Source organism: Cornus florida, unplaced genomic scaffold, assembly GCF_030987335.1.
Source record: "Cornus florida cultivar Cherokee Brave unplaced genomic scaffold, ASM3098733v1 CherokeeBrave_3.0.0_Hap2_Chr02, whole genome shotgun sequence".
Taxonomy (NCBI): Eukaryota; Viridiplantae; Streptophyta; class Magnoliopsida; order Cornales; family Cornaceae; genus Cornus; species Cornus florida.
In genome coordinates this window covers 5,728,542-5,800,630 of record NW_026775572.1, presented here as the reverse complement: position 1 = coordinate 5,800,630, position 72,089 = coordinate 5,728,542, and the positions used below count along the sequence as shown (strand labels likewise).

Below are 72,089 nucleotides of genomic sequence, written 5' to 3'. Positions count from 1 at the left end.
AAAGAGATTCATTGTTTAGATTGCAATCAAAATGAAATAATTTATTAACTAAGTAATTGAAATAATATCTTTTACACTAATGAGTAAGAAAATTTTCTCCACCAAACAAAATTACGAGAATTTGACACATCTTATGGTCATTGTACTTATACTTGGTGTGAATAAGTTTTATATTCATTGATGAAGGGATCATTTCTGAATTAATTAAGTAAATAAAATTCATTCAATCCAACATAATATAATATATTATCTAATTTTATAATATATACTACTATTTATGTATATCAAAATGTTTTCAGACTTATTTTTTCTTCTCTTCTTCTCTGTATTCTTTTTTATTTTATTTTTCCTTTAACAAAGAGTTAAACACCTAATTTTATTATCTCTTTTTTCATATTTTATTTGTTTTCTCTAACTTTTTTTAAATCATTATTTGGCTTCCGGTTATAAATCAAATATCTAATTAATAATAAATTAAATATGAATTCATTCATAAATAATTGGTCGAAAATTGGGATCAAATCAAGCTTCATCCGGTCTAAATTCAATCCATTTATGGAGTCTAGTATTTTTGCAAGAAACGGATTAAATTTAAGTAATCATAACTTAAAAGTTCTCAGTACATAAACGCCTTAATCAGGAAAGCCCTTTAGTGAAGAAAGTACACAGAAACCGTAGCTAGCATATCTATTATTGGTAATTTCAAAAGCAGACCAGTCTTGTTATGTTTATGCCCAACATAACTCTCGCTAGTTGAAAAATTAACATGTGCACTTGATATCTACCAAGAAAAGAACTAATAGTCACAAGTTCATTAGCTTTTATGGGAAATATATCCTTACAGACTTGCTGCAGAGTCAGAGATTTAGAGATAGATTTACTGCAGATAGAGAGAGAGAGTAGAAACTCTCTTTCTTTAAGCTATAATGACAGTTACAGGTGACTTGCTATTATGATGACAGTTACAGGTGAGTGTTTTTGGACAAACGCTCAATGTTTTATTTTGGCAGTACTGTTCACTGCTATTCTATTATACAAACAGAATATTTCACACAATAGGGGTGTTTTAGGGCTAGGGCTAGGGTTAGCGTCTTCTTGCAGCTGTCTCTCTCTGTGCATTGAAGAAGACAGCGGCAACGGGGAGGCCGAGGTCGTTGTCGGCGGCGAAGCTTCGAGTGTTGAAGCAATCCCTGGAAGAAGGTGGGCTAACACTCTGCCTGCGTTTCTGCTTGAAGAGAACAAACACAAACCTGTGGATGCCTATATTAGGCTTTGGGATCTCGTAGCTCACCACTTCCCTTCCTGTTTTATGAATTTCAGTAGTAATTATATAAGCAACATAAAAAGAAAATCAGTATACTGTCTCTGTGTGCAATATATATATATATATATATATATATATATATATATATATTATTAGCAATGAACTCACCAAATGTGGCATCTGTTGTGCCTGGAATGTCAGTCACTATCCTGAAAAATGTTGGGATTAAACTGTTAGTTCTCTCTATAACTGTACTCCACTGCATGTTTTGATACATTTATTTTAAAATTTTGTTTATATATATATATAGCCCAATGATTAATAGAATTTTTTTTAACATTTTTTGGTTTTTTCAACTTGGGCTCTCTCTGTGTATCTAAATTTAAGTAGGTCAATTTGAAATCAGGAAAAGTTATATATTAGTAGTCATTCATCTCTACTCTCTCTCTCTCTCTCTCTGTATATTTTCCTTCAAAAAGAATTTGTTCATAATCTTAGAGAATACAATCAACAATGTTTTACTTTGCCATCTAGGTAGGCGTAGCATCAGAGTAAATAGCATCAGTATTCATCTTTACTATATAAACATAGGAGGGCCCCTACCTTTCGGGAAAAAAACATAGGATGGCCCCAATACAATTATTTCTTTCAAATTTATTTAAGTGGCCGGATGCGCGCAGACCAAAGTGTGAGTAAAATTTGTGCTACTTTCGGATTACATATTAGCAGCATGCAACACATATACACTAATGCTGGTAAATACTGCAAATTATATATCTATATTTATATATGCACCTAGCTACTACATGCTTAGAAATTGATCATCTACTGAATTTTTACTACTGCATATATATATATACACTGTATATGGACTGTGGACATCCCTAGCTACCCAATATATCCTAGCTGCTGCTTAAGCGTGAGTGAGTGATATGCAAATAAGTGTCCTTGAGAACTCATACGATTTACTTAAATGACAAAAAAACCCATATTGGCCCAAAGGTGAAAAGCCCCAGCTTTACCGACCCGTGTGGAAGGGCGCTTTGCACAGTACCTCGGTTCCCAAATAAAAAAGGAACTCATAAATACTATTTTCAGCTTCTTGATTCTAGCTTGATTTCATTTTTAATTTGTTAATTTCCTATGGAATGGAATGTTTTTAGGGTATACCAGTGCAGATGTTCCCTTAAATAAGGATCACTAGGCCCAGGAACATCTGGATCTGTCATAACCTGCAGCAAAGAATGAATCAAAATATACAGATTTAGCTTACATGATGAGAACAAAACACAAGCTAGGATTTTTAATTAATATTATATATATATATATTGGACATTGAGCTTCTTTAGCAACATTTGTGAAGTAACATAGGATATATATATATATATATAGAGATGAAATATCCGGAAAAAAAAAAACCATATAGATATATAGAGCTGATCAAAAGAAATGAAAGAGGAAAAATAAAGAAATATTGATTGAGGTGTGGGATAATTAAGTAGTGTACCAGTGTAAAGAAACTTCTCATGTCACCTCCATTAACCTCAACCCTAGGTTTGGCGGTGACTGCAGAAGGATAGTACTCATAGCCATTGCACACTTGCTTGTTGTTGTAAATGACTGACATTTTAATGGTTGGAGTGAAAGGATCAAGGACATCTCCAATCACTCTCCCAACAAGAAGAGGGTCTGCAATTGATCTAGCCATGAGAGAGAGTGTTTGCGTGTGTGTGTGAGAGAGATTTGATATGAAACTCAGGAGCTAGCTAGCTAGTGGTTAGTTTCTTAGTGGACAGAGAGAAGTAGAAGAGTGATGTATGTATATATAGAGTTGTGAAATTAAGAATGGCAGTAACATTAGATATGACCTACCTAGTGGCCCTAAAAACAAAGAGGAATATAAAATTACAATATACTGTATCTAACATCAAGAAAGAGCTTGTTAGCTAGACAATTAGTATTAAATATGAACCTCTCTCTCTCCTATTTCCATGAAGGAGCTAGGAATTAATAGAGATTAGTGCAGGTTTGTTTTTTATGATATCATTTCAGTTTCTTGATCATCTATCTCACTCTCTCTTTTCATGGGGTCCCTTGGAATTGGTTCTCATTGGCTGGACACTTAACTGGTGAGCAGTCATTCTGAACAAAAGCCATGTTTTTTCCTTCACAAAGGTCAGAGAAGGTATTATAAATAATCTTCCATGTGGTCCCAACTAAGCAAGTATAGTCATCATATGCTTTCTTTTAACACAAAAAGTCGTAAAAAGATTAGACATTAATGTTAATTTGGTTAGTTTGAGCAGCTTGAACATACCGAAACTGAAAAAGTGATACCATCATCTTTAGCAATTAAGGTAATGGAAAAAAGGAAGCATTCTTAGAACCTTTCCTTAATTACATATAAACACACAAATTAAAGAAAAAGAATTGATTAGTTTCTGAGATTCTCTGTGCACACTGAACAGGTCTAGGGCATAAAGGAACTCCACCCCCTTATTGCACGGATCGATTGAAATGTGAGTGTGAGTGCTGAGACGTCATTTCAAGTAAAGAGATTCACAGAGGTTCTTAATTTGGCAAAGCAAGGAGTGGGGTTTCTATTAAAAGAAGCCAAAGTACAATTTTTATGTATATCCATATTCCCATACATCCCACTGCCACTCGACTTCATGTGGTCGATTATTCCACTTGCACCCACATAACATGTTTTCATCCTAGCTACCTATTGATCTCCTCTTTTCTTAATTTATATACATAATTTAGTCTTTATATTAATTAATTATATATAGTCCCCAATTTAATATTTTCCAATTATTTTTAATTTTAGGCCTCCCACCGGATGGTTGTAACTCGAGCTAGACAGATTACTTATCTGCGGTACAATCATTCCATGTATGTATGCATATACCAGGCTCAAATCTAAGTCATTAATTTACTCCTAATGTGGTCTCTGTCTCTCTCTCTCTCTATGTGCTCTCTGTCTCTCTCTTTAACTCTTCCTCTCTGTCTCTCTGTATATGTGTGTGTATGTATATATATAGATATATATTATGACTCAATACGACTAAAGCTGCGTTTAATGATGAAGAAGTTGCATTATATGTGTAAAGATCTAAATAGATTCAGCCAACTCCGGTGGCGAATGGTCAAGTTGCAAGTTGCAAATAGAGGTCACACTCCAACAATTCTAAAGAAGGAATCAAATTTAATTATTAATTTTTATGTACGGCTACGCTACGGTCACTAAAAAATTTGAGAAGTGTCGAATGTACGCGGTATTACTCCGGAGAGATTATTTTCGCATATGGGACAACATATATAGCGGGTGAAATCTGATACTCCATAATTAATGATAAGTGTGTAAATTGATTAGCGTGCAAAGAGCAAGACAAGATATATATATATATATATATATATATATATATTTCCGAGAGAGAAAGGAAGAGCAAGACAAGTTGCAAAGGAGAGGAGTAACCTCAACAGGTTGGCTCCAGTGGTACAACCTTAAGACTTCATGCTTAGTGCCTCATGAACTATTACGTCTCATGTTCAAATCTTCAGGTGTGATCATTTTCTTTAAGGCCACGCCTACGGCATAACCGAGCCTTACCAGTTAATCTATATTGTCGTGGGGGTGACTTTCACGAATTCTAGAATTAGTTAGGACAAAGGCTTGAATACCGGTGTTTCAAATAAAAATAAAAAATAAAAGAGGAGAGAAGTGGAGAGCATATTTGAGGGCTTTTTGGTCTTATAAATTTTGTTACAATATATTTTATGTGGAAATGAAATGAGCATTACTTAATTCATTAACACTCACCCTAACCTTTTGAAATAATGGTCATTTTAACTGAACCGACATTTTAAACTTTAATTTATAACATTGGGAAGGCAATGAAGATTCAGAAGACATTCTATGTTTGGTACGTTTGCCATTGTCATCTAAAATGAGATGAAAAAAAAAAAAAAAATTAATGGAATTTAATTCACTTGTCACGCTTAACATCTCAAATAAAAAGCTATCAAATAAATTTTATTTGGCTTACCAAACATAACTTCAAGTTTTGAACCTTGAATCATTATTTTATTTGACATGTCCATTGTATTTCATGTGATTAACACTGTCATCCGTGTAAGCACGATGTAACACGTTAATTCACACAATACCATAAAATAGGTCAGCGTTCAGTTTCTTGTTCGTTTTGATTTCTTCAAAATTCTCTTTTGAGTTATGATCATATACCGTCCAAATTTACATCATGGGCACCTCATCCACGTTCAAGTTCAAATTTGAACTATGAATCATTGTTCTATTCGACATTTACACTTTATGTCATGTGATTAAAACTGTCCTTATTATCACTATGTAACACGTCCATTCACACGATATTATGAAATGGATTAGCATTGGGTTCCTCATTCGTTTTGATTCCTTCAAAATTTATACCACTTGGGATGGCTTACAAAATAAATCAATATATAGTTATCTCTCTGTCTAACTTTGCAAATATTTCTCTCTTGATGCATTACTACTAAAATCAACGGATAAATTCTAGTTTCCAAAACTATCCACCTAAAATATACATATTTACACCAACTTCCGCCAAAGTACTCTTCATTTTTCTAGATTCCTCATCTCTCCACAACACTCTTTACTTCATTATTATTTATAGTAATTCTTTTTATTATTGAAATGAATAATAAAAAATAGTAAAATGAAAACATACAAGTTATAAGAAAAGAAAATTAGTACATGTAAGGTAGAATTTTTTAATGATGAACAAAAAAAAAAAAAAAAAAAAAAGTATTTATTCGATCATATTCATATTTGTATTTTTTTTTTTCAATTTCATTTTTTGCCGAATTTTTATTTAATTTCATAGTTGTGTTTGCATTTTTTTAAGAAATACACACGCATGTACAGTTTTACTTTTTATAGACCGGAAATAAATAAAAGTGTGTACACGTGTATGGAATATATGCAAAGAAAAGGGTTGATAAATTTGTAGGCAAAGGGGGGCAACAAACAAGAGCCCTCCACGATTGCAAACTCCCACTTGAATGCCCATCTCTGGAGACGGAGCTCAGCTCAGCCACGTCTAACTCCTGGATAATGGCAGCACTGCATTAGTCAATTCTTACTTTACCTCTGCTACTAAAAGTTAAACCCTACCTATATAGTCATCTACACTCAATGTTGTAACGACCCAATCCCCTTATCAGAATGCTGCTATGTGCCTGAAATACTAGCATAATTTGGCAGGACAATATGCTTGGGTCATGTCTCCGGTTAATTCTTCGAATACAATTTCAATATTTGTTTAAAATTTAAAAATAAAAAATAAAAATAGACATATTCATTCTTCTTATGATTTAAACCGAATCCCCAACATTTTTTTTTTTTTTTTCCGTTAAAAAGAATCACTTTTTTAAAAATTACTAAAAGATGGAGTAGTGTAGGAAGAAGGCGGCGAGTGAAGAATGAAGAAGTGAATTAAAAAAAACAATATGAAGATTAAAGTTTCACTAAATGATGCAGCAGTGGGCCGAGGCGGGGGCAAACAGGTAGAGAAGGAGAGAAATGAGAGTCACTGCCAAAAAAAATAAAAATAAAAATAATGCCCAGCCACGTATAACTCCTTCGTAATTGCAGCACTGCATTAGTCAATTATTACTGTACTCGGCTACTAAAAGGTTGTTTTTTCGTCTGCTACTAAAAAGTTAAAACCAAAGCTATATGAGTCATCGACACTCAATGTTGTTACGACTTGCGAATCAAAACCTTCATATGAAGTGTGAAGGCAAAGATAATTCAGTTGTACCTTCCATATGTAATCAAGCCATTCTAAAACAACGTTGCAGTTATCAAGAAATTTCATCATTACAAAACCTTATCCGAATCTATATGGAATACTCCCTCAGTCCATAATTGTTCCTTTTTTGTCGTATAATTTGTTAAGAGAATAATTTTTATTATATTAATAATGAATGAATTATTAAATTTACTTTTAGTGGATATGTAGTGATGTATATTTTATAAATTAAATTATTAATGTAACGAACGTTTATGAGTAATCTAAAATTTTGATTCGATAACAAGTCCGAAATATAAAAACGAAAACAAAATAAAGGGGTCACTAGAGATGGCACCATTTCTAGGACAACAAAAGAATCACAAATGGAGTCAACAAGATTCAACTAGAATATGAATGCGGAAGCGATGAACTAAAGAAATCAAACCAATCCCTAAAGCAGAAGTCAAAGTGTAAAATGGTCACAACGACAAATAAGTTTCCATACGATGCATATACATCAATACAATGCAATATGAGGTGTGTGATACCCCTCGATTCTAGAGTCACGGGTGATCAAGTCCGATCACAGATTCGAAGGATACCAAACAATTAAGTATTTAAACAAGTATGAGTACAAATGAAATAAAGAATAAATAATTAAGCTAAAAAGAATTCTAAATAATAATTCTTAAAAATGCTAATTGAATAATCCTCCAATAGAATCCATAAAATCCTCCAATAATATAATAACTTGAAAATCCATCGAGTAGACCCCTAATAAAAATCCCAACTGAAAATAACTGAACTAAAGAAGAAATCCAAAACTAAAACATAGATAGCAGGCCTATGTAGTCGGAAGAATGAGTGACCGTCTCTGCTCAGTACGAACAAACTCTAAGATTGGAACCGTCCGATACCTGAAAAATAATAGTAGGTCGGACCCACGAACAAGTTTTACTCTAATTACAATCCAAACAGAGACCTAATACGCAAATACATCTTAAACAACTCAACAATAACTAACTAGTCTATAAATAAATAAATATATCAACACTAAGGGACTCTCACTGAACTACAAGGCGGTCTCAACCTGACTAGTAGGCAACATGTAAAATGCACTTGAAGTGGGCATGAGTACCTAGACCTAACAGGATACACTTCTACCATCATAGTCAGCTATGCATCCCAATACATATACGCTCCCTAACCATCGATTCTAAGACTCAAGTTCATATTGTGGTACCATAAATATATATTTAAAATCCATCCACAACTAAAGTAGTGCCGCTCAACTGTTTGTTCCCTTGACATGAAATCTAAGTAGGATTTAACATTATAGTTAATCAATTCCCTTATTCCAGAGTAGGTAGGATTTAGTATTTTGAACTAATCTGTCCCTAGTGTGCCACCGTTCTATACCGGTGTATACAATCCACATAATCCATGTAATTGACAAAACAAAGATATATAGTTCATCAATTAAAATCCAGAATAAGCATAATAAAAGTCTGATATGTATATGACCATATTATGTATCCAATACAAGATTTAAAAATCCTGTCACAATCCGTTAAATTGCTAAAATAAGATCAAACAATTAAATCCTCTATATCCGTTAACAGCATACAAACTTGTTTAAACTTTCATACTGTTCAAAATATTAGCATAATAGCACAGTCTAACAAATCCTGAGATTTTAACATGTTGAATTAACTCATTTAAAACCCCCTACAATAATCCAGAATCACCCTTAAGCCCCCGAAGTTCCAAAAACCATCAAAATATACCCTTAGGTGTACTGCCAGTGAGAGAGCCGCCTGCCCTAGGGAGGGAGCCGGCTATCCCTCTCATGGATCGGTTCTCCCTCATGGAGATTCGACTCTCTCTCTTAGGGAGCCGGCTCTCTCTCTCATAAAGAGCTGAGGGCTGAAAAATTAAGGGAGCCGACTCCATCCCTTTGGGAGTCTGCTCTGTCCTGACTTCCGATCATCTTCCTTGCCTCTGGCGATATTTAAACCTCTCTAGAATTCTTTGCTAAGGTTTTTAGGGTTCCATCTATGTCCCAATTTATCCCCGAACTCATAAAAACTTAGTATGAATCATTAACAACAATTATAATACAACATATGCAATAATTGATAAAATAAATCAATTTCAATTTACACCACATAATACAATTAACATTCATAATTAATATGCATACATGATCAGTTTTTAATGTCCAATTAAAATCCTGGAGTTTATCAAGGCATGCACATAACATATGTCAAAATGAAAGAGTTAGAGATAAAACTTGCCTTTGAGATTTCTGATAAAAATTTCGACGTCGTCTTCCTAGACTTTTCTGGCAATTCATACTGTTCTCAACTCCTCTGTTGCCCTTGGTTCCACCCACGAACGACACTCCTTCGTTTTCTCCTTTATTCAGCCTTAGTCTTAGCCAAACCCTAATTTTCCTCTCTTTGTTTTCTCTCAGACTTCTTTGTACGTGAATAGGGTTTTAACCCTAGGCCGACATACTGATATATTTATAGGCAATATTATTTAACCTAATTCTAATTTCCTGAGGAGAAGAAAAAGAAAAATAAAATAACTATATAATATATAAATCAGCACCCTAATCCCACGTGATCACACACACACACACACACACACACACACATATATATATATGCCATTATAATTATATAACATATAGCATATACTAAACAACAGATTAATGTAACTATTAATTATAATTAATAATTAACAAAATCCTATATACATATATACCCATAAATATATGAATAACCATTCATGGGTCTTAACTGTACCCATTTAATCACATGGTTAAACTAATCAATTTATTCAAATAAAACAAATAGGTTAAATTCCACATAAGCATACAACTTAAATCAATTAAGCAATTAAACAGTTAATACAAACAACTAAATAATCAAATAATGAATTAAGATGCACCTAAACAACACTTAAACAATTAATGCAATATAATAATAAACAATTAAACAAATAGACAAATAATCAAGTAATGAATTTAAAATAAATAAAAAAATGCACAAAAACCCTAGAAGAAAATACCGAGACTATCTTTTTAAAATTAGGGGTATTACAAGGTACCTTAGGTCAAGAAGAAGTGACAAAGAATGAACGTACAAAACAAGGAATTAAAGCAGCAAACAGGTCGCTACCAGGAACCGATTGACGTGTAAGGCTCACACATCGACCGAAAGGTCTAACTAAGTCGACGTGAAGGTCATTTTACGTCGATCGAAAGCTGTGAGTCCTAGAAATGCATACTGTGCTACAGTGAAAATTGATATACCAGTCGACGTGAAACCCTTACACGTTGACTGAAACTCTGGAAAAAATGAGTCTCACACCAGCCAACCTAAACCATGCATTCTAATGGTCTCAAAATCTAAAACTAAACATCAATAATGATGGAACATGTCATGGAATTGAAGAAACAATAAGTGTGAGTAAGTGAGACATATAAAAGTGTGCATTAACATATGAAGCATACTTAAAGTAAAATAGCCCTTTGGCCCCAAAGACATTGAAATAAAATGACCTCAAGGCCTCAATACATTATGTTCTCAAATATACAAGTTATCAAATACATAAATTTATAACTTGAAAGCAAGGAAATACAACATGGGGTACGAAACCCTTTAGATATACATTGAATTACATATACATTAAAATGAATCTACAATGATTTGAAACATGACATCAACTTCAAAAGTCATCCTAAGCGACTCACTTCCTGAAAAATGTTTGTATAATAGAGGTGAGCACCGCCGCTCAGTAGGATATGGTGGATTATACAAATAAAATGCGTCCTTTGGAATTCCCAAGGACATGCGAGAAAATGATCAACATTCCAAAGATGAAAGGTCATACAACCTAGAGTTTAAGTTCCGTGAAATAAAAAGGGGTCATACACCCTAACTATAATTTTCGTAGCAAGATAGTCCGACTCAACTCAAATAATCCACATAACCAAGTCATGCATCAATTATACTCAATCATCAAATAATAACCAACAACAAACCTTAAACCGAAATAAATCACATTATCACACAATGGCTACCACGAAATTATAATCGCAATAATATTCACATAATACCATGAATTATGAACTCAACACAGTCCCTTAACTCCACTATGACATAACCCACACACGTAAATACCATGTTGTAAAATGATAATGCATGCCCCATGCCGAAAATCATATCCCGTGCATGAAAATAAATAGATGCCCTTCCACACCCTATGGATAGTATCTATCCATCAAATATCTCATGTATTCCATGCATATGCAACTCATGAACCCAATAATGACCACAATGCACCCACAACCACAGTAGCACCCACACCATGACCCACGCATGATGAAAATAATGCAATGCATCCCATTGTTCGAAAATAGTCCAACAACCTCGATCATATAAGCCAACAAAAGTGCCCATGGTACACGATACTATATATATATGTGTGTGTGCATCATATGCCCCAAAAATGAATATGAAACGTTAAATAAATACAAAAGTAAAACTATACGTCAAAACTATAACCCAATCCCTTCCCCTTCTATCATGCTCAACAATTGCAAAACCCAATATAGCCCAAGGCAAAATTAAAATCAAACCTATAACTTAAACATTGCATGTATATATAACACATATAACAATTAAATCATGGCTCACATATACACGTTGCAAATAAACATACACCTCCCCACACCCATAAGACCCAAAGAAAGTACAATTTATAAGTATAAGACACCCCTACCTCAATTTGGGGTGACAACCTCAAATGATGCTGAAACAAAACCGCTCCAAAGACAACGCAACTTCGGGGTTATGTCGGGGACAACAAAGGTAACAACTAATCCTCTTGTGACACCTCCAAAATCCAAACCCGAGCTCAAACCAAAAACTCAAAAATGATCCAAATGAAAAACTGATCGGATAGAAAGTAAGGCCTTACTAAGATCGACGTATTTCTCTTTTTTGGCAAGAGGTGAATCACAAAGGAAAGCTCTTATACGGAGAAGAGAATAACTAGATCTAGAAAAAGAAAAAAGGACGAAAAAGAAAGAAATGGTTGATTTATCTCTCTCATCCCTTGCTTTTATACTAGGTTAAGAAAAGTAAAAAAAGTCAACAAATGAGCCCCACATGACCCCAAAAAGCAAAAGTCGTCAAAACGCGCTCAAACGGACAAAACCTGTGAAAGTAAAAATACCGGTATAAAAAATAATGAATAACAAAATTAATGGCGTTGAAAAATAATCCCGAACTAAAAAATTCATCCCGAACTCACACGATGACCTCCCGGGTCAAAAATCCAAAAATGAAAGAAATGGTCCGAAATGCATTTATAAGAATACACAACTCGAAAAAAGGATAAAAAAATCTCGAGAACCCCATACATGTATCCAAATGTCATAAAATTAAAAGAAAAAAATCTAAAAATTTGAAAAAAGGAACGGTCTTTACAAGTAATATTATAAAAATAATAATAATAGTATATTAACTTTTCAAATGACCCTTATTTGATATTAATAAAAATGAAGAGGGGGATACTTAATTTGTAATGGATGGAGTCTGTAATTGCAGAATTTGGAATTAAAGTCAAAACATTTATAATTGCAATATATATATTTTACAGAGTGCAGAATTTGGAATTAAAGTTACTCTATAAATGATAAAATGACATGAAATATGAGTTTTTTTTTTTTTTCCTTTTTTGGGGAATTGAAATTTGATTACATAAAGGTCTCAACTCAGTTTTGAATAATTTTTTAATTTGATTTCAATTTCTTTTAGAATAATTTTTTTCATTCTCACTTTTCAGGTAGTTTTGTAATTTCATGAAGTTGAATCATGTAAAAGGCCTTATTTGCAAATTTTAAGGGCTTTTCTAAAATAAAAAAAAATTAAGGAAAGTTATTTGCAAATATTGCAGTATAATTCAACAGATTTTTTGCAATTTTTCTTTTAATACTAATGTTTTGATTATTTATAGTGTTGAATTAACATTAACAACGGGTAAGAGTAAGGAGACTCGTGAAAACCTTCCAACTTCGAAGAACAAACATGGAGAGTTTGTTAGCTAGTAAACGGGCCCTAAGATATTTCATTCACCACCCAAATAGCGATTCCCTCGTGATAGTGGTTGTTGTCTACTTACTTATCGTGTGATATGTATATAAGTGTATATATTCTATATACATACGTTAGTACAATTTAGCTAATAACAACACCACCTAAAGTATTTTTTTTTTTTTTTTTTTTTGATATTTTTGCATCATATCAATTATTACACAGACATGCTTTTGAACCAAGTGATAGTTAAACATAATTGGATAAATTATACATATCTACCAACAAACAAACGCAACCACACAAATTGAATCAATTTAACAATGGATTAAAATTAAGTTGATTGTGTGAACCGAATCGTATGATCAACGTCAATTATTGTCAATTATTTAGAAAGAACATTTAAGTTGATGAAAACCCAACATAGGAACTGAATACCATGCAACTCTCAACTTTGGCATCACCTATCCTTTTTCCTTAGTCAAGGTTGTTATCCCCATGCTAAGGTGGAATATCAAGTAAGTTATTAATAGTTCCACCCTTGTTACGACAGGGGATTTTCTCCTTCGTTTCCTTCTGGATAACGAGAGGGGTTCTCAAAACATAAGCTTGTGCTTTGGTTTTCGGTTCTTTTTCCATCCTTGTTATGGAGGATGTTTTGGCCTCCCAGTTTGATTTCATTAAACTTTCTGAAGAGGAAGAACGTGGTGTTGTGATTGTAGAATGGTGGCTCAAAAAGGGTTAAAGTTATGTGCACACAGTTTGGTTGGAAAACTCTTTACAGAAAAGCCTTTGAAGCTTTTTGGTATGCGAAAAGCCCTAAGTGAGGCATGGAACTGCGAGAGTCTCCAGATGTACCATATTAAGGATCTGATGTTTCAATTTATTCTTCCTAATGACGACAATAGTGCCAAAATTTTGCGAAGCCGACCATGGTGTTTTAATGGTGACCTTCTCTCGATTCACAAATAGTACCCCGATTTCGATTTTTTGGCAAAATCGTTTTTCCATGTCCCATTTTGGATCCGAATCACAAACGTTCCCTTTGAGTTTACGACAGAAGAGATAGCAAGGGATCTTGCATCTTCCTTCCCTTCTTATGAGTCGGTGGAAATGAGAGACCTGGGTTTTAATGGCGGGCGATACCTCCGAATTCGGGTCGAGGTGGATGTCTCCAAGTAATTCCGAAGGGGGATCAAGCTTTTGAAGGATACGACAACGAGATGGACAAAACTCAAGTATGACTGTCTACCATCCCTTTGTTTCAATTGTGGCCGAGTTGGGCATGAAATTCGCTCTTGCCCTTTGAAGATCGAAGAACCCATTGATGAAAGACAGTTTTCAGTCTGGTTTAAGGCGTCGAATACTACTCGTAGACTCAAGAAATTACTGAAATCTTTCGGATCTTATAACGAATTTCCTTTTCAAAGCTTTCATTCGAATATCCCTCCTTCACCGGCAAAAGCCTCTGGTCTGGTGAGGCATGTAGCGGCAACAGCGACCCAGACATCTCACTTATTTTTCGTGCCCACGTGGATGTTATTATGGCGGTTGATGAATCCACCTCAGCACCCCCTACCTATTGTCCTAAAAAGAAAGGTTTTGCTTCATCCATCTCTTACGCCTCCCCATGTGCCTCAGATATTTCCAGGTCACTCCGAAACCCACATTCAGCCTGTATCATTGTAAGATCACAAAACAAAAATTAATTTCATTAGCATAATTTAATTTTTGTTAAACATGATTTATATGACTATTTTATGGAATACGTACGTGGGTTATTTTGTGGAATTTAAATGTTGGGTTAAAGCTTACAAAGTAAGCTAGTAACAACAAAAAATTGAGGAGTGAAAAGAGCTATGCAGTGTAACAAGGAGCACGTTTGTGTGTGTGATTACATGAATATATTTGGTGAATTTAAGTTGTGAAGTAGGTGCATGATACATTGGTGCTGGCGACTTTAGTAATATATAATATTATTATAATGGGTTACATTATAAAGTTTCTTTTGGATACTTGTTGTGTGACTAAGCAATTAAATGCATGTGGGTGGCCAGCACTAACTCACAACACAAAACATAGCTACAGATTGATATGTATATATATATATATAAGATTGATAAGAATGAAGTATGGTGGAACCTTTTTGTCTTTCAAAGTTTTTTTTAAAAAATAAAAGATATATATATTATATAAGGTCTATATTCTAGTGAAGGAGAGTACTACATTAAATAAGGTCCATACTCTGGTCAAGAAGGAGAGTACTATATTTAAATAAGGTCCATACTCTGGCTTAGAACAAGAGTACTATATTATATAAGGTCCATACTCTGGCCTAGAAGGAGAGTATTATATTTTAATGCCTGCAATATGTTAATGAAGTTTAATTGAAATTATCAGATAATATTTGTTTATATTACTTTGATGTAGTAGTGTTGTATTCATTGGGCTTTAAGCTCACTCCTTCCATATCTATATTTTTCAGGTATCAGGTTGGATTGTCTAGAGTCTTGAGTGTGAATGGGGAAAGGAACAATGGAATGTCTTTTATTTAAGATGTAAATATTATAGTAGAATTTACTAGTGTGACTTGTAATTAACGGTTTAGTTCTATTAGAACTTGCATAGCGGGCCTATAATTTGTTTTAAATTATAAATTGTTAAGTAGGTACTCTGATGTATGATGACATCATGTTTGAATGAGGTTAATGAAGATGGTTAAATACATTCTAATTGTTCAATTTATTAAATAGTATAAATTGGGTTAGAGTGTGTCAATCATACTCGGCAGATCGGTCTTTTGGGGCTTCTAGTGTTGGGCCTACAATTTCAGCCCCATTCCTGGGTGGGTCGGGCCCATCCTTTAGCCCTCATTTCTCAGTTGGTCAAGCCTAACCTTTCGACCCAGAGGCTGACATCAAGAGCCCAACCATTGAGACAAAGGTTTAAGCGCCCATACCTTCAATTTTACATGACCCAACTCTGGATAAGTCTGGTTCTCTTTCTTCGCCTCCCTCTCCAAATAATCACAGGTCATAGAAGAGGAAAGCGCGGCTTCAGATTTCGACCACCCCACCGACATAGCAATCATTTCCAAAACGAAAAGTTGCGGCTCTTGTCATCTCTCCTCAGACAGGTCCTAAGAAGATAAAGTTTGATCAGCCTCGTATTGAATCTCAGGTACCTATTGCAATCTCATTTCTCCCGTCTTCCAAATCGGTGGTGGTAGCCAGCCCTGCATGGCCCCAACCCCCTAATGAGGGTTCTGGTGTGGAATTGTTAGGGTTTGGGGAACCCCTGACAGTTTCCCAATTAAGGAGATTAGTTCATCTCCATTCCCACCCTTTAATTTTCTTTTTGAAATTAAGAATGTTGGCGACTGTGTGGAAAGGGTCCGTCTTCTTTAGGGTTCTTATGAATTATTTGTGGTCCCTTCAGTGGGAAAATCTAGTGGTTTAGCTTTGCTTTATTCTAAGGATTGAGAGATTTCAGTTATTGATTTTTCGGAGTTCCAAATCACTTACAAGGTCGTTGGAGGTAAATGAAATTTACCATGGTTTTTCACGGGGGTTTATGGTTCCTGTTCGGAGAAAGATCGTGCTTACCAATAGAGATGTCTACATAGCCTTAAATTTTAACTTGGTCCACGCTGGCTCATCATGGGGGATTTCAATGCTCTACTCCAAAGAGAGAAGAAACGTGGTGGGCGTCTGAAATAATCTTGGATGATGAAGGATTTTAAATTTTTCTTGGAAGACTGTCATCTTTTGGACCTCAGCTTTAGGGGGTTCCCTTTTACCTGGCGTAATAAAAAAAAGTCGGGTGCACTTATCCTAGCCAGACTCGACAGGGGCCTTTGCTCCAGCCAATGGCTTCAAGTGTTTCCCAGTTTCATGTTGCATCACCTGCCAGTTCTAAGGTCTGACCACCACGCTCTTCTACTTTGTCTTAATGATTCGATCTCCCACTAGAAGAGGAACTTTCATTTTGATGCTCGTTGGGTGAAAGAAATGGATTTCAAACCTATTGTCTCCTCCGCATAGGTTTGTCCTTCTGCGGGTTCTCCTATGGAAATCCTTAATCGGAAGTTGGTCCAGTACAAGTCAGCTCCAAAGTCCTAGCACAAAGGTAAAGACAACAATGCTCATTTAACGATTAAGAAGCTTGAGGCACAGTTACACCATCTTCAAGATCAAATTTATGACAAGGTCGAAATTTTCAAAATTGAAAAGGAATTAGGCAATGCTTGGAGGAAGAAGAGATTTTCTGGATGCAAAAATCTCGCATCGCGTGGCTTAAGCATGAGGATAGAAATTATAAATTCTTCTACTCGAAAGCTCAAATTCGACGTAGGAAAAATGAAATAATTGGCCTAGAAGATGAAGAAGGTAAATAGAGGGACTCTAAGGATGATATTCACCGCCTTGCGGAAGATTATTTTCATAATCTCTTTTCCTTTTTGTAATACCCCTAATTTTAAAAGGATAGTCTCGGCATTTTTAATATTTATTGTATTGCATTTTTATTTATTTTATTATTTTTATCGCATTTTTATTTATTTTATTGTTTTTCATTTGTTTAATTGGTTATTTGAAATTTGAATTAAATTGGTTTTATGTGCATTATTTGATTTATTTAAATTCTTAATTGTTGTGTCTATTTTCGTAAATTATTAATTGTATTATTTGTAATTCACTGTTTTAAACTTAGGAAATTAACTTACTATAATTCTTGTAATGTTAAAATTAAGTTACGTGAGTTTTTAAATACATTAATTGACTCACAGTTTCTTTTGGGCATCAACATAGAATTTAATCATAGGTTTTGTTTATGGGCCGACTAGGATTAAGATTAGGGCTCTGTCTCTAAAATTACAAGAATTAGGATTTTAGAGTTAAACCTATAAATATAACCATATTGCTTTAGCCTAGGGTTTACAATCATAATTCAGATTACATAAACGTGAAGTAAGTTCTTAGCGCAGAGGGTTGTGAATGGAGGCACTGTAAGAATTGTCAAGGAGAAGAACAGTGAGTACCAAGGGAAAATTTTGGTGGATTAGACCAGAACCAGAGGAGGCTAGAAGGTAGTCTATGGTTGTCGGAAGTTAAGACGACGGCGATAAGTTTTGAGTCTAAAACTACAGGCAAGTTCTTCTCTTCCTCCTTCCATTTGGCTTGTGTTCTGTGCACCTAGATAATCTCTAGGGTTTAATTAATTATTGAAATCAGAACTTAAATGCTTACCATATAAAATATTGATGATCTCTACGTGTTAAAATAAATTCTGTTAATTGTTTGCAAGTCTTGTTTCAGTTCTCTGTTTAAGCATGTTTTGTTGTTAGCAATTTTAGTTTCTGTAATTGTTTTTAACCTCTGTAAATAAATCATGGGGATGATTATGGGGTGTTATAGGACTCTAAAGATCAGTAGTGAAGAGGAACAAAGGGGTTGGACTAGAACTGTTAATGCAAAATAGTTACAGATTTGTAACGCGTGTTAGTTCGGTAGCCAATTTAACCTCTGTAATTGATTCTAATGGTTGTTATCAAACCTTTGGGATGCTCATGGGTGTTAATAAGATGCTTAAAATCTATTTTAGAAACCAACAGAGTGGTAGGAATTGATCAGAGAAGGAGCAGATGGACTGAAACGAAGCAACGGGGACAAAGGCTCTCAAAGGAGGTGAGAGCCGGCTTCATGGATGTGGGAGCCGGCTCCCACAACAAGTAGAGCCGGCTCTAAGGACTCCTAGAGCCGGCTTTAGGCTGAAAGAGCCTGCTCCCAAAATTTGGAGCAGGCTCCCTTTGCAATATACGATTGATTTTTATTTTTTTTAGTTTTTAAGGCACTGTTTGGTATTCTGGACACTGTTTGAGCCTTGGGATGCTTCTAATGGATTGTGGGGACTTTTCAGAGGATTTCATTACTTGATTCTAAGTGTGATTAAACTAGTTGATGCATGGTTTAAGTCTCTAAGAGAAAGGATAAAACAGTATAAAAGCGTATGACTCAGTACACTGTTATCGGATGGGACGAAATAAATTGTTTAGGTTAATTTAGCAATTTGTTAGACTATAATGGGATTATAGAATTTGTTCTAAATGCATGATAGAGTCATTGATATATTGGATTGGGTCTATGCATGCTTTGGATGCTAGTTGTGTAAACTATTAAACTGTTTCGTGCAACTACATGGTTTAATTCTGGGATTTAAATTGCTGAAATCTTAAATACTTTTCTGTAATTATTTGGATGGTGGTTTTGGACTGTAAATTACTTGTTCATTATGTATACATTGTAATTTACCTGGATATGGAGAATAGTATGCACCGGTATGGGACGGTGACATACTGGTGACGGTTTAGCTCCAAACACCTAAACCTAACCTAACGGATTTAAGGAATGGATTTATAAATGTTGAATCCTAATTTTGGTTAAGACATGTCAACTGCAACTAAGTTGAGTGGCTTCTTGGATTAATGGACGGAGGTTAAGTCACATCAACTGAATAAGTGGGGTGACTAACCAGTTGGTTTGTTGTATGTCAGTTTATTAAATATTTGAACTACATGCCCTGGATTTGGATGGATGTTATATATATGTTTATGGTACCACGAGCTGAGCTTGAGTCTCAGACTCGTTGGTTAGGGTGCGTATATGAGGTCGATGCGTAGCTGGTTATAATAGATTGAGGTGTACCCTGTTAGGTCTAGGTACTCATGCCCACCTTTGGGTGTATATTCGCATGTTACCTTCTATTCAGGTTGAGACCCCTATTATAGACTAGTGAATGTCCCTTAGTGTGGATATATTTATACTTATAGACTAGATAGATATTGTGAGGTGTCTACGGTGTATCTGCGTATCGGGTCATTGTATGGATTGCAGTTAGATTAGAACTTGCTCGTGAGTCTGACCCACTCCCTTAATATTTTTTTTCAGGTACAGGACGGTTCCAGCCTTAGAGCTTGATCGTGCTTGTCAAGGACAGTCTCACATTCATCTGATTACATAGGATTTTCTCGATCTTTCTAGCATTTTCTATTTTAAATTTTCAGTTTCAGTTGAACTTTTGGTTAGGGGTCCACTAGTGGATTCCCAAGTTGTAACCTTGAAGTTTTGGGAGGATTGGAGTTTTATTATTTCAGTTATGCATGGAGGGTTTTATAATTAATGTTTCTTTCAGTTTTATTCCATCTTTATTATTTCATTTTGTCATCTGTGTTCGCTTTAAAATACTTTAATTGTTTTGATATTCCCTCGGGTTTGGGCCTGGGCCTGATTAACCCGTGTCTCGGATCCGAGGGGTATCACAGTTGGTATCAGAGCACTCCAGGTTCAAGTGTCTCTAAGACGTTTCGTATTAAGACTTCCGCGTAGCGTTTTTTTTATATAGAGCTCATGTTTAGGATTCGTTGAATTCTTTTACGGTTCGTTTAAACTCGTACTGATGTCTATCTTTCTATGTTAACAGCATGGTTAACACTGGAAGAGGACAGAACATGAACAGTCGACAGAGAAGAGCGGCACGTAGACAGCAGGAACGTCTACAACGTTGGCAAATGGAAGAAGAGCAGCAAATGTCAGGGTTTCAGGAGGAGCAAGAGGAAGTTTAACAGACTCAGGGTTGGGTCAGAGATCCAGAGATTCCTCCACACCTCAATGACCTTATTGCTCGGGCTATAGAGGCTGGGGTAACAGCTGCACTCCGGAACCAACCACAGGTTCAGCAGGCACTTGTACCAGCACCAGTGGTTCAGACGGATTCTTGGGGAAAGGCTAAGAGCTCTTTCACAAAGGGGAGTCCACCTGTGTTCTCAGGTTCAACCGATGCGAGAGCAGCTCACCAGTGGAAACAGGACATTGAGCGTCATCTTCGTTTGGTTCAGTGCACGGAGGTTCAAAAGCAGATGCTTGCTACTTTCAAGCTAGTTGGGGATGCACTACAGTGGTGGGAGTCAGTTACCACCCCAGAGGAGAGGATGACATTGTCTTATGATGAGTTCAGTGCTCGCTTTGACGAGAAATATTTTCCCTATGCAGTCAAGGCAGCTATGAAGACCGAGTTTCTAAATCTGTAGCAGGGAAACATGACAGTGGCGGAGTATGAGCAGCAGTTCACACGCTTGTCTCTCTTTGCACCGGAGGAGGTGGAAACAGTGGAGAAGAAGCGCAACAGTTTCGTCAAGAGACTGATGTGGTCTATCAAGAAAGCTATTACAGGTAGTCCAGCCTATACTACCTATGCTCAGGTGGTAGACGCCGCTCTACAACAGTATCAGTTGACTGTGGACATCAGACAGACTCGTGGTGAGAAGCGGGGTGATAAAGACTCTACTAATCAGTCAGCTGAAAAGGGGAACGGCAATGGTCACCAGCAGAATGACAAAGGCAAGTTCCAGGGACAACAACCTTGGAAGAAGCACAAGGGTGGTTCAGATGCTCACCGGAATGGGGCACATATTCAGAGGCAACAGAATGGGGGACTACAGGCAGGATAGGGTCAGCCACAGGCTAACCGACAGATGAGGCCATTTCGTACTTTCCAGGGTAGTTGTTACACTTGTGGAGAGTATGGTCATACCACCAGGCAGTGTCCTAAAGCAGGACAGGGACAGTATGTGCAGCAGGGACAGAGGGTGCCAGTGCCTCTACCAGCTCCACAGGTTCCACGGATTCAGGGACAGACACATCTGGCTTTACTGTCACCGCCGCAAACTCAGGGACAGGCACCACAGCAGTTGCACTATGGCAGGGTGTATAACCCCATGCCACAGGATGTTCAGGCACCTCAGACTATTGAGGGTAAGTTTTCTATTCATGGTTTACATGGACGTGTTTTATTTGATACGGGTGCTACACACTCATTTGTAGCTAAGACTTTTGTTACTTTATCTAAGATGAGGACGAGGGTATGCACTAGACCTCAGGGTATTTCTACACCATTGGGCGATACAGCTATTATACATGAGAGTGATGGGACTGTGACACTAGATATTGGCAGACTCAGATTTCTAGCCAATCTATTGGTCCTGGACATGCACACTTATGATGTGATACTTGGGATGGATTGGTTGTCTCACTACCATGCCCAAGTTGATTGTTTTGATAGATCTATTATTTTTACCATACCTGGTCAGGATATGTATGTAGTAGCTATGCCTCGTTCTAAAGGGGATGGTAGCACCTATTTGTTCCATGTGGAGGAGGAAGATGGGGAGGGAATTACAGTGCCATTGGATAACATACCGATTGTACAGGATTTCCCGGATGTATTTCAGGAGATTCCAGGGTTGCCACCTAGTCGAGAGATTGATTTTGTGATAGACTTAGCTCCAGGCATTGCGCCTATTGCTAGGGCACCCTATAGGATGGCACCGGTGGAGATAAAAGAGCTGAGGGATCAGATTCAGCAGTTACTCAGCCAGGGTTTTATTCGTAGGAGTACATCACCTTGGGGAGCACCGGTTCTGTTTGTGAAGAAGAAGGATGGTTCGCTTCGTCTGTGTATAGATTACAGGGAGTTGAACAAGGTTACGATTCGTAACAAGTATCCTTTGCCTAGGATTGATGACTTGTTTGATCAGTTAAGGGGAGCCACATACTTCTCCAAGATTGATCTGCGTTCTGGGTATCATCAGCTGAGGGTTAGGGAGCAGGATGTTCCTAAGACAGCATTTCTCACGAGATATGGTTCTTATGAGTTTCGTGTTATGCCGTTTGGGACGACTAATGCACTTGCAGTGTTCATGGACTTAATGAATAGAGTCTTCCAGGCTTATTTGGATCAGTTTGTTATTGTCTTTATTGATGACATCTTAATCTATTCTCGGTCGGAGGATGATCATGCTAGAAATCTTCGCATAGTTTTGCAGACGCTTCGTGAGCACCAGTTATATGCAAAGTTCGAGAAGTGTGAATTTTGGCAGCGGGAGGTGAAATTTCTGGGTCACGTGGTGTCAGAAAAGGGGATAGCAGTGGATCCGGCCAAGGTTTCAGCGGTGGTTGAGTGGGGACAGCCTACATCATCTACTGAGATTCGGAGTTTTCTCGGTCTGGCAGGATATTACAGGAGATTCATCCAGGGGTTCTCCAAGATAGCAGGACCACTCACTCATCTGACCAAGAAGGGTGTACAGTTCGTGTGGGATGAACACTATCAGCGAGCTTTTGATGAGCTGAAAAGGAAGCTGACTTCTGCACCGGTTCTGGCTACTCCGCAGAGAGGGATAGAGTATCTTGTTTACACGGATGCTTCGTTGCAGGGTCTTGGATGTGTATTGATGCAGGAGGAGTTACCGATTTCTTATGGATCTCGGAAACTTAAGCCTCATGAGCTTAATTATCCAACACATGATTTGGAGTTGGCAGCAGTGGTCTTTGCCTTGCGTATTTGGAGGCATTATCTGTTGGGTGAGTCCTTCAGATTATTAAGTGATCACAAGTGTCTGCAGTATTTGTTCACTTAGCGGGAGCTAAATATGAGACAACACAGATGGTTGGAGTTTATAAAAGACTATCATTTTTCTATACAGTACCATCCAGGGAAAGCGAATGTGGTGGCGGATGCACTCAGTCGCCGACCTGTTGGTAGTCTTTTTTGCTCTATTCACTACTGAGTGGAATGCTTTGAAGAGTGTGGATGAGTTATCGGATGCTTTTATGGCTTGCATGATGGTTACACCTTCCATCATTCGTAAGGTTTTACAAGCATAACTCACGGATCAGCAGTGCATTGACAAAGTTGCAGAGATAGCTTCTGAAGAGGTTCCATTTTACTATGTTGGGGCTGACGGAGGTTTGAGGTACAAGGAGCGTATAGTAGTACCTTCTGCTGATGGTTTGAGGAAGGATGTGATGACTGAGACTCACCACTCTGAGTTCTCTGTTCATCCAGGAGGCAATAAGATGTATCAAGATATGAAGCGGCAGTTTTGGTGGGCAGGTATGAAGAGGGACATTGCTCTTTTTGTTTCTCAATGTAGTACTTGTCAGATGGTTAAGATTGATCATCAGAGGCCGCCAGGAGCTCTACAGCCACTACCAATTCCGGAGTGGAAATGGGAGAACATATCTATGGATTTTGTGGAAGGGTTGCCAAATTCTTTCAAGGGGTATAATTCCATATGGGTCATTGTGGATAGGTTGACTAAGTCAGCTCATTTCTTGCCTATTTGCACTGACTACACTTCAGAGCAGTTGGCGAGGCTTTACATTTCAGAGATTGTGAGCTACATGGCATTCCATTGTCTATTATATCGGACAGGGATTTGAGCTTTGTATCTGGATTTTGGAAGAGTTTTCAGAAGGCTTTAGGTACGGAGTTACACCTTAGTACTGCTTATCATCCTCAGACTGACGGACAGACTGAAAGGGTGAATCAGATTATGGAAGATATGCTTCGGTCGTGTGTTCTGGATTTCAAGGGCCACTGGGATGAATATTTGCCACTTATGGAGTTTGCTTATAACAATAGTTTCCAGAAGACTATTGGGATGGCACCTTTTGAGGTGTTATACGGTCGACCGTGTCGATCACCTGTTTGTTGGATGGAGGTTGGAGAGAATCGATTCTTAGGTCCTGAGTTCATCAAGGATACCTCTGAAAAGATTGCTCTTATTCGAGATCGCATGCGTACTGCCGAAAGTAGGCAGAAGAGCTATGCTGATCGTCGCACTCGTGCTTTGGAGTTTCGGGTTGGGGATCAGGTTCTTCTCAAAGTATCTCCTATGAAGGGTGTTATGCGCTTTGGGAAGAAAGGGAAGTTGTCTCCGCGGTTTATCGGTCCATTCATGATTACGGATCGAGTGGGAGCTGTGGCTTATCGGTTGGCACTTCCGGATAACTTGGATCGCGTTCACAACGTGTTTCATGTTTCCATGTTGCGAACATATCTGCGCGATGAGGATCGGTATCAGCATATCGATGTTGGGGAGATTGAGTTGCAGCCGGATGCAACTTATTTGGAGCCACCCTGTCGTATTATTGACCGTCGGGATCAAATCCTTCGCAATAAGGTTATCCCTTTGGTTCGTGTGCAGTGGAGTCATCACAATGAGGCTGAGTCCACTTGGGAACGGGAGGATGTCATTCGCTCGCAGTTTTCTAAAATATTGGAAGAAGGTAAGAGCGAATTCCGAGGACGGAATTCCTTTTGTTAGGGGGGAAGAATGTAATATCCCTAATTTTAAAAGGATAGTCTCGGCATTTTTAATATTTATTGTATTGCATTTTTATTTATTTTATTGTCTTTATCGCATTTTTATTTATTTTATTGTTTTTCATTTGTTTAATTGGTTATTTGAAATTTATTTTATTGTTTTTCATTTGTTTAATTGGTTATTTGAAATTTGAATTAAATTGGTTTTATGTGCATTATTTGATTTATTTAAATTCTTAATTGTTGTGTCTATTTTCGTAAATTATTAATTGTATTATTTGTAATTCACTGTTTTAAACTTAGGAAATTAACTTACTATAATTCTTGTAATGTTAAAATTAAGTTACGTGAGTTTTTAAATACATTAATTGACTCACAGTTTCTTTTGGGCATCAACATAGAATTTAATCATAGGTTTTGTTTATGGGCCGACTAGGATTAAGATTAGGGCTCTGTCTCTAAAATTACAAGGATTAGGGTTTTAGAGTTAAACCTATAAATACAACCATTATGCTTTAGCCTAGGGTTTACAATCATAATTCAGATTACATAAACGTGAAGTAAGTTCTTAGCACAGAGGGTTGTGAACGGAGGCATTGTAAGAATTGTCAAGGAGAAGAACAGTGAGTACCAAGGGAGGATTTTGGTGGATTAGACCAGAACCAGAGGAGGCTAGAAGGTAGTCTGTGGTTGCCGGATGTTAGGACGACGGCGACAAGTTTTGAGTCTAAAACTACAGGCAAGTTCTTCTCTTCCTCCTTCCATCTGGCTTGTGTTCTGTGCACCTAGATAATCTCTAGGGTTTAATTAATTATTGAAATCAGAACTTAAATGCTTACCATATAAAATATTGATGATCTCTGCGTGTTAAAATAAATTCTGTTAAATGTTTGCAAGTCTTGTTTCAGTTCTCTGTTTAAGCATGTTTTGTTGTTAGCAATTTTAGTTTCTGTAATTGTTTTTAACCTCTATAAATAAATCATGGGGATGATTATGGGGTGTTATAGGACTCTAAAGATCAGTAGTGAAGAGGAACAAAGGGGTTGGACTAGAACTGTTAATGCAAAATAGTTGCAGATTTGTTCCTAACGCGTGTTAGTTCGGTAGCCAATTTAACCTCTGTAATTGATTCTAATGGTTGTTATCAAACCTTTGGGATGCTCATGGGTGTTAATAAGATGCTTAAAATCTATTTTAGAAACCAATAGAGTGGTAGGAATTGATCAGAGAAGGAACAGATGGACTGAAACGAAGCAACGGGGACAGAGGCTCTCAAAGGATGTGAGAGCCGGCTCCATGGATGTGGGAGCCGGCTCCCACAACAAGTAGAGCCGGCTCTAGGCCGAAAGAGCCGGCTCCCAAAATTTGGAGCAGGCTCCTTTTGCAATATACGATTAATTTTTATTTTTTTTAGTTTTTAAGGCACTGTTTGGTATTTTGGACACTGTTTGAGCCTTGGGATGCTTCTAATGGATTGTGGGGACTTTTCAGAGGATTTCATTACTTGATTCTAAGTGTGATTAAACTAGTTGATGCATGGTTTAAGTTTCTAAGAGAAAGGATAAAACAGTATAAAAGCGTATGACTCAGTACACTGTTATCGGATGGGACGAAATAAATTGTTTAGGTTAATTTAGCAATTTGTTGGACTATAATGGGATTATAGAATTTGTTCTAAATGCATGATAGAGTCATTGATATATTGGATTGGGTCTATGCATGCTTTGGATGCTAGTTGTGTAAACTATTAAACTGTTTCCTGCAACTACATGGTTTAATTCTGGGATTTAAATTGCTGAAATCTTAAATACTTTTCTGCAATTATTTGGATGGTGGTTTTGGACTGTAAATTACTTGTTCATTATGTATACATTGTAATTTACCTTGATATGGATGATAGTATGCACCGGTATGGGACGGTGACATACTGGTGACGGTTTAGCTCTAAACACCTAAACCTAACCAAACGGATTTAAGGAATGGATTTATAAATGTTGAATCCTAATTTTGGTTAAGACATGTCAACTGCAACTAAGTTGAGTGGCTTCTTAGATTAATGGACGGAGGTTAAGTCACATCAACTGAATAAGTTGGGTGACTAACCAGTTGGTTTGTTGTATGTCAGTTTATTAAATATTTGAACTACATACCCTGGATTTGGATGGATGTTATATATATGTTTATGGTACCACGAGCTGAGCTTGAGTCTCAGACTCGTTGGTTAGGGTGCGTATATGCGGTGGATGCGTAGCTGGTTATAATAGGTTAAGGTGTACCCTGTTAGGTCTAGGTACTCATGCCCACCTTTGGGTGCGTATTCGCATGTTACCTTCTATTCAGGTTGAGACCCCTATTATAGACTAGTGAATGTCCCTTAGTGTGGATATATTTATACTTATGGACTAGATAGATATTGTGAGGTGTCTACGGTGTATCTGCGTATCGGGTCATTGTATGGATTGCAGTTAGATTAGAACTTGCTCGTGGGTCAGATCCACTCCTTTATTATTCTTTTCAGGTACAGGACGGTTCCAGCCTTAGAGTTTGATCGTGCTTATCAAGGACAGTCTCACATTCATCTGATTACGTAAGATTTTCTCGATGTTTCTAGCATTTTCTATTTTAAATTTTCAGTTTCAGTTGCACTTTTGGTTAGGGGTCCACCAGTGGATTCCCAAGTTGTAATCTTGAAGTTTTGGGAGGATTGGAGTTTTATTATTTCAGTTATGCATTGAGGGTTTTATAATTAATGTTTCTTTCAGTTTTATTCCATCTTTATTATTGCATTTTGTCATCTGTGTTCGCTTTAAAATACTTTAATTATTTTGATATTCCCTCGGGTTTGGGCCTGGGCCTGATCAACCGGTGTCTCGGATCCGAGGGGTATCACACTTTTCTTCTGATCTGGTTGATAATGGTTTCTGGGATTTGATTCTTCCTAAAGTGACTCTAGAGATGAACACTGAGCTGTTAAAAGATGGTACTTTGGATGAGCTGTGAACGGCTTTTGTTGGTATGGGTCCATACAAGGCCCTAGGGACAGATGGCTTTACCCTCTTGTTTTTTCAAACCAATTGGGAGCTATTAAAAGATGATCTGCTCACGAGGTTTAATTCTTTCCTGAAGGGTAGTCATTTACCTCAGAGCTTGAATTCCATTCACTTGGTGCTCATTCCCAAGGTTAACCATCCTACTTCTATGACTAATTTTAGACCCATCTCATTGTGCAATGTGACATATGAGATTTTCTCCAAAGCACTTGTTAATAAACTCAAGCCTCTTCTTCCATTGCTTAAATATGAGAACCAGAGTGCTTTCATCCCTCATAGGCTCATCCATGATAATGTTGTCCTTGCTCAAGAATTATTACATGTTCTTAAATCCAAGAAGCATGAAGATTCCAGATATCTGACTTTAAAGTTGGATATGTCTAAGGCCCTATAATAGGGTTAATTGGTCTTTTCTATGTCGGTTTATGAGTTGTTTGGGGTTTGATCAGCGATGGGTGAATCTTATGCTGGAATTTATTAGCATTGTTTCTTATTGAGTCATAATTAATGGTGAAAAAGGGGAATTTATTATCCCTTTTAGAGGCTTTCATCAAGGCGATCCTATTTCTTCAAATCTCTTCATTTTCTGCACCGAGGCTCTCTCTTTATTGTTCCATATTTTTTAGCAAAAAAAACATCTTCAAGGTCTCCGAATAGGTAGGGGTTGTCCCTCTATCTCTCACTTGTTTTTTGTCGATGATGCCCTCATCTTCTGTAAGGCTAGAGCTTAGGAGGTTGGTCAAGTCAAATTTTTTCTGGATAGATACAAGGTGTTAACGGGGCAAATGATTAATTTGGATAAATCATGTCTCTATTTTTCTCCTAATACATCTTCTCCATTGAAAGAACAATTTTGTTAGGATTTGGGCATACGTAATGTCGACTAGTGTAACAGGTATCTCGGTCTTCCATCTCTCCTTGGCAATTCCACAGTGGTTGTATTCAATTTTATCTCGGATCGAGTGTTATCCCGCACAAGGCTCTCAAAAGTAAGATGTTATCCAAAACTGGCAAAGAGGTTATGCTTAAGTTCGTTCTTTCAGCTTTTCCTACATTTTCCATGCAATGCTTTAAAATAACAAAATCCAATTTTAAGTCTTTAACGAACAAATTCTCTAATTTTTGGTGGAATAGCGACGAGCAATCCAATAAAATTCGTTGAATTAGTTGGGATCATTTATATGTTTCCAAAACTGAAGGGGGCATCAGGTTTAAAGATGTTGAAGCATTTAATTTGGCTCTCCTTACTTAGACTACTTGGAGGATAGAAACCGGCGATGAATCTTTGTTGTTCAGATCCCTTAAGATAAAATACTTCAAGCATTGTGATTTTGTGGATGCTCCTAAAAAAGCAATGCCTCATGGGCTTGGAAAAGTATTTGGTCTGCTAAAGCAGTTATCCAGAGGGGAATGAAGTAACGTATTGGCGACAGGATTTCTATCAACTGTTGGGATGATAATTGGGTGCCGAACCCCTTTAATTTTATGGTGACCTCAAAGAGGCTTCGAGCACATTTCTCTTCCATAGCTTCCCCTATTAACCATTCTTCACATTCCTGGGACTCATCCTTGGTTCGTCGGTTTTTTAATGCGCTAGATTGCAAGCTTATTTTTCAAATCCCTTTGAGTATTCAGGGAGGTCCTGATCGAAAGGTGTGGGGTCTGCCAAGTAATGGTTGTTTCTTTGTTAAGAGTGCTTATTGTGTTGCTCTTTCCCTCCTTAAGCCTCCTCCTTCTCCTCCTCTGTGATACCCCTCTGATCCGAGACACGGGTTGATCAGGCCCAGGCCCAAACCCGAGGGATATCAACCAATTAATATGTAATACGAACACAGATGAGAAAATGAATTTAATAAATAAAGTTTAAGCTGGAAGAAACTAAAAGTAAAATCCTTTATAATTAAATACTTAGAATCTGATAATCCAAAACTCCATCAGTTTAACAACTCGGGAATCCATCTCTAGTGGACCCCTAATAAAAATCCCAAACTAAATGAAAGTAAAAACTGAAGATAAAATCCAAATCTAATATCTGGAAAGAAGTCCTACGTCGTCGGTAGAATGGAAGATCGTCTCTGCTCAGCACGAACAAGCTCTAGACTGGAAATGTCCGATACCTGAAAAAATGATGAGTGGGTCAGGCCCACATGCAAGTTTTATACTACTACTACCCAAGCAGAGATCCGATACTCATGTACGTCCTAACCAATCCAACAATAGCTAATAGTCAGTAGATAAATATATATATAATCACACTACAGGACTCTTACTGGACTACAGGCCCGTTTTAACCTGACTAGTAGGCACCATGCGAAAACGCACCCAAAGGTGGGCATGACTACCTAGTCCTAGCAAGGTACACATCCAACCATCATAGCCAACTATGCATCCCAATGCATATACGCTCCTTAACCAACGACTCTGAGACTCAGGCTTATATTGTGGCACTATAAAAATATATTTAAATTCCATTCCAAACCAACGTGTCACTCAATTATTTATTGATCTGACATAAAAGACAGGTATGACTTAACTTTTGTAGTTAATACATCCCTTATTCCAGAGTAGGTAGGACTTAGCATTTTTAAGATAATCCCCCTAGTATGTCACCGTCCCATACCGGTGCATACCAAACATCCATCCAAAATTGATAATATATATATGACAGCATAACATATCAATATCAACATACCCAATCACAAGCATAACAAGAATGTTTAACTAGCAGGCTTGTTCAACACATCCAGTACCTGATTCTCCAACAAATTTTAAATGCAGAGAATAAATATAACCATCATGTAACTCACAATAAGCATAATAATAACATTAACAGAATTTACAAGCTTACTTGTAATTACTCCACAACATCCCACAAGTTGACATAAACAATTTTTTTGTAATCATCAACTAGTTCCTTATTAAGTATTAACTGAATTTATATTAGTTATTAAGTATTTTTTTGTAATCATCACCCAAAGTGGAGCCGCCTCCATCACCAAGTAGAGCCGGCTCTACTACAAAGTAAAGCCTGCTCCATCTTTTAATTGAGCCTGCTCTACTTGAAATAGAGCAGGCTCCTTCCCCTGTGCGTCGTTTTTCCAATTCCGGCAGTGTCCGGCTGTGTTGATCCTCCAAACAAAATTTCTTGCTGATGAAAACTAAGTCCTTGGGTGTTCAAAAGTTAATTAACTTCCTTGATTAATAATCACATTCGGTGGGAACAAGAATTAAACAAAATATTTTAAAAACGATTAACATGCACCTAAAAGAAAACATGTTGTTCAACTTCTTTTCCAACTCCGGCAACTTTGTTCCTCCAACCCAAGTTTCTTGTTGATTTAAAACTAAGTCCTAGGGTATTCCAGAGTAATTTAAATTCATCATTCATTAATTGAATTCAATTGGAACAAGAGTTACACAAAACAGAATAAAACATGCAAAATACTTAATCGGAAACACAACCTGTTTTGAACAAATTCCATGCAACCAAGCAGTTTAATTTAGTTTTTACCATCCTGAGATTGTGTTAGAGATGCAAAGAACACAGGCCAAAGAGATAGAGTTAGTATAAAACTTGCCTTACACCAACGTCGTTCAACAATCTCCGGCCAACTCTCTGTTTCTTCCCTTTGTTGCTTCCCAAATTTCTCCCAGACTCCTCTAAACTTCTCTCTATTTTCTTTATGTCGTGACTAGGGTTTTTGATCTCTAAACCCTAAGTAGTCGTCTAATACTATATTTATAGGCTTAAGTAAAAACCTAAACCCTAATTCTAATTGAAAAAGAATTATACAACCGACAATATAACAATTCTATACTACGTCGGCTACAACAATGACGCTAAAACAAAACCCTAATTAATCCTACTAACGTAAAAACTCATTTACTAATTAAATCATTTAATAATTAATTCTATTTAAAGAAAACAATTTCATCAAATAATTAAAACCCAATCAATAAACAATTAAAGAATTAAATAGAATAAATAATTTACAGCACTTAAACAAGTCACAAAATTTAAATAATTAATTAAATCCAATGAAACAATTAAACCAACAAACTCACAACTAAACACATAAAACACAATTTAAATAATTAAATAAATTCCAGAATTATCCTTATTATATTATGGGTATTTAATTCCAGAATTATCCTTGTTAAATTAGGGGTATTACATTCTTCCCCCCTAACAACATGAATTCCGTCCTCGGAATTCGCTCTTACCTTCTTCCAATATTTCAGGAAACTGCGAGCGAATGCCATCCTCCCATTCCCAAGTGGACTCAGCCTCATTGTGATGAACCCACTAAACACACACCAAAGGAATAACCTTATTACGAAGAATTTAATCCCGACGATCTACAATACGACACGGTGGTTCCAAATAAGTTGCATCCGGCTGCAACTCAATCTCCCTAACATCGATATGCTGATACCGACCCTCATCTCGCAGAAATTTCCGCAACATGGAAACATAAAACACGTTGTGGACGTGATCCAAAATATCCGGAAGTGCCAACCGATAAGCAACAGTTCCAATGCGATCCGTAATCATGAATGGACCGACAAATCGCGGTGACAACTTCCCTTTCTTCCCAAAGCGTCCTTTATAGGAGACACTTTGAGTATAACCTGAGGGGTATCACAGTCCCCAACTTGAAACTCCAATGCTCGAGTACGACGATCAGCATAGCTCTTCTGCCTACTTTCGGCAGTACCCATGCGATCTCGAATAAGAGCTATCTTCTCAGAAGTATCCTTGATGAACTCAGGACCCAAGAATCTGCTCTCACCAACCTCCATCCAACAAACAGGCGATCGACACGGTCGGCCGTATAACGCCTCAATTGGTGCCATCCCAGTAGTCTTCTGGAAACTATTGTTATAAGTAAACTCCACAAGTGGCAAATAATCCTCCGAGTGTCCCTTGAAATCAAGAACACACAATCGAAGCATATCCTCCATAACCTGCTTTACCCTCTCAGTCTGTCCGTCAGTCTGAGGATGATAAGCAATACTAAGATGTAACTCTGTACCCATAGCCTGCTGAAAACTCTTCCAGAATCCCGACACAAAGCTCGATTCCCTGTCTGATATAATAGACAATGGAATGCCATGCAACTTCAAAATCTCAGTAGTGTAAAATCTTGCCAACTGCTCCGAGGTGAAGTCAGTGCGAATAGGCAAGAAGTGAGCTGACTTGGTCAATCTGTCAATAATGACCCAGATGAAATTGTGATCTTTGAAGGAATTTGGTAATCCCTCCACGAAATCCATAGAAATGCTATCCCACTTCCACTTCGATATTGGTAATGGCTGTAGAGCTCCCGGTGGCCTCTGATGATCAATCTTGATCATCTGACAACTACTACATTAAGAAACAAAAAGAGCAACATCTCTCTCTTCATACCTGCCCACCAAAACTGTCGCTTCATATCTTGATACATCTTGTCACCTCCCGGATGCACAGAAAACTCTGAGTGGTGAGTCTCAGTCATTACATCCTTCCTTAACCCATCTGCCGAAGGTACTACCAACCGTCCCTTGTACCTCAAACCTCTATCAGCCCCAACATAGTAAAATGGGACCCCACTAGAAGTTATCTATGTAACTTTGTCAATGCTCTACTGATCCGTAAGTTGTGCCGTCAAAACCTTGTAAATGATAGAAGGTGTAACTACCATACAGGTCATGAAAGCATCTAACAACTTATCCACATTCTTCAAAGTATTCCACTCGGTGGTGAATAAAGCAGAAAAACTACCCACAGGTCAGTGACTGAATGCATCTACCACCCCATTCGTTTGCCCTGGATGATACTGGATAGAGAAGTGATAGTCTTTCACAAACTCCAACCACCTGCGCTGTCTCATATTCAGCTCCAGCTGAGTGAACAAATACTGCAGACTCTTGTGGTCACTAAACAATCTGATGGACTTACCCAACAGATAATGCCTCTAAATACGTAATGCAAAAACCACAGCTGCCAACTCCAAATCATGTGTTGGATAATTAAGCTCGTGAGGCTTAAGCTTCCGAGATCTATAAGAGATTGGTCGCTCCTCCTTCATCAAAATGCATCCAAGACCCTGCAACGAAGCATCCGTGTATACAAAATACTCAATCCCGTACTGTGGTGTAGACAGAACCGGTGCAAAAGTCAACTTCCTTTTGAGCTCATCAAAAGCTCGCTGACCGTGTTCATTCCACACAAACTGCATATCCTTTTTAGTCAGATGAGTGAGTGGTCCGGCTATTTTTGAGAACCCCTGGATGAACCTCCTATAATATCCCGCCAAACCGAGGAAACTCCGAATCTTGGTAGGTGAAGTAGGTTGTCCCCACTCAACCACAGCTGAAACCTTGGCTGGATCCACCGCTATTCCTTTTTCTGACATCACGTGACCTAAAAACTTCACTTCCCGCTGCCAAACTTCACATTTCTCGAACTTGGCATACAACTGGTGCTCACGAAGTGTCTGCAAGACTATGCAAAGATGTCGAGCATGATCGTCCTCCGACCGAGAATAGATCAAGATGTCATCAATAAAGACAATAACAAACTGATCCAAATAAGCCCGGAAGACTCTATTCATTAAGTCCATGAACACTGCAGGTGCATTAGTCATCCCAAACGGCATAATACGAAACTCATAAGAACCATATCTCGTGAGAAACGCTGTCTTAGGAACATCCTGCTCCCTAACCCTCAGCTGATGATACCCAGAACGCAGATCAATCTTGGAGAAGTATGTGGCTCCCCTTAACTGATCAAACAAGTCATCAATCCTGGGCAAAGGAAACTTGTTACGAATCGTAACCTTGTTCAACTCCCTGTAATCTATACACAACTGGAGGGAACCATCCTTCTTTTTCACAAATAAAACTGGTGCTCCCCAGGGTGAAGTACTCATACGAATGAAACCCTGGCTGAGTAGCTGCTGAATCTGATCCCTCAGCTCGCGCATCTCCACCGGTGCCATCCTATACGGTGCCCTAGCAATAGGCGTAGTGCCTCGAGCTAAGTCTATCACAAAGTCGTTCTCGCGACTAGGCGGCAATCCCTGGAATCTCCTGAAATACATCTAGGAAGTCCTATAGAACTTGTATGCCATCTAATGATACAGTAATCCCCTTATCCGTTTCCTACTCCATATGAACAAATAGGTACTAATAATTCCGCTAGAACGCGGCATAACGACAACGTAAAAATCCTGGCCAAGTGTGGTGAACACAATAGACCTTCCCCAAAACGAATAACTTGAGCATAGCAGTGGTAACCAATCCATCCCAAGTATCACGTCACAAGTATACATGTCCAGGACAACAGATTGGCTAGAAATCCGAGTCTACCAATATCTAGTGTTATAGGCACATCACTCTCTTTAAAAAAAAAATGGCAATATTGCCCAACAATATAGAAATATCCTGAGGTTTACTGCATACGTTTGTCACCAACTAATCCGTGAGAATCCCATGTTTCCGTAGTGCAAAACACATAAGGTAAAACGAAATGCTCCGCAATCGTCCCATATTTTTTTTTTTTTTAGATTATGGTTCTCTCCTGGGAATGCCTCCTTTTAAACCAAACCTACCATATCAACTTACACAAGTTCGTTTATAAACTCATTGGTAATCATTCTGTCTCAACATAACGTACCACAAGTAAATATCTGTTTGCCTGTTCAAAAACCAATCACTCCACTGTGATAGACATCTAATAGCCCAACATACACATTCTAATACAGCTTAATAAAACCATATGTGTATAAGTCACAAAAATGCTATCACAAAACCCAATAAAATAGGCAAAACCGTTAGTTCACTTTATTAAGAACTTTTTCCAAACCAAAACTGTCAAACCAATAACCGTAAGGTATTTTTAACATAATCCTAATGCACGTGATTATATCCGTACTACACCTTTACTAATACCTCATCTTCTACTAGTAATTAAAAGTACTCTTAAAAGAGTAGTCATCCTATGCAACGGTATCTCCTCCAACCTGATCTTCTTCGGGGTCTTCCTCTCTGCTTGGCTCAACTTCGAGCACCACCGAAGTTGTGTTAAGTCCACAGTATGGTGGCTAGTCCCGCACGCAAGAAACTATCCTTGACTTGTACTCCGATGCAACGCCTATTGACATCAACTCCCTGGTCTCTAATTCCGCCTTCTTGGTCGGCCTTCATAGGGGAATCGTTGGAGTAACCTTCCTCGGCCTTAGGCCCTTCTTTGCTTCCATCGTGGCCCTCATCCTCTTCCTAGTACCAAACATTCTGAAATTTCAGAATAAACTTGACATTAGTACCTTCTAAATGAACCGTAAAGGAATACAATGAATCCTAAACTCAAGCTCTAATCAAAAGAAAATGCTACGCGGAAGTCTTAATACAAAACGTCCTAGAGACACTTGAACCTGGAGTGCTCTGATACAAACTGTGATACCCCTCGGATCCGAGACACGGGTTGATCAGGCCCAGGCCCAAACCCGAGGGATATCAACCAATTAATATGTTATACGAACACAGATGACAAAATGAATTTAATAAATAAAGTTTAAGCTGGAATAAACTAAAAGTAAAATCCTTTATAATTAAATACTTAGAATCTGATAATTCAAAACTCCATCAGTTTAACAACTCGGGAATCCATCTCTAGTGGACCCCTAATAAAAATCCCAAACTGAATGAAAGTAAAAACTGAAGATAAAATCCAAATCTAATATCTGGAAAGAAGTCCTACGTTGTCGGTAGAATAGAAGATCGTCTCTGCTCAACACGAACAAGCTCTAGATTGGAAATGTCCGATACCTGAAAAAATGATGAGTGGGTCAGGCCCACATGCAAGTTCTATACTACTACTACCCAAGCAGAGACCCGATACGCATGTACATCCTAACCAATCCAACAATAACTAATAGTCCGTAGATAAATATATATATAATCACACTACAGGACTCTCACTGGACTACAGGCCCGTTTCAACCTGACTAGTAGGCACCATGTAAAAACGCACCCAAAGGTGGGCATGACTACCTAGTCCTAGCAGGGTACACATCCAACCATCATAGCCAACTATGCATCCCAATGCATATACGCTCCCTAACCAACGACTCTGACACTCAGGCTCATATCGTGGCACCATAAAAATATATTTAAATTCCATTCAAAACCAACGTGTCACTCAATTATTTATTGATCTGACACAAAAGAAAGGTAGGATTTAACTTTTGTAGTTAATCCATCCCTTATTCCAGAGTAGGTAGGACTTAGCATTTTTAAGATAATCCCCCTAGTATGTCACCGTCCCATACCGGTGTATACCAAACATCCATCCAGAATTGATAATATATGTATGACAGCATAACATATCAATATCAACATATCCAATCATAAGCATAACAAGAATGTTTAACTAGCAGGCTTGTTCAACACATCCAATACCTGATTCTCCAACAAATTTTAAATGCAGAGAATAAATATAACCATCCTGTAACACACAATAAGCATAATAATAACTTTAACAGAATTTACATGCTTACTTGTAATTACTCCACAACATCCCACAAGTTGACATAAACAATTTTTTTGTAATCATCAACTAGTTCCTTATTAAGTATTAACTGAATTTATATTAGTTAATAGGCTTAATCCCATACCCCTGTTGTATGATTTACTTATCAAACGCCTAATTCAATTGCTAAATTAAAATTAACCAACTTGAATCATCCGCACAAAGCAACCATGTAAACTTTCTTAAAAGTTTCATAATGTCCCTTCTATTAACCTTCTATGGTATAATATGTATTATCATGCCTTCTGAAGTTTTAGTAGGAATTTAAACATCACTAAGAACCTCTAATTAAACTCTCAGTTAGCCCTGGAAACCCATTAATCCAAGCACAGTAGCTAGCAATCTCGCAGAAAACCAAAAAAAATGAAAACCCTCGAAGGAGCCGGCTCTACCCAAAGTGGAGCTGCCTCCATCACCAAGTAGAGACGGCTCTACTATAAAGTAGAGCCTGCTCCATCTTTTAATTGAGCCTGCTCTACTTGAAATAGAGCAGGCTCCTTCCCCTGTGCGTCGTTTTTTCAATTCCGGCGGTGTCCGGCTGTGTTGATCCTCCAAACCAAATTTCTTGCTGATTAAAACTAAGTCCTTAGGTGTTCAAAAGTTAATTAACTTCCTTGATTAATAATCATATTCAGTGGGAACAAGAATTAAACAAAATAGTTTAAAAACGATTAACATGCACCTAAAAGAAAACATGCTGTTCAACTTCTTTTCCAACTTCGGCAACTTTGTTCCTCCAACCCAAGTTTCTTGTTGATTTAAAACTAATTCCTAAGGTATTCCAGAGTAATTTAAATTCATCATTCATTAATTGAATTCAATTGGAACAAGAGTTACACAAAACAGAATAAAACATGCAAAATACTTAATCGGAAACACAATCTGTTTTGAACAAATTTCATGCAACTAAGCAGTTTAATTTAGTTTTTACCCATCCTGAGATTGTGTTAGAGATGCAAAGAACACAGGCAAAAGAGATAGAGCTAGTATAAAACTTGCCTTACACCGACGTCGTTCAACAATCTCCGGCCAACTCTCTGTTTCTTCCCTTTATTGCTTCCCAAATTTCTCCCAAACTCCTCTAAACTTCTCTCTATTTTCTTTATGTCGTGACTAGGGTTTTTGATCTCTAAACCCTAAGTAGTCGTCTAATACTATATTTATAGGCTTAAGTAAAAACCTAAACCCTAATTCTAATTGAAAGAGAATTATACAACCGACAATATAACAATCCTATACTACGTCGGCTACAACAATGACGCTAAAACAAAACCCTAATTAATCCTACTAACGTAAAAACTTATTTACTTAATTAAATCATTTAATAATTAATTCTATTTAAAGAAAACAATTTCATCAAATAATTAAAACCCAATCAATAAACAATTAAAGAATTAAATAGAATAAATAATTTGCAACACTTAAACAAGTCACAAAATTCAAATAATTAATTAAATCCAATGAAACAATTAAACCAACAAACTCACAACTAAACACATAAAACACAATTTAAATAATTAAATAAATTTCAGAATTATCCTTGTTAAATTAAGGGTATTTAATTTCAGAATTATCCTTGTTAAATTAAGGGTATTACATCCTCCTTCAGATGGATGTAGTTTTGATGCGCTTAGAGGATTTTTATGGAAAACGGTGTGGTATCTCCGAGCTTACAAGAAAGTTCAGATTTTCATGTGGCAAGTGCATTCCGGTTAACAAACAATTTTTCAAACGAAGAGCTTCAGATAATGCTTGTTGTGCCTACTGTAGAATGTTTGACGAAACGGTGGACCACCTTCTTTGTACATGCCCATTCGCTCGCCAAGTTTAGAAATTAAGACTTCTTCGTGTCGATTTTCTGATGTCCAACCCACCTCTTGGCAAAAGAGGTGGTTTGAGTTGTGTGCTCGTTGGTCTTCCTCGACGGAACTTGTTGACTATAGTGGGCTGGCAGCGTTCATATGTTGGTTCGTTTGGAAAAGTGGGAATGCTCTTCTTTTTAACAAATCTGCTAGAGATCCCTTCCAGGTTGCTCAGACCACTTCTATAGACTTTTATGAATTTAAGGAGATTTTTCGTCAGAACAGTCTTTTTTCTATCCCTTCGCAACCTTCCTATCCTATTTCTGAGGTGTGGACTGCCCCACTGGAGGGTCTCCTCAAACTAAATATTAATGTTTCTTTCAATTCCCTCTCACTAACTTGTGGTGGTGGATTGGTTCTGAGAAACCATCTAGGCAGACCTATTAAAATTGTTTCAATTTTCTTTCATTCGGTTGGATATCCAGCTTTGGCCGAGGGTCTGGTTTTAAAGGCCTCACTGTGTCTGTTAAAGGACTGGGGTTATCATCATGCTATAGTGGAAGGGGATTGTCAAACTATGCAGCGCCTTCAACCTTCAGTGGAATCTCTCTTTGTTGTCATGGATGACATTTCTTCCCTCCTCTCAGATTATCCGAATTTGTCCCTCGCTTGGACTCCTATAATTTGTAATGTGGTAGCTCATTTAGTGAGTAAGAAGGCTCTTGAAGCCGGTTGTGGTGATTTGGAGTGGAACATATAACCCCCGTGGTTGTTAAATATTCTTCTCCCGGACTGTGTTTTTCATTTCTTTTAGTATAGTCTTCTGTTTGGTGAAAAAAAATAAAAAATAAATAAACAACCAACATGGGTGAGGTTCATTAATGATTTTGAATCTCACCTTCACCTCGTAACTAAGTGGTAGTTAAACATAGTTAGATAAATTACACAAATCTCCTTGTGATTTGTCATAATTACAGAGATTCACCTATGGTTTGAAAAATTTCTCAAACTTAACTAACTTATACGGACCTTCCTTATGTGACAATCAACACGAGTTAATAACGAATTTTGCTAATATCATATACTTAATAAATTAAAATTTTCATAATACCCTTCATTGCAGTCAAAGACATTAAATAAGAAAATTACAAAAATATTTTATCCCTACCAATATAAAATAGTTGATATCCTAAAAGAAGAAGTACTTCACTTGTGCAAAGCTATGTTGTTGCCTTTGTCTCTTGAGGCATGTTAAATGCAATATTTTTACAGCTGGTATTCATACACACATGTCTTCACTGAGACTTAAACTCTTGACCTCTCTTTGGAAAATAAGAGTTCGATACTGCTAAGTCATTGACCCATTGATTGTTAGATGTAATATTGTTTGACCTAAATAAAAATAATAAAAAAAAATTGAATTCGTTTTTGATAAGTTAACCGAATGGAGTATCAAACTTTACCTCCTGCACTTCGTCCATTATGACTCTTCCATCTTCATTGGCATCTGCCCTGAAAATCAACTTAATTATGTTAATAAGAAATTTAATATAATTTCATTATAACTGCTATTTATAGTTAAGCTATTGCTTTATCCAATTAACCCCCTTTCTTTTTCCAATAACCGGCAAGAATAAAAAGAAAATTGGTTTTTAATCCTAAAATCAATTAATTGCTAATATTTAATTGGAGGGCATTAAAATGCCAGAAACAAGCCAAAAAAAGAGCCAAAGAGATGTGTGTGTGTGTGTGTGTACTAACAAAATTCACATTCATGTGATAAATTAATTATTGAATAATAATAATAATAATAAGATTTTATAGTACTGATAATAATGTTCATGAATGTTGATTAAAAATCATATAAAATCGTTTAAAAAAAAAAAAAATCAAGTAGTTTTACAAACACAATTAAAAAAATTAGAAACACAATTAAAAAAATTAGGTACACAACAATGACTATGAAATAAAAAATACATAAAAAAATAAAAAATTTAAGAGTTGATGTTTGATGAAACTCTTTGTTTATAAGTAGAGTTTCTTAATTTTTTTTTATAAAAAAAAGTATAAAAAGATTTGTGTTTAATTAAAATGTTTTCATATCTTTTATAAATTTGTTGATTAAAATAATATAAAAATGTATTGACTATTTAAAATTTGTGATATAAGCATTCTATACCAACCAAAAAAAAAAACAATAACATTGCAATAAAAAATAAAAATTTTACAAAAGGAAAACTTTGAACGACTATTTTATCACACTCGACCTTTGAAGCAAACATTAAATATATATATATATATATATATATATATATATTTTGGGTCCTGTAAAAAAAAATTATTTTCTTTTTTAGTTATTAGAGTGCAAATGTAAAAAAAAAATAATTAGAGTGCAAATGTAAAAAAAAAATAGAGTGCACCTCCCTGATTAGTTATATATATATATATATATATATATATATATATATATATATATATAAGTTACAAATAATAGTAAATTAAAATAATCAATTACACATATTAAATAACTTAAATCAAAAATTACAATAGATAAAAAAAAATATATTTAGAAATATTCAAAAAATCTATACACTTTTATAAGTAAGAATATGTTGTATGCATTTATATATGGAAAGAGTAGGTATAGTAAGTTCATTATACCTGGGAATTAGAATAAAAAGGTACGAGAAATTGAGCAACAAAATTCAAGTAGAATAGTAAATTTCTGCAATGAAATAAACACTAAAATCAAACAAAAAAACTTGAATTTGAAAGCAAACAAATTTAGAATTATAATTACCTGATAAAGTAAAGGTTCAAAAGACGTTGAAATGAAAAGAGCAAAAACATTACAGAGAGGTTCGAAAGACGTTGAAAAAAAAGAAGTAAACACGTTATAGAGAGATTCTATTGGAGCATAAACTGAAGTACAATAATTTGTAACTCTATGATTTCAAAGCTGGCGAAGCTATAGAGGAATCATGTGCGCGTGCGTGTGAAGATGGTTACGGAGGTGTCCTGTGTGAAGATGGTTATAGTTTTTTTTATAAAGTAAAATAAAATCAAAACTAACAACATTAGCATTGATAGAGGGAAATACTATAGTACAGAGAGAAAGTTGTTTATTGTTTGATCGCTTGGTTCGCTTGAATTCCCCTTCTTTTTACAAAATTTGCATTGATTGAGGGAAAATTAAAGAGTCTGTATTTAAAGAGAAGAAGTTCACAACAGTTTTTTTAATTAGCGGAAGATGTAAAGCTCACAATTACATTAATATGAATATAAATTAGTGATTAATTTAAATAAATTGGTATACAATATTTAGAAATAAAAAATTTGCTTACACTTTTATAATAAAGATATAGATTATTTTTCATAATGATGGAATAGTTAGAAATTCCAAGAAGTATAATGTATAACGATTAATTAACACTACAACAAATTTGGTTTTTGGCGACAAAATTTTTAGCGACAAAATAAATTCGTCACTAAAAAGGGACATTTTGTGACAAAAAGTAACCTTGTCGCCTTATCCTAGCTTTAAGCGACAGAACCATATTTTGTCGCAAAAACTTGTCGCAATATCATACCCGGGAATTTTCTCATTCCCGCCATTTGACGGGAAAGGGTTAGCGACAAAATATATTTCAGTGACAAAAATATTTGTCGCTACTTATTAAATTTTAGCGACAAAGGCAATCTTGTCGCTATTGACTTGATTTTAGAGACAAACTTTCCTTTGTCGCCATTGGTTGTATTAGCGACAAATATTTTGTTGCGACAAATATTTTGTTGCTACAAACAAGCTTCTAATGACAAATAAGAACATTGTCGCAAAAAATTGGATTTTAGTGACAAAATATCATTGTCGCCATTAATTGATTTTTTTCGACAAATAATTGTCGCTATTTATCGTCATTTAGCGATAATGAAGTTTTGTGACAAAAGACTAAATTTTAGTGACAAAAATTATCTTTGTCACAATTGGTTGATTTTTAGTGACAAATTATTTGTTGCCAAAAGCTATCTTTTAGTGGAAAAAAATATTTTGTCCCAAAAGGATAGATTTTTGCGACAAAATTGTGTTTGTCACCATATACTTGATAGGGAAAGAATAAGCAAAATTTAAACCATCATAATGTATTTTCTAATATATAAAAATATATGTATATATATAAGTATGAAAATATCATGTTGCTCATACTTTTTTTTTTCATACGTTGATAACACACACACACTCGTAAAACACGCATGTGATACATGTGAACGGAAGTGTGTATATGATTGTAATGTACAAATTTTTGAAGGATCAAAAAATATAGAAAAGGATAATTCTGCATTATTATTTATTATATCAACATATATTATTTATTGAAATAAATAACATTATAAAATTTAAAATAAATTATTAAAAATAGATATCAAATAATTTTATATGTAGAATTCCTAGTGTAGAATATTATTGGTATGTTTTAATATAGAAATGATGTTATGTATTTATTGAAATAAATTATATATTTCATTATTAAATTATATTATATTTTATTAAATTTTAGTATTCAATTACTATATTATTAGTATCAGGATTTTTCCTCCAATTAGATTTGCTTTTATTGAATTAATTAAGTAATTTTTTTAATATTATATATTTCATTCTCTAATTAGATTTTATACTACTATATAATAATAATAATAATAACAATAATAATTAATAAATATTTATTTTTATTACTTCCTAATATATTATATTATTAAATAAATTTTTTAATATTAAATATTTTCTTCTTTAATTAAATTTTCAATTATTGATTTTCGATATTGCCTACTACTATATTATTATTATTATTATTATTATTATTTCATTCCCTGATTAGATTTCATTTTATTGAATTAAATAAATATGTTTTTTTACTTTCTATATTTTTATCCCAAATTACATTTTCTTTTATTTAATTTTAGTATTTTATTTTTTAATATTATATATTTCCTTCTCTAATTTTATTTTTTTTATTTAATTTCAACATTTCTTACTTGTATATTGTTAAATAAATTAATATATTGAAATTCTGAAACTCAATTATTCATATATTCTAATATAGAATTGTTGTTAGGGTAAATTACACCGACACCCCCTAAGGTTAAGTCATATTTCACCTATATGAAAATTTTGGTTTTAACTTTCACTTACACCCCAAATTGCTTTTAGAACTCTGACACATGTGAATTGACCTATTTACCCTCACTTTTTTCAATATAATTTAATACAAAATTTTTATAAACTTAAATGGCAGAAATACCCTTATGTAATACAAATATTCTAAATCAATATTACTCTTCTCTTTCATCTATCTAAAAAAATGGGAAACAACCGCAGCACATCACCATCGCCTCCTCTTCCATTGTCGTTCAAGTCACTATCGCCATCACAGGTTCCAAAACACACACTCCCTCTCCCCGTCAAAGTTCCAAAACACCTTCCTAACAATCACCACACTATACCACAGAACGATCCGACGACCATTGACGTAATTTTCAGTGGTGGTGGCAGCGGTGGCAGTGACAACAATCTGCAACAATGATGACGAGACACCACACCACACCACAAAAACGATCCGACAATCATCGATGCAATTTCCAGCGGCGGCGGCAGTAACAACAATCTGCAATAACGATGACGATATGTGGCAGCGGCAACGATTTGCCTCAATAACGACGATCTACAACACGGCGGCTGCGACGATGATCATTCCACGATCGACGATAGCAGCGTATGGTTTTTGATGCTCTGTTCCACATCTACGGTAATATTGGCTTCAGGATCAACGATCGTGATTCTTTAGAGATTCGAAATCGACGAGATATTTCTGGCGATCGAGAAGTATCAGAGATAGGGATGGTGGTGCTGCGGTCGCCGGTGGTGGAGCTGCAATCTACAAAATTCATGGTTAGCGACAGTAGCGGTGGCGGCAATTCGTTCCTTGCCGTCTGGTTGTCTTCATCCCTATCGCTATCGTCGCCGTTTTCCTCTATTTCCTAATCAGTTTATTGATTGATGTCTGAGCTCCGTTTCTAACGATTGCTTTAAGTAATGGGATGATGACGGAAGGAGATGGGCTCCCTGTCGATGATGGTTACGGCGTTGGTTGTTGGCGATAACGAGCTGTAGGCTTGGTTTGGGAACGTATAGTGAGATAGATTGGCTTTTAGTTGGGTTTTACAATTTTGGGTTTGGTTTTGGGTGGGAGTTGTGGTGATGGAGGTGTTGGGTGGGACAGTGGCGATGGAGGTGTTGGGTGGCGGCAGCGGCGATGGAGGTGTAGGGTGGGGCAGTGGCGACGATAGAGGTGTAGGATTGGGCAGTGGCGATGTTTAGTGGTGATGGAGCTTATGTTGGGTAGTTTTGTCAAAAAAAAAAAAAAATTCAAACAATCTTTTCCAAGTCAACAATGGGTCAAATGGATAGTATAGTCATTTAACACCTCAAAATACTAAAAATTGATATTTTTTAATATTTGGGGTATAAATGAAATACTAAACCACTCTTTCAAATATGAGTGAAAATTAAAACCAAAATATTCATATAGGTGTAATATGACCCAATCTCAGGGGATGTCTGTGTAATTTACCCTTGTTGTTATGTACTTATTGAAATAAGTAATATTGATCATATACCAATTCTTGAATAAATTTATAACTCCAAAATTTCACTTGTATTTAGTAAGGGTATATAAATATAATATTTAGTAATTTAGGAACTAAATGAAAAAAATATTTCAAAGTTAGGATTTATTGTTCATCAATAATATTTTTATGATTTATTTGTCTTCTATTAAATAGGAGGACTTGATTGTAAATTTTCCTTTTAGTTATTATTAATTTCATGATTTAATTCTTAGAGATATAATTCTATTAATGTATATGTCAAATAATTGAATGTAATACTTTCACCTATGTTCCTTTGAGTCATCAACTGTGGTAAAGGAGCAAATAATATAAGTTTTTAAAAAGATAGTAAATAGATTTAGTTGTTGTCACTAGGTCGATCTGGATGGGTAAGTAAATGGGTTTATATAGGTTGGGTGTTAGCCGCACCTAACAGTTTAACTTTTTGGTCGGATCGTGAAACACTCAACTTGTTCCAGTTTGTATCAAAGGCAAACCCAATCCTTGATATATAAGGAGCTAGTTCGGGCATGCCCTCGGGTAGGCAGGGTTGCCCAATTGCAACGAAAGCGTTCCAAGTTCGAGTGGGGGAGAATGTTACAATGAGGACTTGTCCTACATCATATCTAAATGGAGAAATAAATTATTTTTTATAAATTGGGTGTATAAATAAGTTTATATGGGTTGGGTCTAAGCCCTCCCAACATGAAACAAAACCTATAAATATTAATAAATAAAATATAACATATTAATTCCACGTATGTCCATTTGAGTCAAGTATATTGTTAAAAATATTAATAGACTTTAGGTAGAATTAGGGGTGCACAAAAGTCCGGTTAAATTGAAAATCCAAACCAGATCGGACAGTTTGGTTTTGTTTGCTAATGGTTTAGTTCGGTCACAGTTCTAAATTTATGAAACCGTAAAAATACAGTTTTGTCACGGTTTGAGGTCCTTTAGGACTGAACTAGACTGAACCGAATCATTATATTATATATATTTATTTATATGTTAAATTATACAGTATATATAATATAATATTATTCTTCAATCCAAATCACTTAGAAGTTTGTAACAACTATTAATCATATGATTCACTCTTAATTCTCTTATGTCTTATCAATTTATTAGATGATTTATTTATTTATTTATATATATATAGTTGTTGAATTTTAAATTGTGGCTAATTGTTTGTTGTTGATTAATTAGTAATTCTAAATGTATTAGGTTATTATAAATTATGAATGTATTCACTTCAGTTATAGAAGTGATAGAGAATAATGAATTGAAATTTCTAAATATATTAATAGTTTTAAATATGTTAGTTGTGGGATGTAAAGATGTAACTCAAAACCAACAGACATAACTTATTCAATGCGAACCATTGCAACCTATTATAGTGAGTGTGTCTGGTGATGAATAAACACATATAAATGGTTGTATCCAATGATGAAGAGACACATATAAATATAATTTCACTGAGCAATTTTAAATTTGGTCTAGGCCATTTGGTTTGAGTTGCACCAATTTTATCATTTTATAGTATAGATGCATTTTTTTTTGAGTTAGAAGAGGTTCTTCGTATTTATTAAATCAAATAAGTTTAAATAATATATATATATATATATTGTAATAAATTAAAAAATATACAAAATTCGAAGAACTATGGAATTTCTCAATTATGATTCTTAGTATTTATTAAATTAAATAAATACACTCGACCTAATAAAATGGATTGTGAGTAGGGGTGGCAAATGGGCGGGCTGGGCCGGGTTTGGGTTGAGTTGAAAATAGGCGGGTCAAACATGGGTCAAGACCCATATTCAACTCGTTCAGAACGAGTTAAAAATGGGAAGGTCAAAAATGTATAGGGTCAACCCATTATAACCCGTGAACCCATTAATTATTATTTTTTAACTATTTATTTTTTAAATTATTATTTTTTATTTTTCTAATTTTTAAAAAAATTTACATTATTTTATTTTTATTTTTTTTCGAAAGGTTTAAAATTTTATTTAATAACAAATAAAAAAATACAATTTCAAACTCTCCACTCGTTTGAGAGAGAGAGAAAGAAGTGAAGGAAAAATGAGAAATTTCAAGAGAGGAACTTAGAGAAAGGGGATTGATGAGAGACAAATTTAGAGGGAGAGGATCGTGAGTGAGAATTTTAGAGAGAGAAATGAGTTGAGTGCAATATATAATAGATGTGTGTTTTGTGTTTACTATGTGATAAATATGGGTTGAATAACTCATATTGACCCTCAAATTAAGTGGTTAAAAACTACTCAACTCATTTTTAACCCATTTTAAATATAATTCATCCAAAGCCATTAAAAAGCGAACGAATATGAGTGAATTGATGGGTTGTGATCCATTTTGTCACACCTAATTGTGAGAAAGAGGAGGTGTCTTTATAAAAAGTGGTAAAAACTTTTCACTAGGTCTTAACACAAGATTAAAAGAGAATAAAATATGATTGGTTTGCTATAAAATCTGATTTACTGAAATTTGGGAAGGTCATTGGGTGCAGTCTCTTTAAATTCCATAACAAAATAACTCTCCAAATTTCATATTTTGATTAAAAAATAGTGAAAATAATAAATCGACATCCTATTTTTTGGAATATAATTAATTTCTCACTAAGTGTGTAATCAATTTAATTGAAATTAGGAAGACCATTTGATGTAGTCTCTTTAAATTCTATAACAATAAACCTTTTCAAATTTCATATTTTGATTAAAAATATTAAAAATTTATAGAGAAAATAAAAAATTAACATCCCATTCATGAAATATAATTAAATACTCACCTAGTGTGTCATCAATTTAACTGTAGTCTCTTTGAATTTCATAATAAAAAGTTTTTTGACTTTTATAAGTACTAGGAAAAGACACGTGCTATGTACATGATTATATATCATATGATATATAATCACATTTAACTTAATATATGAAAATTATAGTTGAATTTATCGTATAATAAAGAAAAATAATTATTTCTACGTCTGAAAACAAAATATATATAATTGATAAAATAATTTAACTAAAAATTCTTACAAGTAATAAATGAATATCAAATAAAAAAAAAAAACTTGTTAATATATATTTAGCTCTATTTATAATACTATAATATAATTCGAATATGATTTCTTTAGCTTCAATCTCTTCACTATTAACACATTTCTTCGCTAGATTTTCACATCCTATCCCATTGCCAAATTTAGTTATCCATCATATAACTCTCCATCATATTCAAATATATATAGCACATAAAACCAATCAACAAAACAATTAAACATTTTTAAAAGTTAATTAGATGAACAAGGTTAATCATCTTTCAAAAGCACTCAAGTAACATACAATGTCTTACAAAAAGTAACTTTAACTCTTATCATATGAATTACCTACCAAAATTGAAGAGCAATTATAATGATTTTACTACAAAAAAATATACCAATTAAAATAATATTTTAAATTCATAAATTGAAAAATGACGAATCTCCTTATATGTTTTACCTTAGAAAATGAAGTGTGATCGCTTATATCCAATAAGGGTAACAGGTTAGAAGAAATAAAGTATTTGGTATGACAATCGTACATTCAAACTCTTAATCAATCGAGAAATGAAATATAGAGAAATACATAAAATGTTTGGCGAAAAACTTGAAATGAATTGAGAAAAAAAAAAAAAAAAAGTCATAGCAAAAATAAGTGGTAGTGGGAACATTTGTCCTATATGTACAAATCGAAATCGGGCGGATCTTTACCCGGAGTAGATCATAAACCTTGATTTATTCCACTATTATCAACCTTCTAGTATTTTGAATGAAATCATTGTAAGAACCATTGAAAAGTCGTTAATTAAATATTTTTCGAAGAAGTTACACCACGTACAAAAATACAAGATTAGGAGCATATACAAGAAAAAATCTTACCTCAATGGTTCATCACTCATCCCTTTTAAACGTTTGTTGCATCCCAGTAAAGCACACAATTCACCATTACAAAGCTTCACGCATTTGAAATGCTTATGATTAAATATAGGGAATTATTGGTCTTAGAATTAGTTATAAATGAATTCTTAATTGGTATAAAAAAAAATATATCAAAGGTTTGAAACAATCTAACACTGTTATTTCAAATCCCCAAAGCTCTAAAGTAAAAGTTTGTATTACAATTTTTAATGTATAAAATTTTCAATTTAACCAACCAAACCAATCAATTTTTCAATTTTTTATTTATGCTTCCATATATATGTAGAATTACTATATAGTCGAACCGGAAATCAATTCAAGCTTATTTCTCCTTGAATTTTTCAAAAAAAAAAAAAAAACACAAAACAAAGGAAAAGATTCAAAATAATTTACAATAAAACAAATTAAACATGGTTCTATGGTAACACTCGTGGAACAAAGAGAAACATAATAATAAAGAATAAGACACACAAATAATGTTAATTAAAATGATGTCAATTAAAACCAACATACCGCTATTGATTAATCCAAAATACACAAAACAAGAGAAAGTGGGTATGTCAAACTACTATTATTAATTTATTAGTCAAGTTTCATTTCATATTTAAAAATTGAATTTGCAAAATGAGAATCAAATAAAGAGTTGAGCCAAGTAATCACCTTTCAACTTATCCACTTTGATTGAAGCAACTTCCATAAAAAAATAAAAAATAAAAATTAAAAAAACTACACCAATTTTATGAAGGAGATGATAACAGTGTATCGCACAGAAAATGATTGAGTAAAAACACAAATTTTACAAAAATTAACAATAAGAAGCAATACAAATAAAAGATGTTGAAATCTGTGGATGCATTTGCACGCTTGCATGCATGTTATATATAGATATAATAGAAAATGGTAAGTCACTTTAGAATTCTCGGGTAGCTGAACTATTTAATTCAATTTATTTGAATTAAAAACCATAAAAATAGTATTTAAAACATTTAATGAAAATATTTGTGAGTTTAAAACTTTTGAAACTGATGGGCTACTCAATTTATTTGAATTATATTATTATGTGTTTTAATTAATGAGACTTTTTATTTGAGAAAAATAACATACGGAATATCAAATACCTTATTCATTATTTAGAAAAAGGTCAAAATATATAGAAATAGAAATAATAATAATAATAATAATAGCCTTAGCACTTTTATATGTATATGTTGCATAGGTGTAGATAATTTATTTAGAAGGTAATTCTTGATGTGATGGAGAATAGGGATGTCAATTTTTACCGCCCTGCCAGGGCCCCGCCCTATCCCGCCCAGTTAATAACGGATATGAGAACACTTTTTATATCGTTGTGGTGGGCATGGATACAAATTTTGTACCCGTCGTGGGTCATGAGGCGAGTAAGAGTTCAGAATATATATCCTAGGGCCCCGCCCCGCTAAACACATAACTATATTTAATATATATATATATATATATATATATATATATATATATATATATATATAATATTAATAACTTATTTTAGCGGCTTACCCAGTTACTCATCTCTTACAATCCTAATTTGGGATGTAAACTTGGTATTAAATTTGCTTTTATTTTGGTTATGGTGGAAGTTGGATCTTGAATTTCTTGTGATTTGGTTGTATTAGACTTTTATTTTTGTTTATTATATTATCTGAATTATGTTATGTGCATGTTATTTTTTTTAATTTTTTTTTGGGATACATAATTTCATTTATGTTATGCCATTCCCAGGCTTCCACATTTAAATAGCAGGAGCTTAAGTTCAAAAAAGTGGGAGAAAAAAATTTGTTAGCGGGGCGGGCACGGGGGCACAGTATTTCCCAACGTGGCGGGGCTGGACATGAAAATCCAACCCGTCGTGAGTCTCGGGGCGGGCATGAACTTGACAAAAATTAAAAGGGACGAGGCGGGATTTAGGGAAACCCGCTCCAAACTCGCCCCGTTGCCATCCCTAATGGAGAAATTGATGTCAGGATATGAATTGATATATTAAACTAACTAATTTTTTTTAAATATAATTGGAATTAGGATGGGCAATCAACAATTAATTACTCAGATGGGAGTATCAATTATGTAGTGTGTCATAAAAACTGAAATATTGTACATATTAGGAAGGTCACTTTGGCATGATCTCTTCAAATTTCACATTGTGAAAAAAGAAAAAATATATAACATCTCAGATATATTCTTCAAATTTCATATATTTTATTATAAAAAAAAAGGCGAAAAATGTATAGAAACAGTAAAAAAAAGTATTGTACTTTTATATACAGAGGCATCTTGCACTTTTATACATAGTATATATTTATAGATAATTTAATTTAGAAGGTAATAATTGTTATATATAGATATAATGGAAAATGGTAAATCACTTTAGAATTATCGGGCAGCTGAACTATTTAATTCAATTCATTTGAATTAAAAACCATAAAAATAGTATTTAAAACATTTAATGAAAATATTCGTGAGTTTAAAGCTTTTTAAAACTGTTGGGCTATTCAATTTATTTGAATTAAATTATTATGTGTTTTTATTTAATGCGACTTTTTTTGTGAAAAAAAAAATTCAAAAATGTTAAGAAATTAGCTACACCCTATAAATATAATTTTAAGATTTTTTATTTTTAAAAAATTAAAAAATATTAAGAAATTGAATTAGACAAAGTCATCTTGCACTTTTATACATAGTATATATATTTATAGATAATTTAATTTAGAAGGTAATAACTATTATATATAGATATAATGGAAAATGGTAAATCACTTTAGAATTATCGGGTAGCTGAACTATTTAATTCAATTCATTTGAATTAAAAATCATAAAAATAGTATTTAAAACATTTAATAAAAATATTCGTGAGTTTAAACCTTTTTAAAACTGTTGGGCTATTCAATTTATTTGAATTAAATTATGATGTGTTTTTATTTAATGTGAATTTTTTTGTTAAAAAAAAATTTCAAAAATGTTAAGAAATTAACTACATTTTTAGAATAGTATAGATTTATAGATAATTTAATTAAAAATATTAAGAAATTATACAGAGGCATCTTGCACTTTTACACATAGTATATATTTATAGATAATTTAATTTAGAATGTAGTAACTGTTATATTTAGATATAATGGAAAATGGTATATCACTTTAGAATTATCGGGCAACTAAACCATTTAATTCAATTCATTTGAATTAAAAACCATAAAAATAGTATTTAAAACATTTAATGAAAATATTCGTAAGTTTAAAGCTTTTAAAACTGTTGGGCTATTCAATTTATTTGAATTAAATTATTGTGTGTTTTTATTTAATGTGACTTTTTTTGTGAAAAAAAAAAAATTCAAAAATGTTAAGAAATTAGTTACACTCTATAAATATAATTTTAAGATTTTTTATTTTTAAAAAATTAAATTTTTTTTAAGAAATTAAATTAGACAGAGTCATCTTGCACTTTTATACATAATATATATATTAATAACTATTATATATAGATATAATGGAAAATGGCAAGTCACTTTAGAATTATTGGGTAGCTGAACCATTTAATTCAATTCATTTGAATTAAAAAACATAAAAATAGTATTTAAAACATTTAATGAACATATTCGTGAGTTTAAAGTTTTTTGAAACTGGGCTATTCAATTTATTTGAATTAAATTATTATGTGTTTTTATTTAATGTGACTTTTTTTGTGAAAAAAAAAATAAAAAATGTTAGGAATAGTATAGATATAGATTATATAAGCATATATATATACATATGAAGGTGTCTTCTCCGTAATGTCACGATCCGATTCCTAACGACGCCATGAGCATAGAAGATACGCATGCTGGTTGGCTAAGAACATTCATTGACTGGGAATGGTTCCAGTGAAGGGGCGTGCAGGACCACAGGATGGTACCTCTTCAGAGTTCAGGCAGGTTGACTCGGTTCAGTTCGAGGTGCTTGTCGCTAGTCTTGGACTTAACTATGAAGAAGGGAGTTGGCCATCCCTGCACAAACTGGTCGGGAGCTGGAGCCGTTCCCCTGACGAGGCCATGGCAGGCCGAAACCAGTCAGCATGTATCCTTGGGAGGGCAGGTCGTGGTGGCTGACCAGGGCGCTTGCGCGAGCTGAAGCAACGCCTTGGTGCCGCACGGGCCATGCCGCTGCGCCAAATCTCTAGGCCCGTGACAAATGGTATCAGAGCAGGACTTGGGGAAAAGCACAGAGGTGTGCCCTCTTGTCGATCCGGGGGTCTTGAGAAAGAAGACGGTGCACTGAAAAAGCGTCAGTGGGTAATCAATGCTGTTGGAGGAGAGCCTCCATCTCCCCATGAAGATGCGTCCTTTAAGCCGGAGGGCCGCGCGCATCGGATGGCCGGAGGGCCGCGCGCACCAAAGTTCTTGCAAGTTCAAGAGGCGTGCAAACCGTTGTGAAGGGCGGGTATCAAGTCAGCCGGAGGGCGCTTGTTTGGTCGGGGTGTCGCGGAGGCGGCATAACGTGGGGTTGCGTCCCGAAGAAGTGGGCGTCCCTTTAGCCTGAAACCCTATCATTGGGCGAGTGCAGCCAGGGGTTGTACAAGGAAGCGATGGTGGGCAGGCGAGCATACCACTTGGAGGAGACAGGCTTTGGAATGTTGGACGCAGCGGAGTCAGCGCTGCACTGCGACGAGGGCGTCGCAGGATTTGGGTGGGGGAGAATGTCACGATCCGATTCCTAAGGACGCCATGAGCATAGAAGATACGCATGCTGGTTGGCTAAGAACATTCATTGACTGGGAATGGTTCCAGGGAAGGGGCGTGCAGGACCACAGGATGGTACCTCTTCAGAGTTCAGGCAGGTCGACTCGGTTCAGTTCGAGGTGCTTGTCGCTAGTCTTGGACTTGACTATGAAGAAGGGAGTTGGCCATCCCTGCACAAACTGGTCGGGAGCTGGAGCCGTTCCCCTGACGAGGCCATGGCAGGCTGAAACCAGTTAGCATGTATCCTTGGGAGGGCAGGCCGTGGTGGCTGACCAGGGCGCTTGCGCGAGCTGAAGCAACGCCTTGGTGCCGCACGGGCCGTGCCGCTGCGCCAAATCTCTAAGCCCGTGACAGTAAGCTCTCTTACTTTTTCAATCTTATATGTACTATTATATGTAAATGAAATTATATTTAATTAAATTAATCATTGACTCTAAATTAATGGGAGGTGATTTTAAATGAACTTTAAAAAAGAAAATAGTTCAAGGAGACCTGACACCGCCAGACAATAAATAAATAAATAAAATAGTTCAAATTTAGATAGCACCTCATCAATTTTGTCTTAAAAATACCACATGACAATTAATTAATATTGAACCACTTGCAAGTGTTAAAAAAAAAAAAAAAGAAGATAATTTTGAAATGATAATTATAAAAAATATTATATTATTTTATTAACAGATACAATAATTCTTTGATGAAATTAAAGAAAAAAAATATATTTATTTGAGAAATATATTTATTTATATTGTAACAACTTTAGTATTTTGTCCCATAAATCTGAAAAAATAAATTTTACATCACCTTTATTTAGGGATGGCAACGCGGTCTCCCGCCCCCGTAACCGCTTAAAAATTATGCCCCCGTCCTCGTCCAAAACCGCAAAAACGAGGGGACTTTTCACTTTATCTCCGCAATCGTTTAACATTTTTATCCCGCGGGTACCCGCACCGCCCCGTTTAAGACCATAATTTATTTATTATTGAAATAGATTTGTTCGTTTTTTTCCCCTCATATTCAGTTCTTTACCATTACAATTTTCCTTCTAATCAAATTCATTTGTTACTTTAATATTGTTATATAAAGTATTTAATATAAATATATATTGAAAAATATATATATTAATGAAATAAGGGTACTAAGTAATTTGCCTATTTAAATGGGACGGGACGACATCTTCCCGTCCTCGTACTAAATCCGTGCAAATTTTTATCACATCAAAGTACCATTCCTATCCAAATAAACTAAACAATTCTCCAAAATTGCTAAAAAAGGGACAGGACGGGTAATCGCGAGTCAGGTCAAATTGCCGTTCCTAATTTCAGTAAAGCCTTTTATTGAAACTAAAATTTTTTCACCTCCCGCCTAAAACCAATTGCCTTTTCCATTGCCGCCCATTATGTTATTATTATATTTTTGTAAATAAATAAATAATATATTTTTCACCTCGGCGACTGTGCTAGGCTCCAGATTTTTCTTTTGTACCCTTCCCTACATTTCCAAAGACAAAGCACCATCTTCTCAGTTTTGATCTCATTTTCAACTAATTACCGAGTCGTTTAAGGCATCCTTGACTTCAAGTTAAATTTTCTCATCATCTTGTATGTTTTCTTTTTCCCTAGTTTATAGACAACGATCAAGTTTTTTTTTTTTTTTTTTTTTTTTTTTTTTTTTGACTCATCCGCTTCTATTATCTATGTGGGTACGACTCTCTTACTCTCTCTCTAAATCTATCTTTCTCCAACCTTAGCCCTAATTTCGCACACTGACTGTCAAGTTCGCCCCAAATTTTCAACTATAGATTCTCTTTTGTACACATAAATATATGTATGTATATATATACATCTTACATTCAGATTTTCTCTGAAACGATTTCAATTTGATTGTGATGTGTAAACCCTTTCTTTGAAACAATTTCATGTTCTTCCAATACGGTTTCGTCAGTGGCCAGATCGATCCTTCTAGATCGAACCTCTATTTCGCCTTCTAAACCTTTTTTAAATCTTAAACTTTTCAAATTTATATATATATATATATATATATATATATATTTTTTTTTTTTTCTAGCGTCTTCTATTTTTAATTTTGTTATTGTTATTATTATTATTATTATTATTATTTTTTTTTAATAAATTTTCATTTTGGGGGATTCTACGAGTGAGGTGCAAGTGCGAAGAAATTTGAACCAATACTGCTCTCATTTCTATTTAATATTTACTTTCTTTATAATTTATATGCGTGCATATTTTCGATTTTCATTCATTGTGCTTTTGCCCTTTAAATTACAGGTTGTGCCACAAGCTAATATGGTATTCATTCGTCAATCTAGAAGAGATACCTAAGGTGATATTTTTATATTATAAGTTTTGAATTTAAATTTTTTGAATGAAAATGCATGGAAGGTTATTTGGAATATAGTATTTTTTCCTGGTTTATATATATGAAACTGAACCTTTTTGTTTCTGGTAAATAAGAAAGTTATGGAAGCCTTAGCAAAAGTGGCCTTAAAAAAAAAAATTATAATAAAGTGTGTAACTGATATCTACTACTCATAGACAAAATGGCTCTCTTAATACTTTTAAAAGTTGACAATCTTTCACCTTTTCCGCTATGTCTTGCACCATATTACCTTTTAAAAGTTGTCATGCCCTGATTTTGAAACCCATAACCCGTGGTATGATTAGATAGGTTTAGGTATTTTAAAAAAATTAAGGTTATTTTACTTGCTGGTACAATGAGTTTGTATTTAAAATTCCTAAAAAAAATCCTATGGAAATTCCGTAATCCACAAATCTCCTCTTCTAGTTTTCTTTTCCTTTTTCCCTTTTCCCTTTTCCCTTTTCCCTGGCCGTCTTCTTTCTCTAACAGAATAAAGCATCGGGTTTTGTTTTTCCTTCCCTTTCTGGCTTCTAGGTGTCAATCTCAGATATTTATTTCGTTAAACTATTATTATTATTTTTCCTTTCAATCAGTTACCTAAAGCTTACCAAGTAAGATTCCTTATGTGAATGAAAATTTGTACCTATATAGACACGTACATGAGAGTATGGAAAATCTAAAATCTGACTTTATATATATATATATATATATATATATATATATATGCTCAAAACATGATTATCTTCTTTCAGAAGCTTTGTCTATTTAATCAGCACCTGCATATTTCAGAAAGTCTCAATCTTGCTAGCCAAAACATGAATTACTTTTAGAATTTTCATATTTGATGAACTTAGAATATGAGCTTAAATTTTTTAAATGACCATATTCAAATTGAATTGCAATGAGATCCAAAACACACACACACACACACACACACACACACACACACACATATATATATATATGGGGAAAAATCAGATAACCCCCCTCTATTATTTTTTTCCATCAAATTGCCTCCACTAAAATTAAACACCCCCCTCAACTGTAAACCGTCATCACATTGCCCCCTTTCCGTTCAAACCCGTTAACCTGGCGTTTGAGTAGTAGCGCGTGACCAATACGCGCTTATCAAAAAAAAATTTCCCCTAAAATACCCCTTCCCTATCCTCTTCTGTGTAATATTATATATATAAGTGTGTTATGTACTGTATATATCTTCTCAAAGACACAAACAAGTCCATGTAGCGGTCACCGGCGCGGGGTGCTCCGGCAAAATCCATAGAATCTAGAAACCAACCATGCATAGAGGTGACGTATTAAGGGTATTAGGGAAATGAATTGACTTATGAAATGCTGAAAGTCTTGATCTTATGTGTCATATAGCAATAAGTCTTGATTTTTTCATATGACCTGATATGAAAAAATCCAAAATCAGAGCAACCTCATAAATTGCATGGACAATAACAATGATTTCTTGTAAATTTTCAATTGGAATTAGCTCCTTTTGTGGAATATTATTTTTCTTGACGATTTCAGAGTACTGGGATTCGAATGAAGAAGAGCTGCTTATTGGACTGTGACTGTGCTTCACATACTCTTCATAGAGGTCTTGATTTTTGGATGAAGAGAAGGAGAGAGGATTTAGTGAGAGAAATATTAATTCCAAGGGATTTCAAACAATATGCCTTTTGGATTGCACAAAAGAAAGCAATTTAGAGAGAGAACCAAGCCAGAGATGAGGAGAGATGTGACAGTGTGTGTGTGTGTGAGAGAGAGAGAGAGGAGGGAAGGAAGGGGCGAAATCTGGAGGGAGGCTTTGCAGCCATAAAGAGAGGATTTAGTGTGAGAAATAATATTCCGAATGATGATATCAAACAATGGTACTATGCCCTTTGAAATGCACAACACAACCCAAAGAAAAAAATACTAAAAAAACACCCTATCTCCAAAGACCCCTGTATTCAACCCTCCTTCCACAACGCCATTGCCTACGATGCCTCCAAGCCATTCCGCCGCCACCTATCCCTCCGCCTCTCCAACTGCTCTGACGATCTTGAAATGTCTATCACCGCCCTTAAATCTCTCTCCACCCTCACCAATCTCGCATTCATCAACTGCCCCATTTCACTAATTCATTTCCCCTCCAAACTCACTTCCAATCTCCACTACTTCACCTGCATCAACAGCCTCAAGAAGCTCACCGGAGTCTTGCTCGGTTGGATGCCGAACCTCACCGATTTAACCGTCTACGGCGTGACTGTAAACGCCAGTGGTCTGTTGATCATCTTTGGAAACATGAAGAAGCTCAAATCAGGAAAATCATGAAGAAACATTAAATCTTGTATTTGTAGGTTAATATATATGGAAAATCATTTTCTGTGAACTCTTCCATTGTTTGCGCGTTTATTATCTAGTACTATGAATTATTTCAGTAAAATTTTGAAGTTATGGGCATTTGTAATACGACCGCGTTTTGTTGCATCCAAATAGTACATTTTTTTGTATTTAAATTTCATATAATATTATGGGGGGTATAGTTGTCATTTCACAACAGGTTAACGGGTTTAAACGGAAATGGGGCAGTGTGATGATAGTTTATAGTTGAGTGGGGTGTTTAATTTTAGTGGGGGCAATTTGATCGAAAAAAATAGTACAGGGGGGTTATTTGATTTTTCCCATATGTATATGTGTGTGTGTGTGTGTGTGTGTGTGTGTGTGTGTGTGTTTCCTTCGAGGCTTGTGTATTTCAATGTTCCAACCATTCGAACAAAATATTTGTAAAATGTGAACTTTTTCTGTTAGATAATTGTGTTAGACTGCTTGGTGCAATATGGGTGAAACAATAATTCCTATTCCAGTCCAACAACAGTTACTTGTTTTTTTCTTTCTTTCCCCGCACCTCTACATAGCACAATAAAGGTTTGGCTTATTATATGATGAATAATGTGTTTGTTGCATAACTTTGTAAAATTTGCATCTCTATCTTCTTTGCTCAGTTCTCTCACCACCAATCTTTGAACTCTAGACCTAGAGGTTGACCACACAAACCAACTTCTATGCCAAAGAGTCTATGAGAGAATCAGTAATTTGCAACTATATCATTCTAGACCTAATTGTTTAGGAAGAGCCATGAATATTTTGAGGAACTACTTGATGAACTTAACTGTTTAGTAATGTTTACATGTCAAGAAGTTTATGAACGCTAAAAAAGAAGAAAGAATACTATAATTCACTATGATGGAACATCTCGAAATACACTAATTGCAGAAGAAAATGCATAATGCAATAAAGATCTAATATTCTTGGGACTTTACTATTATGCTCAGGCCTAACTTTCATCTGGTGCACGACATCAATCAGTAATCTACTTCATAGGGTGTTGTGGCAGAGTAATTGATTCAAGAAATCGATCTAAAGTCTGTAAAAGATCACACTAATTCCATAACTCTCCAAAGAATTAAATCAAATCTTGTACTTTAGGGGTGACAATTATTTTAATTGATAATCATGTTTAGTTTCTTAAAATAGCGTTATTATTCTAGTGCTTGCTAAAGTTTGCCTTGTATATTGGTTTTAAAATTAAATTAGAATAGAAAGTCTCCTTAAAATACAAGGAACAAACATTATTTACTCCAGTTTCTAGGTGTTGAAGAGTCAAGATACTTGGGTATATTGACAAAACTAATAGGGCTACAAAGCCTACAATAGAATTAAATTAAATAAGTAATGGATAAATAATATGTTCAACTATTTTTTAATAATCTAACCTAGGGACTCAACAATGAGGCTAATAATTCTATTAACATATTAACTATATATATATTTAGAATTGGCTAAAAAGCTTTTCTCACACAATTCCATAAAAAACGGGTATAGTCAAATTTGAACTTGAAAAGACCAAAAATTACTTGTATACAATTAATCAACAATCTAAGTTTGATGATGTGTGGTATTATACAGATTCTAGAGAATTAGATATTGTGGTGGCATGTGTGGTGTGGATATATGAAAATATTTAGTACAAAATACAATAAAGTACCTATTTAGCTGGTAACTTTTTCATTTTTCAACCCTTCTATATTTACTCCCAATCTTATTGTTGTAATTGGGTGAGACAAGGCTTTCCGCATAGGTCTGCTTTGCTTGAAACATAGTTGTAATGCCATGCACCACAATATCCCTCAATGTGCTTTCTTTAGAGTTGTATGCTACCAATTTCTCTCCATTCATCTCCAGCAAAACTTCCCCATCCACCAAAAAAGATAAGGGTTTCATCACGGACAAATTAGGCATACAGATGGTAAATTTTGTTCGAGACTCAGTCACACCATATACTTTATCACCCAAACATCAGTATCGGTACTACTCTAATATTCAACCATAAAGAAGTTGAAGGTTGTCAAAGATGAGAATTTTTTTTTTATAAAGCTAGGGCTAGCTACTTATCAAAAAAAAAAAAAAAAATTGAAGAAAAGAAAAGAAAAGCTAGGCCTAGCCTTCTGCTTCACAGACAGGTTGACAGACTAAAAGATATTTAGTTGAATGAGCTTGAGTCTGCTTTGGACCTGGAAGAGGTAGAGCTTGCCCAAAAATCTAGAATTCTTTGGTTTAAAGAAAATGAAAAATGTTCCAAATTCTTTTATCAAAATTGTAGCAGAGGAGGGCTTTCAATTCCATATCTATAATGTTTGACAAATGCTCCAAATTTCAATTTTCATATTTGATGAACTTAGAATATCAGCTTAAATTTTTTAAATGACCATATTCAAATAGAATTGCATTGAGATCCAAAAAATATATATATGTTTTTCCTTTGAGGCTTGTGTATTTCAAGGTTTCAACCATTTTGTTGGAACAAAATCTTTGTAAAATGTGAACTTTTCCTGTTAGATAATTATTGTTAGGCTGCATGGTGCAAGAATTCCTATTCCAGTCCACGAACAACAATATGCTTAGACCATCTCTTAAATGGAATGATATTTCTGGCAAACTCCAAGGAAGAAGGTGTAGGGTTCATAACCCAGTTGGTGGTTGATAAATAGGTATGTATGTAGTAATCATCGAAATAATAACTAAATGTTAAGCAAATGTTAAATAAACATAGCATTAACTAGTAAAAAAGGATGAAGATTAAATAAATTGAACATATCCTTGGAAAATAATTTTTTTAGTTGTGTGGAAAACTTTCATAGTGTAACATCAAATTAATGAATGCATGAGGTTGGTTGCAGCAAGTAAGTCTTCTCCGTAGCTTTCCTTTTTTTTTTTATTGTGCCTCAGTTTCATTAAATGCCAAAAAATATTTGTTTGCTAACATGTTTTGCCTCCTTTTTATTAAATTCCAAAAGATATTGGTTACATAAATGTTCTGTCTCTTTTTTGCCTTACCAAGTTTTGGTGTCGTGCTTCCTGTTCTTGCATTGCATACTAGTAATTTTCCTCAAAAATGATTACTGTGAAACAAGAGTTACGCGGGGTGCGGAAACAGTTAGTTGATTTTAATTGTGATCAACTCCTTTAATGACCTAGATCTGATTATTAGGTCAACTTACTCAATTTATGATTGATTAAATTATATAACCAATTTAAACATACATCCACAATCACAAATACATGAAAAGTAAAGCAAGTTAGAGTTAAAGAGATTGCACCAGAATTTTAGCGAGGAAACCCCAGTTGATAAAATACGTCAACTGTTTGCATGAGAAAAATCTCGTGGACTATGCAGTCCAAAGTAAACCAATCCACTATGTTTGAAACAAAGTATACCAAACTTTGACTCTGGCTTATACCCTATCATTTTACACCAAACCAACCGCTGACGATCCTCTAGCTTTGCGACTCCCCATTCAACAGCAACTTGACTTCAGACTTACACTTGATACTTGTAGAAGAGTAGCAGGTAGATCAGACAGCACTCCACGAATACTCCAACCTTTCCAAAGTGTGACTGCGTTTACTTCTGTTCTTCAAGATCTGAATTTGATTGTAGAAGAATTAACTCCTGCTGATCATCCGGAATATCTGAATTTTCAATACAGCTCTAATTCCGATGAGATAGAGAATACTACAACTAAATCTCTCATGAATATATATGTGTGCTCTCAAGAATAAATTCAGAATAATCAGATTTGATTTTCTGAATTTTCCTCTCTTAAAGGCTTTCTCAAAATATAGAATTGATTCATCCTAAAGCCGTCTCACAACCAATGTACATGACATGGTTTATATAGAGTTTTGAAAATCCTAATCCCTCAGAAAATATGATAAATTTCGTGTACAGGACTTGGAAGAAAGTTGGAATCGAAAAGGAAACTTTCAGCAAAAAAGAAACTAAAATTCAAGTGCTGCTAGAAGACCTTGAACCGGTTCAGCCACTTTGAACTAGTTCAAGATGGACAGTACTGAATCTCACAGATTCTTGAACCGGTTCAGCCCTCTTGAACCGGTTCAAGATGGGCAGTCTTGAAAATTTTCGATATTTTGCAATTATTCTTGTTTCGAACCTTCTAGAAACCTTCCTAACTATTTTCACTACCTCTCAACCTTCTTAGAGCATCTTTCTTATTATCTCAGAGTGTAGTAATGAACACTTGACTTTCTTATTCAAATCCGCATCCAATCTTCAATCTTTGAAATTTTTGAACCAAAAAATTACAACTCGATCGGACTTATTTTGATAACGAAAAAAGCCAATTACAAAATATATATCTCACAATTATAACATCATACTATTTTAGTTCATGATGAGTAAGGATATATATGTAAAGGAAATTATAATTTTTCATAAATTACATTTGAATCATAATGTCAGATATTTTACACAACTGCAACATATCTAAGCATAAGAAATCTCAATACAAAAGAGATTCCAAAATAAAGTGGCTATGTGATGTATTTAATTCTAAATATGCCATATATTAAAAAAAAATCTAAAAATAATTTAGAAGGCAACAAATTTTAAAAACATTTTCTTCCCTACTGCATGAAACCAAAATTCTACTTTGCAAAGGATGGCTTACAAAAATTAATAAATACTGTATGTACATTTTGAAAAGTTTAGGTTCAGCGTTCTCCCTTTTCATCAGATGGCATGATGCATGCGGACCTTTTCCTTGCCTTTTTAAGAGTTCACCAAATGATGCCTATAACAACATAGGATATTTTATCTAACTCGAGAGGATATAGAGTTGGGAAGAGAATTAGCAATGTGTTAAAATTGGTGCCACTTTGCCTTTAGTAAAAAATTAGGGGAGACAAAAAATACTAAGTATGTCTGAAGAATTTAAATCTCCAATCTAGACGGTTAAGTATTGCAATTGATTTCCCTCGTATTTTTTTTTATTAAAGGGAGTTTTTATTATTTATTATTATTTTTTTTTCAGAGGCACCTTTGTTGCCAAAGCCAACTCTAGAAACCAAAATCTAACAAAGCAAGACATAAACTAAGCTTGTAAAACCTATGTTTATCATCAACGACTTTACGTTATTTTGAGTCTGCAAGAACCTGAGTTGGCATTAGAGGATGCCATAAGGGAAAAATGCTAGGAATCAACTAACGTGCATATATCCATGCGTGCGTTGAAATCGCCAAGTCTTGTCTACAACTAGTGAGAATGTATCTCGAGTAGGCCAGGATTGATATAGGAATCCCCAGTAGCACAACCACCACAAGCATAGCTCTCTGCATGTGAATGTCGAGCATATGATATTGCTTTGCTCTGTAGGCTTGTCCACAAAACTTTTCTAATCCGCATCCTATTCCCAGCTACTTCAAATGAAATTTTAAGATTTTAGGGCCTTTACTAGTACAAATCGGGATTTTTTTTTCTTTCTTTCTTTCCCTACACCTCTACATAGTAGGATATTGATTTTTTATGAAGGTTTGGCTTATTATAAGATGAATAATATGTTTTTTGCATAATTATGTAAAATTTGCATCGGTATTTTCTTTGCTCAGTTCTCTTACTACTAATCTTCGAACTCTAGACCTAGAGGTTGACCACACAAACCAACTTTCATGCTAAAGAGTCCATGGTAGCCAAAAATTCTTATAAACATTATATAGCTGTGTTGCTCAACTCTTTATCTGTCTATATGTTATCAAATTGAATACATTATAGTAAGTTGTGTGTGTATATTTTTATAAATTGCTTGATATGATAAGAAAAATCAAGTCACTTAATTCCGAAGGATTATCTTATTCACAGTAGGATATCAAGTTTTTTAAACTTCTTTTTAAAAATTTATTTCAATCTTCAAATTCTAATCTCATTTTTTCTTATTCTTTGTTTTTTTTTTTTTTTTGCAGGTTTCACATTGATTACAATCTAGCTCCCTTTTTGGATTCAGATTTCTTTTGGGATTTTGATGTGTATGCGATTAGCATTGTGTAATATTGGATTCAGATATTAACATTTTGATATGTGTTGGAAGTATCATTTTAGAGTTTGGATTATTTGCATATTTTATTATCTAAATTCTTAATGAATTGAATTTTTATTTATTTATTTATTTATTTTTTATCTTCTATGTTTGATTATCAAATATATTGATTTTGAGTGATATGTTTGGATTTTAGTTTAAATTGTTTAGTTTATTAATATTTAATTTAAGTTACAGGTTCTAAATTTTAAATACGTGAAAACAAAATTATACTATTGTATTAGTCGCACGACATATTATTTTATTACAATATTTAGCTTATAGTGACAATATATTTCTGGCAACATGATAGATATATTGTGATAAAAGATATTTTGTCACAATAAAACAACTTATATAGTAACAAAATATTGTTGCAACATGGTATATATATTGCGACAAATGTATTGATTTATTTTGTCACAATATTTAATCTTATAGTGACAACATATCTGTCGCAACATAGTATATATATTTCGACAAATGATTTTGTCACAAGTAAATAACCCATAGCGACAATTAATTTGTCGCAACATGGCATATATATTGCGATGTATTTTTTGTCATAATTAAAATAACTTATAGCGATAATAAATTTGTCGCAACGTAGAATATATATTGTGACCAAAACTTTTGTCACGATAAAACAGTTTATAGTGACAATATTTTTGTCGCAATATAGGACATATATTGCGATAAAAGATTTTGTTATAAAAAAATAACTTATAGCGATAATTTTTGTCACAAAAGAGTATACATATAGTGACAAAATTTCATTTAATCACAAAATGGTGATCAACAGTGACAAATTTTATTAGTCTTGGAGGGTGTATGACGACAATTTTTGAATATTTTACGACAAATGTTTTGTCACAATTTTTTATTCATTTTGTGACAAAAAATATTTTATCGCAATATATCTTACCTCTAGCGACAAATTAACATTTGTCACAAAAAACATATTGTGACCGACTTCTAGCGACAACATTGCGACAATTTTTTTTTTTTTTTTTTTTTTTTTTTTTTTTTTTTTGTCTCCATAATCTTATCATGACAAAATATGTACTTTTAGCAACAAATTCTTCTGTCACCAAAGACCAAATTTGTTGTAATGTAATATAATTATAATATTTGTTAAAAAAAAATAATGTAAAGCATTTAATAAAAATTATTTTATATATTTTTGTAAAAGCTAAATATATTAAGAAATTTCTTACACTTTAGAATAGATATAGATATAAATATAGATATAGATAAAAGAGAAAGAGAGAGTCCCATGTGTTGAAGAAAATTTGAAGATAAGCATCAAAGTTATAGTCCAAAATCTGCAACTAGAAGTCATAGAGCTCTAGTCAATGTGATTGCCGTGATTGTGGATTTGGCCGCTAAATTGCTTCGCTAATTCGGATCAATCCAACGCCAGTAGGAATAGTTGAAGGGATAGAAGGTAGCTCTCGCATATTCGTTCTGTTCCAGTCGGGATTCGGTAAGCGTAGAGACGCACCAAAATGCGGCGCGAACCCTCTGAAGTGGATTCCTAAGCAGTCCCTTACATTGAGTTCTTAAGTGGTTTATATTTGGTCACATCATTCACCAACATTTGGCAATTAGAACCGTGTTTGACAATTAGATCACCATTTATAAGTAACATTTCACCACCATTTATAAGTAACATCAAGTCTAAAAAGTAATATCACCATTTGCAAGTGGTAACATCACCACTTAAAAGGTAAAGGTTGTTGACAGCCAAATACACCACCATTTATAAGTAACATTTCACCACCATTTATAAGTAACATCATATGAGTCTAAAAAGTAATATCACCATTTGTAAGAGGTAATATTACCACTTAAAAAGTAAAGGTTGTTGACAACCAAATACCTAATATATAAATAGTATGTTGAATTGAGTTATATTTATGTGTGATTATTACTTTTTCAGTACTACGTGAATACCTTTTTTTTGATGGTGAAGGCGGTGATTGTGGCAATTAATATTAAATTTTGTCAATTTTTTTTCAAAGATATGTTAAATAATTTATACCTAAGTATATGTTTTTTTTTTTTAATATTTGGAAGGAAAAAAAAAAGATGCAACTCTTTTCATTAATTTTGGAAACATCAAGTGTTTTATTTGTTATCTAAAGTTAATCCAAGTGACTTTAATTTTGGTTTAAATTCTTTAAATTAACATGTTAAAGTGTTTTTAAAATACTTTAATTTCAAATAACAACATAAATGATATGTTGAATTGAGTTATATTTATTTATGACATTACTTAGTCTGCATTATGTGCATACCTTATTTTGAGGGTGAAAATGGTTTTTAATTTTTTTGTAATTGGTGTATCCAAACGCTGCCTCAAGAGCTATTAAATAAAGAATGATGTGGCCAAATATAGACCACTTCAAACTCACTACAGGGGACCGGAATGGATTTGCACTTCAGAGGATTCACGCCCACCAAAATGGATGCATAATCATTCGGTCAGATCACATATCGAAAGATGGGGAATTGGCGGTGTTTCTCCAAAATAATCACGGAAGAATTTTTATTCATTTTATTAGTTATGAAGCATATGAGTACTTTAGTAATTCATTATAACAACGTGAGGCTCTTCTAGTAAATTATACAAGTTCAATCTGTTAGTGCATTTGACGGTCCGTCACAGGGAGGTCCGTATAGGTTAGTTTCATTTTCATTAGAGGTCCAAATAATTTTCTAAATTATAGTGGAGGTACCTGTAATTATGACAAACTATAGAAGATGTCCCTATAATTATGGTAAATCATAAGAAAGGTTCTTGTAATTATGACAAACTATATGAGATATTCTTGTAATTATGGCAAACCATATGTGATGTCCGTGTAATTTATCCAACATAATTACTAATAGATGTACAAATTAGAGCTATTTTTTTGAAATTAAGGAGAGTTAGATGCAAATATTGCAGTATAATTCAACAGAATTTTTGCATTTTTTCTTTTAATACCACTATTTTTATTATGGGTTAATTCCATCTACACCCCTGACCTTTGACCATATCCCACTTACACCCCCTCTAGGTTTCAATATTCCACGCACACCTCCTAACCTTTGACTATACGTATCAAGTTACCCCCTCCTGTTAAACAACTAACGGTGTTTTCTGATGTCAGCATGATAAAATTGTTAAAAGGTCAATTTTACCCTTCTAATATGTAAATTGACATCTTTAACCTCATTTACCTATACACAATTACAAAACTACCCCTAATTTGTTAACTCAAATGTTTAAGAATACCTTTCTTTTCACTATATATACATCAATATTTACATTCATGTATTATCAGGTTTTTTTTTTAAAAAAATAAAAAACTATAACAAGATGTAGTTCCTTGAATAAAGAGATTAAAATTTTGAAGTTCAAGCATTTGTATCAACATTATGATTTTTGATTAGTGTAGAAAGAAAGCTATCATTTGAACTATACAAAAAACAACAAAAATGAATTAGTTCTAAAATTGAGTTAAGGTAAATATGATCACATCAAGATTCAAGACACTAGTACAAAAAATTTAACAGAAAATTAAGGAAATGCTTATTTCTGGAAACAAAGGGTGATCAAAGCCCTCATCATGAAATGAATACAGTTAAAGTTTCTGCTGTTGTTATCAAATTGTGAAAAGGGGTCTTAGGGTTTTCCATCTGCGAAATGTCAGACAAAAATTGAACTGAATTATCTTATTCGTCGTGATCCTTCCACTTGAATTCAGATCGATCAAGAGCAAGAGACATATATAGCAGATAAAGTAAGCTCAAACCAAAACCCTTCATATATGCTTATGCTCAAATACAAATCATGATACATCCATCAGTTACCTAATCATACAAAATCCAATTCACAAACCTCGTTGTCTGAAGAGATACAAAGATTAGCTTCAGAGGTCATTTCCTACTAATATCCAAGCTTAATAGTCAATTAAAGACAAATCAAGTAAAAAAACATAAGCCATGGAAATGAAAAAACCCATTCCCCATCCTCATCCCCTCCTCAAATTTCATGTTCACTGGCATCATCCTAATAGCAATTACAAGTTTCATATCTTTTAGAGAGAGAGAGAGGGTTTTTACTCCTTTCCATCATGTTAGACAAAAATTCCTTCAAGATCTTCATCGCTAGCGTCGAAGTCACTCGTCCGGATCTTCATTTGCTGGCTCCAGGGGCGGATCCAGGATTTCTAGGTGGGGTGGGCTAACATTAAACATCATTATTAAGGAATTGGTTTCGGCCTTTATTTTAGTATGGTGGCTAAGTTTACTGGGCTTCATTTGGTTTTTGGGGTGGGCTAATACTATTAATTTTTTTATTTTATTTTTTGGGCTGGGCTAATATATTAGTATAGTAAATTTTTTTTTAGGGGTGGGCTATAACCCACCTTTGCCTACCCCTATGTCCGCCCCTGGCCAGCTCCGCCTGGGTCCACCTTCGTGCCTCCTGACGTGTGAAGTCGCCGGATTCTGCCAATCCCCAGTTGATGACTACTCCAATGGATTACGGGGTTGTCCTCAGCAATTCTATAGAGGTGGACGGCGCCCGTGGAACTGTCTCTGTTGCGCCGTGGGTCGGTTGCAAGTTTGGAGCAACTGGGTTTGTTAATATCACCGGCGGTGGCCGTTTGGGGTGTGACCGGCTTCTGGCGGGTGCTCCGGCAAGTGAATTCCTCTTCGTCATGTGAGGCAGAAGCCACTGCTCTCTAAGCTTCTATACAGCGGCAACGTTCCTCCGTCTGTTTCTTAAGTAACCGGAAAACCTTGTCACCGGCCACAGCCGGCGGATTCGTTGGGAAAGATATTGCTGACATCTGACGGCTTCGCCATACTCGCCGGACTGAAGTTCCCTTGAGGTGGAGCACATAGTCCTAACTGTGAAGAAGCGCTGAGTCAACATGGACCCGATCGGTGTCAAGCTACAGCGAATGAATCCGACCAACATTACCTGTACACGAAGTTCAGTCCGTCCATGGCATGCTCACTAAAACTGCATCACCCGTACTTGCTGTATATGTGTACATATTTGTATGTAATGTGTATATATTTGTATATGACTATGTGAGTAGGGTGTTTTAGTCTTTTTAATTCAACTCTAAATTTTTATAAATATTAGTAATATATCATTGATGGGCAAAATTGTAAAATTACACAACTCCGTTGGTAAAGTTAACGACCATCACAGTGATGGGAGGTAGGTGAAATATTGAAATCTAAAAAGAGTATAAGTGAGATATGATCAGAGATCAGGGGTGTAAATGAAATTAACTCTTTTATTATTTATAGATGTTGAATAATCACGGATAAGAAAAACCTTCAACTCCGAAGAACAAACATGAGAGTTTGTTAGTAAGACGTTTCATTCAATACCCAAACAGTAATTCACTCGTGAGTCGTGACGGTGGTTGTTGCCTAGTGCTACTTAGCTGTCTTGTCATATGTATATATAGTATGTATATATTCTGTATACATACTATACCTTAAGAGTACAATTTAGCTAACAACTAACTAACAACACCACCACCTAAAATAGAAAAAAGATGATATTTTTGCCTCCTATCAATTATACAAACACACATACTTTACAACTATTTATCTAACACCACCATGAAAATAGACCATTTCTTTACCTAGCGGATCATATTAATTTTGGTATTTATATTACTCCATGTGAATAATTGGAGTGTCCCATATTAACAGACTTTTTTTTTTTTTTTAATTTTTATTTTTTGTAATTGCTCAAAATAGATGAAACATTATTTCGACCTAAAATATTATTTTAAAAAATATTATTTCAGGTAATATATATATATATATATTATTTTTTGATATTTGACAAAAATGCATGTTGAAGTTAAGATTAAGTTCATCGGACTGAAGGTCTAAAATAAATTATAAAAAATGAATGAGTAAGTTATTTTTATTAAATTTTAATTTTTTTTATTCATAAATATTTTATGACAATTAAATACTAAAAAGTATTTAATTTTGCACATCTTTCTATCTCAATCAGTAATTAGAGGCAACTTAGTTACAATGTGAAGTGAGGTTAATAATTGTTAATGGACCTCACTCATCCCTGGTTTTTTAAAACTTGAATGCCCTTCGTAAATAA

The 72,089-nt window shown here is 34.7% G+C and overlaps 2 protein-coding genes and 1 long non-coding RNA gene across 3 annotated transcripts; 2 read left to right on the top strand and 1 right to left on the bottom strand.

The window, feature by feature from the left end:
- Positions 1–1,084: 1,084 nt before the first annotated feature.
- LOC132285126 (protein SELF-PRUNING-like) lies at positions 1,085–3,008 on the bottom strand. Its single transcript, XM_059787296.1, has 4 exons — positions 2,772–3,008; positions 2,435–2,496; positions 1,433–1,473; positions 1,085–1,302 (listed from the first exon to the last, which is right to left on the bottom strand). Exons 1-4 carry the CDS (start codon positions 2,970–2,972, stop codon positions 1,085–1,087), a joined length of 522 nt encoding a protein of 173 aa, XP_059643279.1. The 5' UTR covers positions 2,973–3,008.
- Positions 3,009–39,764: 36,756 nt separating this feature from the next.
- LOC132295592 (uncharacterized) lies at positions 39,765–40,520 on the top strand. Its single transcript, XM_059793901.1, has one exon. The coding sequence runs from the start codon at positions 39,765–39,767 to the stop codon at positions 40,518–40,520; it is 756 nt and encodes a 251-aa protein (XP_059649884.1).
- A 16,097-nt stretch (positions 40,521–56,617) lies between these two features.
- Positions 56,618–66,030, top strand: LOC132293295 (uncharacterized). The gene is made up of 2 exons (XR_009477814.1): positions 56,618–57,484; positions 65,832–66,030. It is a non-coding gene; the product is annotated as an uncharacterized LOC132293295 (long non-coding RNA).
- Positions 66,031–72,089: the final 6,059 nt, after the last annotated feature.

Excerpts from the sequence above, each read along its gene's own strand:
- LOC132295592 (XM_059793901.1), top strand. The coding sequence starts at position 39,765 with ATGCCCATTCGCTCGCCAAGTTTAGAAATTAAGACTTCTTCGTGTCGA.
- LOC132285126 (XM_059787296.1), bottom strand. The coding sequence starts at position 2,972 with ATGGCTAGATCAATTGCAGACCCTCTTCTTGTTGGGAGAGTGATTGGA. Across the intron at positions 2,497-2,771 it reads TGAGAAGTTTCTTTACACTG|GTTATGACAGATCCAGATGT; the intron begins GTACACTACTTA and ends TCTTTGCTGCAG. Across the intron at positions 1,303-1,432 it reads CACAACAGATGCCACATTTG|GAAGGGAAGTGGTGAGCTAC; the intron begins GTGAGTTCATTG and ends TTCATAAAACAG.